This window comes from Bubalus bubalis, chromosome 5 (assembly GCF_019923935.1).
Source record: "Bubalus bubalis isolate 160015118507 breed Murrah chromosome 5, NDDB_SH_1, whole genome shotgun sequence".
In the NCBI taxonomy this organism is placed as follows: Eukaryota; Metazoa; Chordata; class Mammalia; order Artiodactyla; family Bovidae; genus Bubalus; species Bubalus bubalis.
In genome coordinates, this window is record NC_059161.1 from 48697375 (window position 1) to 48769463 (window position 72089).

General features: G+C 41.3%; 2 protein-coding genes, 1 long non-coding RNA gene and 1 pseudogene across 5 annotated transcripts; 3 read left to right on the forward strand and 1 right to left on the reverse strand.

The window, feature by feature from the left end:
* The first annotated feature begins 1584 nt into the window (after window positions 1–1584).
* LOC123333707 lies at window positions 1585–10291 on the forward strand. The gene is made up of 4 exons (XR_006551182.2): window positions 1585–4315; window positions 4595–4694; window positions 5719–5827; window positions 10117–10291. It is a non-coding gene; the product is annotated as an uncharacterized LOC123333707 (long non-coding RNA).
* Window positions 10292–25285: 14994 nt separating this feature from the next.
* Window positions 25286–32037, forward strand: LOC102399263 (cytochrome c oxidase assembly protein COX20, mitochondrial). 2 transcript variants are annotated; one of them, XM_006063526.4, is made up of 4 exons: window positions 25286–25692; window positions 31078–31192; window positions 31307–31370; window positions 31772–32037. In XM_006063526.4, exons 1-4 carry the CDS (start codon window positions 25651–25653, stop codon window positions 31914–31916), a joined length of 366 nt encoding a protein of 121 aa, XP_006063588.1. In that variant the 5' UTR covers window positions 25286–25650; the 3' UTR covers window positions 31917–32037. The 2 variants fall into 2 exon arrangements, 1 of the variants encoding a protein (XP_006063588.1); XR_006551183.2 differs by having other exon boundaries at window positions 25623–25692; window positions 28085–31824.
* Window positions 32038–40642: 8605 nt separating this feature from the next.
* On the reverse strand, window positions 40643–50395 carry HNRNPU (heterogeneous nuclear ribonucleoprotein U). 2 transcript variants are annotated; one of them, XM_006063529.3, is made up of 14 exons: window positions 49524–50395; window positions 48520–48631; window positions 48361–48434; window positions 46311–46450; window positions 45651–45750; window positions 45190–45302; window positions 44617–44880; window positions 44338–44457; window positions 43884–44012; window positions 43624–43792; window positions 43114–43368; window positions 42670–42854; window positions 42231–42302; window positions 40643–41759 (listed from the first exon to the last, which is right to left on the reverse strand). In XM_006063529.3, the coding sequence occupies exons 1-14, from the start codon at window positions 50155–50157 to the stop codon at window positions 41706–41708; spliced, it is 2421 nt and encodes an 806-aa protein (XP_006063591.1). In that variant the 5' UTR covers window positions 50158–50395; the 3' UTR covers window positions 40643–41705. The 2 variants fall into 2 exon arrangements, with proteins under 2 accessions (XP_006063591.1, XP_006063589.1); XM_006063527.3 differs by having other exon boundaries at window positions 49467–50395.
* A 4156-nt stretch (window positions 50396–54551) lies between these two features.
* Window positions 54552–55659, forward strand: LOC112585252 (annotated as a pseudogene).
* Window positions 55660–72089: the final 16430 nt, after the last annotated feature.

Genomic DNA, 72089 nt, shown 5'->3' on the forward strand with positions numbered 1-72089 from the left:
GCACTCCCTGCCCACCCTGGCAGGGTATACTCCAAGGACAAAAGGTAAATAGGTAGGTAGATGGATAGACAGATAGATAGATAGGGAAAATCATTATCTTAGGAACCAAGATTCTCAATATAAAAGAAAAGAGACAGGAATATAAAATCCAGAAAACATGGGTAAAAATCCTGTAACTCATTAATATGTACTATTAGTTAGTATACAGTAGTTGTCTACTAAAAAGGCCAAGAAGCAACCACAGCTAATGACAATGAGCCTCCCTAATGCCCAGACTGTAACTGTCCTAATTTGAATTTCAGTATAAATTAATCATTCAACAAAATTTTTCTTTCCATCTCTGCCCACTGTAAGAGCCTAGATACAACAGCACCCGAGTAATAGAAAGGCCACAGGAGGCAATTCATGGGCCAAAATGAAACAGTTTGGGTGTCAAAAGGATAATGTTTACAATAGATTGAAAAACAAGACAATTATAAAAACCCAAGTGTTCATAATGACATAGTTATACACACACACACACCCTCATTGCTTGTCTTTGGAGGTGGCTTTGGTATCAACAAGTTTTTCTGAAAATTGGTAAATGAAGGAAAAGAGAAGCATTTATCCTGACCATATCTTCATATTCAGCCTGTTGTTCAAGGTAACTAGTTGATGAAGGAAAGTTCTTCTTTATAGAATTTTGGTTAATAAATCTGGAAGGAATGGTAGCCACTAATTACATGATGTATTTTTAGGACACAGTTATCAACAGCTACTAAAACCACCCCTGGAAGGTAGATCAGGAGCTTTAAAGTGGGGGGATCAGGTTGACACCACCTCAGTCTTAGTTGGCCAGTCTTTGAAAGTGAGAAATGAAGTACGTGGGGCCACATAGAAGTATTCTTCCCAGCATACCTGAATCTAACCAAGCCTCCGACTCTACCTACCAGCATACAGGAAATAGAAGGATACACGAATAGGTAAATGAACCAGCAGTAATCTATCAGCCAAATTCAACAGAGTGAAAATTCTACAGGCAAATAACCTGGTTTCTTTAAAAAAAAAAAAAAAAAGCATATTTTGGGAAAAATAGCAATTATTAAAATAGATTAAAATAGACTCAAAGGAAATAGTCACCAAAGGTAGTTGGTAACCTTGTTTGAGTCCTAATTTGAAGAAATCAACTGTAAAATGACAATTTTGAGACATTCAGGGAAATGTGAATATAAACTTAGTCCTAGTTAATGTCACTGATAATTTTATTAAATGCTATAATACCAGTGAAGTTATTTTTTCCTAAATGCTCTTATCTCTCAGAAATAGCTACTTTAGTATTTATGGCAAAATAATTTAGTCTGTGGTTTGCTTTAAAATATTCTAACAAAGCAGGGATGGAATAATATAAATGAAGGAAGATAGGTCAAAGTTGATTGTTGAAGCTAGATGAAGGATACCTGAGAGCTCATATGTTAGTCCCTCTATTTATATTTAAAGGGGGTATATTTAAAGTCTTTCAAAATAAAAAATTTTCAATTCTACTTAGAATTTAAATTTATGTCAGTGGTATAAATTATATTAAATTTCATTAATTTGGAGTAAGGACAATCAAGGTCAGGCAGAACTAATTTTTAAATTATACTTCTAATTTTAGAATAATTGTATTTAATTTCAACAGACCGTATCTTTATTATGTGTAAGTTGATGCAATGACTTGGACTGAGACGTTTCAAAGAGTTGGTAAATAAAATATCAATTATTGCATCCAGATGTTAAACGTAACCCTTCTCATTGTCAGAGTTTCAGCACGGGCCCCAGAGGCCAAATAGTAAACAGTAAGTGTCAAGTTCCCCACTTATAAACTGAAATACTAACTAGGCTAGACCATCTACACCAGACACCAGACTTGTAAAGGGCAAAATCCAAGCTAGTTCCACCAGCATTAAATGACCACCCTCTTCTAACCTCTTAAGGGATGAAGAGACTTTGGCTCTGAGCTGTGTGTCCCTCCAAGGTGGAAGGATTGAGCATCCTTCTTTCTCACCCAAGCTTGTGGAGGGACTCCAAAAGGCCCTTGAGAGAGCATGAGGCTGGGGAGACATGCAGGTGGGTGTTGGAAAGGAGAGAAGCCATGGCAGAAATGCCCCTGTCTGTGGGCAGAGTGAGGGAAGAATCACTTAGAAGTGATCTGTACTTCCTCAATGGCAGGGCAAAGGGAAATGTTCCCAAGGACCACATGTGGACCCCATGCTGGGATGTTGCCTGGAGTTATCCAAGGACTTCATCTCAGAGCACATGCAGAGGTGGGACTACCTAGACAGGAGGTCAGAAAGTCATCCAAGAGCACCAAGCTAGAGGTGGGCTCAGAAGGGCCCCACCTGTGCAGACCACCCCTACAGAGAGCCATCGCCCAGTTACAGCCACCCTGGCCACGAGACAGGAGAGACAGGACTGCTGTCTCCCCTGTGCCACCCTCTCCTCAACCCAACCCGGAGGGGTCAGAAACTGCTGCTAGTTTGCCAGCCTGAAGTAGGCCCAAGTTCAGAAAGGGGGGAAATTCAGAATTTAAGAAAATTTGGAGGGCTTCCTGGGGGGCTCAGTGGTAAAGAATCCGCCTACCAGGGCAGGGGCTCAATCCCTGATCTGGGAAGATCCCACATGCCAAGGAGCAACAAAGGCAGAGCGCCGCAAGTCCTGAACCTGAACCCTAGAGCCCAGGAACTGCAGCTCCTGAACTGCAGCTCCTGAAGCCCGGGTGCCCTAGAGCAAGAGAAGCCCCTGCAAGGAGGAACCTGTACACTGCAACTAGAGGGTAAGCCCTGCTTGCTACAAATAAAGAAAAGCCCCCTCAGCAACGACCCAGCACAGCCAAATAAACAAATAAATTTGGAGTTTCGGTATAACCCTTAATGGGATTATAGGCCATTCCAGTGACAGATACAGAAACCAGAAAGGCTATGGGGCATATAGTTTTATCAACAGAATGAGTCCACAGATTAACAATTCAAATTACCTAGCTCCTGGTTTTTTTTTTCAATAAACCGCCTAAAATATTTCTAAATTCTTGGCAATAAAAGGGTGGTGCCTTTTAACTTCAAGAGCAAGGAAGGAAATGGCATGGATGTGACTGGAAAATAAGGGGGATGGGTGCTAAGGACTTTGATTCTTTATTTCTAAAAATGATGAAGAGCCATGGAAAGCTTTTAGGTGTGGATTACAAGACAGGATTTTCCACATTGCGGCTGCGGTGGGACAAGTGGACAGGGTGGGGTGGCTGGGAGCTGGCCTGGAGTAGAAGCAGAAAAACCAGTTAGAACACTGGTGATCTGGTTGAATGGGTGACTGGGTGACTCTGAAGTGAGTGGATATTAGACTTACTCTGATGATCCCTTCTACAGGTCTTATTGATGAATAGCTCCACAGGTGGGGGTAGTGGGATTTAGTGGGAGCAAAGAGATTATTCCTGGGTTTCTGAATTAAGCAGCTGGGTGGTGCCTTTTAACAAAAAACAAAACAGGGGAGGATGGGTGGGAAAAGTGACAAGTTTAGTTCTAAATCTGTCAAGTTGAAGAACCTGTGAGAGATCCTGGGAAAGCTGTCAGGTAGGCAGCTAGATAGCAGAGCCTGGAGTTCAAGAAGCAGAGTGGGGCCACAGGCTCCCCCGAAAGTGGGTGGCCAGTGCAGCCTGGGAGGGCTGGGCTTGAATGGACAGCAGGGCCCGAGCCTCAAGGAAATCAGGGGATTGTAGAGGAGGTGGAGGCAACAAGAAAATTTCAAAGTAGAGATCAGAAAGCAACCAAGAAGAGTGAGAAAGGATGGTGACTTCTAAGTCTAGGGAGGAATAAAACACAGTGTTAGATGTTGTTGAATGGCTAATCAAAATAAAGACTTGATTATTTCCTTCAGCATAATTCCTGGGCAGGGCACGTTGGGGATACTTCCAGTGAGATGGGCCATGAGTTGTTGGCTGTGGAAGCTGGGTGTTGAGCACATGAGGTTCACTGCACTGTTCTCTCTATTTATGTAGATGTTTGAAACTTCCCATAACAAAATTTTTTTTTATTATTTTTCCATAATAAAAATGTAGCCTTTGGATTTATTATCACAGAGACCAGTGACCTCTGCACGAATAGTTTCATGAAGGCAGAAGCCAGACTGAATGGATTAAGCAGTGGAGGCAAGAAAGAGACAGGGTGTAAACAGAGAAGAACATGGGTTTGGAAGAAGATTTTTTTTTTTTTTTCTTTTTCAGAGTGGAGAGACTGGAGCTTGGTTATATCCTGATATGGCTGAGCTGGGGGCAGGGAAATGTTGAAAAAGGAAGGAGCCTAAGAAGGTAAGGGGAGATGGAATGGGAGATTCTAGAGGCACAGAGCTTGTATCTTCTTCTTATCTAGACAGTGAGGGCACCTGAGCCAGGGAGGGAAGGTGAAGGGCTCAGAGATTTAAAAACAGTGGAGAAGGTTTGAAAAAGAAAAAACTCTGTAGGAAAACATTGTAGGGTAGTGTTGATGGTCCAAATGACATCGGTGAACATGAAAATTGCTTTGTAGGGTTTTGTTTGGTTGGTTGGTTGTTTTTCTTTGTTTGGTTTTGTTTTGTTTTATTTTTGTAGCCTGGTTCTGAGCTCACAAAAGAAGAATGTCCAGCTTCGTCAGGTTGTTGGAGGTTGGCCAAGGGTGCCAAAGGAAGAAAAATTGAACATGAGAGTTTAGGTATGTCATAGATAACTACTGTTGCAGAACAAATTACCCCCAAATTCAGCAGTTTAAAAACACAAGCAGTACTTCCCTGGTAGTCCAGTGGTTAAGAATCCACTTGCCAATGCAGGGGACACAGATTTGATCCCTGGTTCAGGGAGATTCCATATGCCGTGGGGCAACTAAGCCTGCAGGCTGCAACCACTGAAGCCCATGGGCCCTGTAGCCTGTGCTGCTGCTAAGTCGCTTCAGTCGTGTCCGACTCTGTGAGACCCCATAGACGGCAGCCCACCAGGCTCCCCCATCCCTGGGATTCTCCAGGCAAGAGTATTGGAGTGGGTTGCCATTTCCTTCTCCAATGCATGAAAGTGAAAAGTGAAAGGGAAGTCGCTCAGTTGTGTCCGACTCTTAGCGACCCCATGGACTGCAGCCCACCAGGCTCCTCCATCCATGGGATTTTCCAGGCAAGAGTACTGGAGTAGGGTGCTATTGCCTTCTCTGCCTGTAGCCTGTGGTCCGCAACAAAAGGCGCCACAATGAGAAGCGGGCGCACCTCAACTAAAGAGTAGCCCTCGCTCTCTAACTAAAGAAAGCCTGAGCAGCAGCGAAGACCCATCACAGCCAAAAGTAAACAAATAAATGAAATAAAACCCATAAGCATTTATGATCTCACACAGTAGCACACCAGCATAAAACAGTGCCATGCCAGACTTGCCCACCTCCCCTCAATAAAAGGAAACTTTCTGAGAGGGGGGCTGGGCCTGTCTTGCTCCTGTATCCTCTTGGTGTAGAGGAGTACCAGCCACATAGCAAACAATTTAAAAAAATAATAATAATCTGAAAGCAATTGAGTGAGTAAATGAGTGAAACCCACCAGAGAAAATGTCAGTTTCAATTTAATGACAAACTTTTTATTTTCATGAATGGGGGATGGAGTTTTCAAGGGTGGATTTATTAGCTTGCACAGACTTTCAATGGTTCCCTAATTGTATGCTGCTATTTTTCACCCTCTTCTTTTTCTTTTGTCAAATACAATCAGCTTATAATGCTGCTGGTGAAACAGTTCTCGGAGTTATGACTTAACATGCTGTGCTCTTGAAAAATCACCCTCAAATACAAACACAAATATCCCATTCTGAATGCAAAAGGTAAGTTCCACAAAGGATTGCTATAAAGAAAACATTCACTTAAAATCCTCGTTTCAATTCACTTTCAATAGAAAATTAGAAATGAGTCTTGGCAACAATGACAACAACAAAAAATTGATCCCTGAATGAATACAAGCATACTTAATGATTTCAACAAACTTTTTGAAAACCGCATATCTTAAGGGAAAATCCCCTTTTGAAATATTAATATTCAAAATGTTAACCTATGAAAAAATAGTAATAGCTACATTTGATTAGCTCTGGGGTTTATCCCCTTTTGTCACCATCCCACCCCCTCAGCACTGTTTGAGACAGCAGGTGGTGAGGGCCACCAAGGGGCTGGGGCTCTGTGTGGTTAGGACCAGTAAGGATCTTGGACTCATAATTCTAGCTCTGTTCTCTGTAGCTGTGTGATCATAAACCCGTCACTTGACCTCTCTGGGCCTCAGTTGTCTCCTCTGTAAACTGAGGCCTTATCAGGGTTGCGAAGGTCAGATGAGAAGCCTTTAAAACACCTGAGATGTGTGAATTAGCCAAGACTGGCTGTTGTCTGTTTTTATAGATTAGAAAACTGAGTCAGAAATGTTCAGAAATTTGCTTAAGGTTACACAACCAGCAGGCGTCATCAGAGTTTGACTCACTCCCAGAATTTGTCTCCAAATGGAGTGCCCTTTCCGCCTTACTACAATCATCTCCCATTTTAACAATGAGAGTGTATGACTGTCTTAGAAAAGGTCGAAAACAAAATACTAAAGATACACATACAGACAATCAGAAACTGACAGTAAGAATAACTGTTTTCACATTCCCCTAGTGTTCCCACCCTGGAGAGAGCAATCCCTGAAGCTTTAGAGATTTAACTAAGGTTTTAGCAGCAATAAAATACCATCGGACTTTCTTAAAATGTTTACTTATCTACTTTATTTAGCTGTACTGGGTCTTAGTTGCAGCAGTGTGTTCTTCAGCTGTGGCACGGGGGATCTACTTCCCTGACCAGGGATCCATCTCAGGCCACTGACCACCAGGGAAGTCCCGCTGTCATACTTTTAAATTATAGCTAAATACTCGTTCTTTTCGTGATCGGGACTTGTTTCTTTAACATCACTCCCTCTTTCTGGCCTCTGGAACCAGATGCAACTCTGCAGTGCGTTCCCCAAACACTGGTAATTCTCATTCAACGTAGCTGTGTTCTGTCACGTCATCAAGAAGGCTGAGTGCAGTGAATTCCTAGGGGAGATACAAGCCTTGGTTCCCATGAGCCTCCAATGACATATTTTTGTCAACCAATCAAAACAGAACCTTGTTTTATGTGCCTTTCTATTTAAATACACCTTATTTAATAGATATTGTTGATTCATTCACACTGAACTCACGGCCTGCCGCACTGTAACTCATGCCTGAGCCAAGCTTGTCCAGCACACATATTTTTCTCCTTAAGGCACATCACAACTTTCCATGGACCCTAAACAACACTGCAGCACTGCACTTGGGGGCCACTTTAAACAGCATCTGTGTGTTAGTCACTCAGTCGTGTCTGACTCTTTGTGACTCCCATGGACTGTAGCTGACTGTATAATCACCAACAAAAATGAAAAAAAAAAAAAAAGAAATGGCATTAAAGAGACCAAGGTAAGGGGCACTTTTTACAACATTTGTGCTAATTCAGAAAAGCTGCATGCAGCCTTGCTTAGCCTCAGCTGGGAACATGTGCAGTGGGCAACTCGAAATTTCCACCATTCTGTCTATGGCTATGTGTGTGTCTGTATTCAGTGGCTCAGTCAAGTCCAACTCTGTGACCCCATGGACTGTAGCCCGCGGGGCTCCTCTGTCCATGGAATTCTCCAGGCAAGAATACTGGAGTGGGTTGCCATGCCTGTCTCCAGGGGATCTTTCCAACCCAGGGAGTAAACCTGGATCTTCTGCATTGCAGGTGGATCCTTTACTTTCTGAGTCACTAGGGAAGCCTGTGTATGACTGTAAAAGTGCCACATGTATTAACTTGAGAGTTACAAATAAATTTTAGCTAGGAGGTGAATTCACAAATATGGTATCTGCAGATAACTACGGGAAAGATTGTATCTATTGGGTTGGCAAAAAAGTGCATTCAAACCCAAACTTTTTGGCCAACTCAATAGTTGGTGCAGAAGGAGGTCATGTGAAAGGGCCATGAACCCTGAGGCTGCTCTGCTGCTAAGAGGTGAACGGACATGTGTTCTAGTCAACCTCAGTTCTCTTGCCTGTAAAGTGAGGAGGCTGGATTAAAGGAGTCTAAATTTCCTCCCAGCAACAACATTCAGTGATGCAGACAAAGACCCCTCATACAGGCATAGGACATACAACTTTACCTCAACTATAAGATGTAGATTATGGAACCAAATCTGTGACTCTAGGCAAATACTTAACCTCTCTGAACCTCATTTTCTTTATGAAATGAAAACGTTTGTCTCATAGAGTTGCTAGGGGAAAAGGGAATAAGAAACAAAATCATAATATATGCAAAGTACCTAGAACATGTGTGTTCAGTTGCTCAGTTGTGTTTGACTTTTGAGACCCCATGGACTGTAGCCCACCAGGCTCCTCTGTCCATGGAATTTTCCAGGCAAGAATACTGGAGCAGGTTGCCATCTCCTCCTTCAGGGGATCTTCCCAACTGAGGGATGGAGCCTGCATCTCCTGAGTCTCCTGCATTGGCAGGCAGATTTTTTACCACTGAGCCACCTGGGAAGCCCCTACCTAGAACATAGTGAGCACTAAATGTTAATTCTTCTTTCCTGAAAATGTGTAAACACTGCTTATGAAGTTGTTCAACTGGATGCTGGGGGAAAAGGCTAATTAATAACTTCATATGGTCCAAGAATGACCAATGAGCAATGTGTTTTATCAAGAATTTATTGGTTTCTAATAAAATAAGCCAATACTGTTCCTGAGTTATCTGCCAATTAGTAGATTAAAAGTGGCCGCCCAGCCTCAGCAAGTAGTCAAAATTCTCTGCCTTACTCATTCAGTGATTCATTCATCCATGATTCCATAAATGTTTATGGACTACTTACTATATGCCAGGGGGCACTGTTCTAGGCCCTGGAGGTAAAGCCCTGCTTTCCAAGAGCTTATGAAAGTGAAAATCTGTTGCTAAGTTGTGTCCAACTCTCTTGTTGATCCCATGGACTGCAGCCCATCAGGCTCCTTTGCCCATGGGATTTCCCAGGAAAGAATGCTGGAGTGGGCTGCACTCCAGCATTGCACTCCAGCAAACCCAGGGGATCTTCCTGACCCAGGGATCGAACCCATGTCTCCTGTTTAGCAGGTAGATTCTTTACCACTGAGCCACCAGGGAAGTACCACCAGCAAAGTGCTTATAGTCAAATGTATGTGACATCAGGCAGTAAATCCATCTCATGAGATGTCTGATGACAGTCGGGGTTAAGAAGAAGCAGTGGGCTAAAGGTTCAGAGAGTAGAGGAAGGAGGGTGCTCGCTTGAGAAGATGATCAGAGACGGCCTCTTTAAGGAGCTGCATCTGAGCAAAGACCTGCCTGGTGGGAGGAGAGAACCAAGAGATAATCCAGGAAGGGGATGGCATTCAGGGCCTTGAAATCAAGAAAGAGCCTCTGTATTGGGTAAACAACGTGGAGACTGGTGGGGAAGAGTGTGGGCTCAAGAGGGGAGAGGAGTGGATAAGACCAGTGTCATAAGAGAGGCCAGCTTGCGGAGGCCAAGGACATTGTGCTAAGGACTTTAGATTTCATTCTGAACACAATGAGCCAGTTGATGGTGGTTGGTAAATTTACACTGGATGAATTTAAACTGCTTTTTGAATGTGATTATAAAAACATTTTAAACTTTTAAAGATTGTAAAATAAAATTACAGGAGACTTCCCTGGTGGTCCAGGGGTTGAGAGTCTATATGTTCACTGCAGGGGATGCAGGTTTGATTCTGGCTCCGGGAACTAAAATCCTACATACCACATGGCTTGGCCAAAAGAAAAAAAAAAAAACACAATTACCTGTTTGTCATCCCACTGAAGTAATAATAAACTATAAAGACAAACAGAATCCTCTTAGTTGCCTCTCTCCAGTCACATTCTCCTCCCTCCCATAAGAGGAAAGTGAAAGTGTTAGTCTCTGTCAGGTCCAACTCTTTGCAACCCCATGGACTGTAGCCTACTAGACTCCTCTGTCCATGGAGATTCTTCAGGTAAGAATACTGGAGTGGGTTGTCATGCCCTTCTCCAGGGAATCTTCCTGAACCAAGGATCAAACCTGAGTCTCTTACGTCTTCTGCATTGGCAGGCCGGTTCCTTACCACTAGTGCCACCTGAGAAGCCCCCCACAAGAGGAAACCCTTGCCTGAATTTGATGTCACCATTTCTAGGTGTATCTTTATGCTTTTGCTAAATGTATATGCATCCTTACATAGATACTATTATTTTTCATGAGTTGAAGCTTTATATAAATGGTATCATACTTTATATATTTTTGTGCTATTTACAATTTGTTTAGCAACATCATTGTAAAAATCATCCATGTTGTTACATTACTATTATTCATTTCATGTGATTTTTCATTTTACTGTTATTATTCACATATATGTATATACACACATATACATAGAATACACGTGTATTTTTATTGACGCTTATGCTCAGTTGAGTCCAGCACTTTGCAACCCCATGAACTGCAGCCCACCAAGCTCTTCTGTCAAAGGAATTTTCCAGGCAAGTATACTGGAATGGGTTGCCATTTCCTACTCCAGGGAATCTTCCTGACCCAGGGATCAAGCCCAAGTTGTTTGCATCTCTGGCCTTGGCAGGTGGATTCTTTACCACTGTGCCCCCTGGGAAGCATTTTATTCATGACTTTACCATAATCAATTTAACCATTCTTCTATTCAGGAACATTTAGGTTGTTCTCAGTATTTTTGCTATTACAGACATACAACTATGAGTATTCTCACATATGACTCCTACACATAAATCACAGTTGAATCTAGACAGATGCTGTTCAAAGTGGAGTTCCAAGAGGAGCAGTATCAGCATTTCCTGGGAGCTAGAAATGCAGAATCTTAGGCCCCACACCAGACCTACCAAATTAGAATCTGCATTTTAACTATATTCCCAGGAACTCTGTATACACGATGCAAGTTTAAGAAGTATTGGTCTAGAAGAAGCAGTACTTCTCAAACTATCAGTTCTGTTTTTAAATCGGTTATGAAATTTTGTAAAACACAAAAATCATATGTTTGGATATTTTAGCAACAATGAATGCTACACAAGTTTCTCAAAAGATACTCTCAATCTCTGTACCTACTTCCATGCAGCTCAATAACAATCATTTTGTGGATGGGCAGGGGTCAGCAAACCTAGGCTCTGGACTTAGAAGTGGAATCACTGAGTTGTCTCATCCTTAATTTTACTGGATAATCCCAAATTGTCTTCCAAAGTGATCATATTGGTACACACTCCCAACATCAACATATGAGAATGATGGATGTGAAACAGTATCTCACTGGTATTTTAGTTTACATTTCCTTTATTTTGGAAAACTATTTGACAGTTTCCAATAATATGCTTTTCAAATGCATAAATCTTCTAATAGTTTTATCTTCATTACTTCCATTTATAATTATTTCCAAATTTATAGTTACATAATGCTGTGATATTTAACTTATATGCAGAGTATGTGTGTGTTTCGTTGCTCGGTCGTCTCCGAGTGTTTGCAACCCCATGAACTGTGACCCACAAGGCTCCTCTGTCCACGGGATTCTCCAAGCAAGAATACTGGAGTGGATTGCCATTTCCTTCTCCCGGGGAATCTTCCCTACCCAGGGATTGAACCCAGGTCTCCTATGTTGCAGGCAGATGCTTTACCATCTGAGCTACTAGGGAAGGCCTAAAGAGTACATATGCAGAGTACATCATGTGAAATGCCAGGATGGATGAAGCACAAGCTGGTACCAAGATTGCTGGGAGAAGTATCAATAACCTCAGACATGCAGATGACACCACCCTTATGGCAGAAAGTGAAGAAGAACTAAAGAGCCTCTTGATGAAAGTGAAAGAGGAGAGTGAAAAAGTTGGCTTAAAACTCAACATTCAGAAAACTAAGATCTTTCCATGACTTTCTATCACACTTTGAACAACATCCAGACTCCCAGCCAGGGATCCAGCCCTGTGGTCCTGGCACCCCACCTCTCCAACTACATTCCCTGCATCCCCTGCAACCCACCTCACTTTAGTAACACCAGCCCCTGGATTCCCCCACAGCTTATTCCCACATGGGGTCTCTGCACCAGGTTTTCCTTTCTGCTTTTTCTTCTGCAACCAATTTCCCCAGGCTGGCTCCCTGTTTTCTGTACCTTCAGAGAGAACTTCTCTTAACACACAATCAGAAGTCATCATGAGGTACTATAATTTACAACCACATTTTAATTCTGTGCAAGCCCTACTAACTTGCTTTTCATCCATCTCCCCAGACCTGTAATAAACCCCAGGAAAGTAAGGACCTTGTTGTGCTGCTCAATATTGTATCCTCATTTCTAAGACACCATCAGGCTCAAAGCTGCCACTCAGTACGTGGCGTCATATTGACAGTCGTAAATAGTAGGCATTCCGGTAACCGTGAATTACCAGCTCTTTGACTTTGAACTTCTTTAATCTCTCAAACCATAATATAAGGATGATAATAACTCCCTGCCTATAATTACTATGAGGATAAAATGATGTCAAGTGTTCAGCAGTTCATAGTGTAAATGGTCAATAAATTATTTTCTCATCTCCCAGAGTACTTCTTGTCTGAACTTATAGATTATTTGCTGGTTTGAACTGTTAGTTTCCTCAGCCTGAATTTGTCATCTCCCAGTTGTCTCAAGGATAGAACCTCCACCTTGGCCAGGTTTCAAAAATAATGGAACAAACAAATTAGCAAATCAACAAAATATAACAAAATGAAGCAAGACTTTAAGGCTCAGGTCAACATTTGAGCCCACTGAGACAAATAATCTCCTCTGCCTATTCAGTGAGTTTATGTAGGTAACCTGGTGAAGAACAAACGTCCTCTATCCACCTATAATAGTGCTCACCTTGCTACTTCAGGGCCTTTTACTGAATATGAATAACCCCATCCACAGGTGCTTAAAATCTAGCCTAGAAGTGTTTTGATTCATAAACACACATAACGCACACAATCTGTTAAAAGGATAGAAATGAAAGATTTATGGGGTTAATCTTTAGCACTTCAATATTTCTTAAATTCTGTCTTGTTTATTTCATGAGGACATAAGCTTATTTGCTCCCATTTGAACCACTTTACTTCTGAAAAGTTAATTATACCCAGAGAGAAGTGCACTATATCCTGGTGTATCTTAGATCAATTTGAGGAATGTGTGTATTTACATATGTACACATAAACCCAAAGTAAATGTATGTTGACTTAGGTGAGGAAAAAATCATTTGTTGAAAAAGGAATTATGCTGAAACCTTTAAATATTTGTGTATTAGAAAGTTAATAAGTATTTTTCTTGTCAGGGTTTAGTACATTTACAGGAAATATGAGTAATATTTGTGCACTTTGAGATAACCTCAAATTCATATGAATAGATACCAGAAAAGAGTGTTAAAATATGAACTCAGGAGTTGTAAAAATGTGACCAAGATTTGAAAAAAAAAAAAAAAAAGGATATGGGAAGAGAGGGAGAGACAAGGATGACGGGGGATCAGTTCCCATACAACCTAGGACCCACAGGCGTAGGTAGAATTCCCAGCACACAGTGACAAGAATGAACTGAGAACTCTGCATACTCGTTTTCAGAGAAGTATTTTAACCTACTTTTGCAAATATGAGACCTAAAGCTATTCAAGAATTCATTTTCTTGAATGTATTCATTTTCGGCTGTGCTGGGTCTTCATTGCTGCTCGCCAGCTTTCTCTAGTTGCGGCACGTGGGGGCTACTCTTTGTTGACGTGCAAGGGCCTCTCATTGCGGTGACTTGTTGCATGCAGATCACGGGTTCTAAGGCATGCGGGCTTCAGTAGGTGCAGCTTGCGGTCTAGAGCAGAGGCTCAGTAGTTACCCTGAAGCATGCAAGACCTTCCCGGACCAGATTAAACTGTGTCCCCTGCATTGGCAGGTGAATTCTTAACCAGTAGACCACCGGGAAAGCCCCAAGATTTAGTTTTAACACAAACTGAAAAAAATAAGTTTTGGAGGTACAATGCTTTAGTTCTAAGGGTGGTAATATAAGTTGACGTGTATATAAAACATTAGAAACTACCTAGCATTAGAAACCAGAGAAGGCAATGGCACCCCAACTCCAGTACTCTTGCTTGGAAAATCCCATGGACAGAGGGGCCTGGTGGGCTGCAGTCCATGGGGTCGCTAGGAGTCGGACACGACTGAGCGACTTCACTTTCACTTTTCACTTTCATGCATTGGAGAAGGAAATGGCAACCCACTCCAGCGTTCTTGCCTGGAGAATCCCAGGGACAGGGGAGCCTGGTGGGCTTCCGTCTATGGGGTCACACAGAGTCGGACACGACTGAAGCGACTTAGCAGCAGCAGCAGCAGCATTAGAAACTACCTTGAATAAAATTCTATCAGTGTTTTTCTTATACTTAAAAAAAAATTCACCTCAAGTTGCTTTAAGAAGCAATTTAATCCTCACTAAGGAGCATGAGTTCTTTGAAACAATGGTTGATTACAAGTCAGGGGCCGGGAATGTACAAGGAAATGCACTGAGCACCAAAGACGATGATCTTAATTGACTGTTACACATTAAATAAATAAATTGTTTAAATCCAGAGAAGTGAGAAGCTCTTCTTTACAGACCAATGTCAGCTAATAAATGGAGATGAATTGACAAAAATAAGAATGTCCACCTTTTGGCAACCTTCAAGGTAATCATGGATTCAAAGCAAGGATCATCAAAAAATGCTAAAACCACTAGGTGAATGGATTTTTGGTAACAGAATATTTGCATGGATTTTTAATTGCAAAAAGGGAAGTGTATCTTCACAATGGTGAGTTCTGGCAGTCTCCATCTTAACTGAGGGACCAAAGTTAGGATTACCAATAGTGGGACAATATGTATTCTTGCCTGGAGAATCCCAGGGACGGGGGAGCCTGGTGGGCTGCCGTCTATGGGGTCGCACAGAGTCGGACACGACTGAAGCGATTTAGCAGCAGCAGCAGCATGTGCTTCCTGATATGATGAAATTTGAAAAACAGAACAATAGGGAATTCCCTGGTGACCTAGTGGTTGGGATTCTAGGCTTTCACTGCCATGGCTCAAGTTCAGTCTCTGGTAGGGGATCTGAGATCCTGCAAGACTTGTGGTCAAAAAGAAAAAAGGAACTATACAACAACATCTAGAAGTATTCTTGCAAAGAAAGTTTAACCTGAACTTAATCAGGCTTCTAGACTAGCACATGTCATTAAAAATATAATGTGAGCCATATATGTAATATTATAATTTTTTAGTAGCCACATTTAAAAAGTAAAAACACCAAAAGCCACAGGTGAAATTAATACAGTAATATTCTTTAACTCAATATAACCAAAATATTAGTATTTCAACATGTAATCAATATTAAAAAATATTTTACATTTTTTTTGTACATTATTCAAAATTCAGTGTGTATTTTTATACTTCATGCACATTTCAATTCAGATACTAAATTTTCATTGGAAATACTTGATATATATTTATTTAGGTTTCATAAAATTTACAGTTGAAGAAGTAGATCTGCATACTCAAGTTGTTCCAAACCTACTTAAAATTTAACCAAAAGTGGAGTCCAGCAGCTTGCTGCTCTAAAGCCATTAGAGGCCAGGTTGATGAAAAGTTTGCTTTATTTTAGATGTTGGTAACTAGGGGTCAGGGGAGAGCTGAGGCCTGTCCAAAGGCCAACTCCCCAATGGGCAAGAGCCTTTCTAGATTGAGGGAGGGGGCTACATGAAGAAACAGCACAGTCAGCTCTGACAGTCATCTTGAAATTGGCCCTCGGTCGTCTGACCCTCATTATCTCTTGATTGTTTCAAGCACAGTTAATCTTCAGCTTTAGGGTCAGCTTGTTTCCATTTCCATGAAGCCAGTTCTCAGAACTGTGGCAGCTTATGTCATGGCTACAGTCTGGCCATCATGTAGTTAACTTCTCCACCAGGCGGAGGTTTCAGTATATAAAACACAGGTCACATGATATACCTCAGAATATTATCTCTAGCCCCTGAGAAGAAACTAAAGGAACTTAATTATATTTAATGACTACATTATTATTATTTGATCTCCTTTAATAGTTTTCCATTTGCTTCTGCATTTTCTCGCTTCTCTGGTTAAACTTATTCTTTGGCTAAAGTTTTTCCACAGACAATAGGCAGGCAGAGGACAAGGGTCGGGGGGTTCTGCTCTCTTTCAAAATTTTTCCAATAGTGAAATTAAATATGAGCTTTTAAGTTTAAATTCAAATTAATTCAAGTTAAATTTTAAATCCAGTTCCTCAGTTGCATTAGCCACATTTTGGGTGCTGAATAGCCACATGAACCATGCAGCCTTAGACTAAACTTCTGTTTTATAGAAAACAAAGGGGATAGACAATTAAATGACACCAAGAGACAATCCAGAATGTGGAACAGTCTACAAAATAACTGTAGATTTTAGATTTTCTAAAAAGTAAATGTCATAAAAGACCTAAAACAGGAAGACTGTCCTAGAATAAGAGAGATTCAGTTCAGTTCAGTTCAGTTCAGTCTCTCAGTTGTATCCGACTCTTTGCGGCCCCATGAACTGCAGCACACCAGGCCTCCCTGTCCATTGCCAACTCCCGGAGCTCACTCAAACTCATGTCCATAGAGTCGGTGATGCCATCCAGCCATCTCATCCTCTGTCATCCCTTTCTCCTCCTCCCTTCAATCTTTCCCAGCATCAGGGTCTTTTCAAATGAGTCAGCTCTTTGCATCAGGTGACAAAAAAATTGGAGTTTCAGCTTCAACATCAGTCCTTCCAATGAACACCCAGGACTGATCTCCTTTAGGATGGACTGGTTGGATCTCCTTGCAGTCCAAGGGACTCTCAAGAGTCTTCTCCAACATCACAGTTCAAAAGCATCAATTCTTCTGTGCTCAGCTTTCCTTATAGTCCAACTCTCACATCCATATATGACCACTGGAAAAACCATAGCCTTGACTAGACAGACCTTTGTTGGCAAAGTAATGTCTCTGCTTTTTAATACGCTGTCTAGGTTGGTCATAACTTTCCTTCCAAGGACTAAGCGTCTTTTAATTTCATGGTTGCAATCACCATCTGCAGTGATTTTGGAGCGCAAAAAAACAAAGTCAGCCACTGTTTCCCCATCTATTTGCCATGAAGTGATGGGACCAGATGCCATGATCTTAGTTTTCTGAATGTTGAGCTTTAAGACAACTTTTTCACTCTCCTCTTTCACTTTCATCAAGAAACTCTTTCGTTCTTCACTTTCGGCCATAAGGGTGATGTCATCTGCATATCTGAGGTTATTGATATTTCTCCCAGCAATCTTGATTCCAGCTTGTGCTTCTTCCAGCCCAGCGTTTCTCATGATGTACTCTGCATATAAGTTAATAAGCAGGGTGATAATATACAGCCTTGATGTACTCTTTTTCCTATTTGGAACCAGTCTGATGTTCCACGTCCAGTTCTAACTGTTGCTTCCTGACCTGCATACAGGTTTCTCAAGAGACAGGTTGGGTGGTCTGGTATTCTCATCTCCTTCAGAGATACAATAACTAAATGTAGTGTTGGATCCTTGTTTAAAAACAATGTGCAATTAGGGAAGTTCTGTTTAGTCAAGGCTATGGGAGAAGGCAGTGGCACCCCACTCCAGTACTTTGCCTGGAAAATCCCATGGATGGAGGAGCCTGGTGGGCTGCAGTCCATGGGGTCACTAAGAGTCAGACACGACTGAGCGACTTCACTTTCACTTTTCGCTTTCATGCATTGGAGAAGGCAATGGCAACCCACTCCAGTGTTCTTGCCTGGAGAATCCCAGGGACGAGGGAGCCTGGTGGGCTGCCATCTATGGGGTCACACAGAGTCTGACACGACTGAAGTGACTTAGCAGCAGCAGCATGGTTTTTCCAGTAGTCATGTATGGATGTGAGAGTTGGACTATAAGGAAAGCTGAGCACAGAAGAATTGATACTTTTGAACTGTGATGTTGGAAAAGACTCTTGAGAGTCCCTTGTTCTGCAAAGAGATCCAACCAGTCCATCCTAAAAGAAACCAGTCCAGAATATGCACTGGAAGGACTGATGTTGAAGCTGAAACTCCAATATTTTGGCCATCTGATGCGAAGAGCTGACTCATTTGAAAAGACCTTGATGCTGGGAAAGATTGAAGGAGGAGAAAGGGATGACAGAGGATGAGATGGTTGGATGGCATCACCGACTCAATGGACATGAGTTTGAGTAAATTCCAGAAGTTGGTGATGGACAGGGAGGCCTGATGTGCTGCAGTCCATGGGGTCACAAAGAGTTGGACATGACTGAGTGACTGAACTGAACTGAAGGGAACTTTGAATATGTAGTACCTTCTGGATGAATTATGAAGTTATCTAACTTTCTTAGGCATGACAATGACATTATGATTATATCAGCGTTTGCTTTATTTCTAGGAGGGGGAATAATTTTAGAAATGCCACTTTAACCAAATATCAAGGCTGTCAGAAGAAAAAAATATGCATAGGCATGATGATCTCAAAATATTTACCTCCTGGCTGTTCATTGGAAGGACTGATGCTGAGGCTGAAACTCCAATACTTTGGCCACCTCATGCGAAAAGTTGACTCATTGGAAAAGACCCTGATGCTGGGAGGGATTGGGGGCAGGAGGAGAAGGGGAGACAGAGGATGACATGGCTGGATGGCATCACCGACTGATGCACATGAGTTTGAGTGAACTCTAGGAGTTGGTGATGGACAGGGGGGTCTGGCGTGCTGTGATTCATGGGGTCGCAAAGAGTCGGACACGACTGAGCGACTGAACTGAACTGAACTGATGCAAACTTTTTCCAGGAAGCCAGTGGAGTATATACTGCTCGGAAATGAGGGAATAAGCCAGGAAAGAGGAAGATTACATATTGAGGAAGCAGATGATTTCCAAGTAGGCATGAGATGATGAGAACCCCCAGGATGGTATTTGGGAATCAGTCTTAGCAAGCAACCATTACAGACTGAACCAAGAGGAGACAAGCTCCAGGAAAGATGCCTTTTAAAATAAAATGACATGCAGATTATACAATTTTTTTACTATATTGTGGGGATTTTTACAACTCTTTAGAAAAATTTTGAGAGAAAAATTCATGAGAGGTGCATTCAGTGGCATATTGATAAACTACCTGTTTGAGAAGGGGGAAGGTAGAAAAAATGGAAGAAAGAAGCTCTGATCTGTAGCACTTGTTGACTTCTGTGGCATAAATGTTCCACTATAGCAAAATTCAAGTAACCAGGATGAAGTCACTGAACAAAGAGTTGGCAAGAAATGTGTATAATTGACTCTTAACAACCAGTAAAGGGGGCTGTAGGGAAGAGCATGTAATACGCAATTGTCCCAAGAGCCAAATGTCCTATCAACCAAATGAGTATTATATACTAAATTTTAGATAATCTCTTATGAAAAAGAAAAGGAAGGAAGGATCAACAAGAGCTAGCTTCAACAAAATTAAGCAAACAAACATAGCAGTTATTAACTCCAGGAAAAATCAAAAATTTTATAAGAATGAAATGAAATCATAGTATCCCACATGATTCAGCTATGACCACTTGCATTGCCATAATAATGTACATACTGAATGTTTATTTAGCTTTTGGAAGTGCGACACAACCATATTGAGAGAATGAGGAAAGGGGAAAGGAGTAGAAAAGAAGGATACATTTTTATTATCAATAGATAATGCCTAAAATTGAAAAAATAAGAAATAGGAGAATGAGTATTTTTACTTAGAAATACAAAAGTAAACTACCAGAAGAAAGAGCCAGAAAAGATAAAAGTCACTGCCTGTGGGGTGCAGACCTCCAGAACGGAGAGAAATGTGGTGGAAAACAACTGATTTTCCTATCAGTTGCTATAGTACCATTTCGCTGAAGCACACGCTCACGTACACACATGCAAAGACACACGGAAATAGGGAAGAAGAGCGGGAAAATTCAGACTGCTGGTTACATAGGGTTGACTGAGCCCATTTTTCTTTTTACCACCCCTTTCTCCAAAACCCACTGAAATGAAAAAAGCAATGTAAAAATAAAAATAAATTGACACTTCCTTTGGAAAGACAGGAGGGTGTACCATCAGTCGACCAGGACAGTTAGGAACTTCCCAATGATACAGAGAGTGGGGACCAAACTCATTATTAAACACAATATTCCTGATTACAAAATGACCCCACACAAGCTTAGAAGAGAACCTCAAAAAGTTTTCCAGCACAACCCACCCAAATTCCTAAAATGATGTAACCATTTCAGCCCTCCCCCTCCCGCTGCCTACAGATAACTATAGATCTAGCATGGGATTACTGACTCCAAACACTCTCTCCTAGATGAGAGAATGAAAGCAGGCACTCTGGGCAGTGTGCCAGGGGATTGCAGCCACCGAGAGAGGGAAAGAACCCTTAAAGGAGAGTTTTTCTGGCCCCACTATGCTAAACCACCACCGCATTCAGGACATCTGCATCCATGACCAGACAAACAAGAGAGTCTTACAGACAGCACGGTTGAAAAGCAAAGCACAGTAGAAGTAAGACTGAACAGGTTTTCACTGTCATCCTAGAAAGTCATTCTTTTAGTTCCTGCTATCACAACCCCTGGAACCGTCCTGGATGTTGTCCTTAAGACCAGACTCCAACTTTTTATCAATTCAGTGAGCTTCTCCACATCTTCCCAATAAATTTCTTTCTTGTTTTAAGCTAACCACAGTCAGTCTGTTGCCTGCAACGAAATAACTCTTACCATACAAATAGATGGCTGAATGGCAAATAAGAAGTTTAATGCTATTATCATATAGTTTAAACATTTTATATATGTTATAGAGTATACATTTTACTATTATAATAAATAAGCTTAACAATTCTAAGGTAGAGAATGCATATTCTTTTCAAAAGCCTATGGAACATGTACAAAATGATCTCTTAGGTAATACACACACATACACAAAAATTGAAAAATTCCCCCAAAGTTCTCCCAAAGTAGAACTACATGAGCCACCTAAAATATAATACCAAAAGCATATCCAAATATATGCACTTGGAAAGAAAGAAAAACTGAAAGTATAGAAAATTTAGAGAAGAATGGTCATAGAAACATTACCTGTCAAAACTCTGTTGACAACATATGATAAAATGATTCTCAGAGGAAATTCTATAGCCTGGAATACATTTGTTAGAAACCAAGAAAGATGGAGAATACATGAATTTAAGCAGTCAATTCAAAAAGCTAGACAAAAGACCTCAAAATAGGTACTTCATTAGTATGAAAAAAAAGTGTAAAATATAAAATGAAATTTACAAACTTGCCTTGGTCAATAATACCAAAAGTTGGTTTGACCCACCTCCCAGAATATTGGAAATAAAAGCAAAAATAAACAAATGGGACCTAATTAAACTTAAAAGCTTCTGCACAACAAAGGAAACTATAAGCAAGGTGAAAAGACAGCCTTCAGAATGGGAGAAAATAATAGCAAATGAAGCAACTGACAAACAACTAATCTCAAAAATATACAAGCAACTCCTACAGCTCAACTCCAGAAAAATAATGACCCAATCAAAAAATGGGCCAAAGAACTAGACATTTCTCCAAAGAAGACATACAGATGGCTAACAAACACATGAAAAGATGCTCAACATCACTCATTATCAGAGAAATGCAAATCAAAACCACTATGAGGTACCATTTCACGCCAGTCAGAATGGCTGTGATCCAAAAGTCTACAAGCAATAAATGCTGGAGAGGGTGTGGAGAAAAGGGGACCCTCTTACACTGTTGGTGGGACTGCAAACTAGTACAGCCACTATGGAGAACAGTATGGAGATTCCTTAAAAAACTGGAAATAGAACTGCCTTATGACACAGCAATCCCACTGCTGGGCATACACACTGAGGAAACCAGAATTGAAAGAGACACATGTACCCCAACATTCATCACAGCACTGTTTATAATAGCCAGGACGTGGCAGCAACCTAGATGTCCATCAGCAGATGAATGGATAAGAAAGCTGTGGTACATATACACGAATGAGTATTACTCAGCCATTAAAAAGAATACATTTGAATCAGTTCTAACGAGGTGGATGAAACTGGAGCCTATTATACAGAGTGAAGTAAGCCAGAAAGAAAAACACCAATACAGTATCCTAACGCATATATATGAAATTTAGAAAGATGGTAACAATAACCCTGTGTACAAGACAGCAAAAGAGACACTGATGTATAGAACAGTCTTTTGGACTCTGTGGGAGAGGGAGAGGGTGGGATGATTTGGGAGAATGGCATTGAAATACGTATAATATCATATATGAAACGAGTCGCCAGTCCAGGTTCCATGCACGATACTGGTTGCTTGGGGCTGGTGCACTGGGACGACCCAGAGGGATGGTACGGGGAGGAAGGAGGGAGGAGGGCTCAGGATGGGGAACACGTGTATACCTGTGGCAGATTCATGCTGATATATGGCAAAACCAATACAATATTGTAAAGTTAAGAAATTAAAAAAAAAAGAAATAAGAAAAGATATAATCAAAATTATTAATGAGAGAGTATATGATGATTTTCAAAATTATGAGAATTTTTTTTTTAACTGGGAGTCAAGAAGGCCTTAAGCAAGGCCTCAGTAAGACACAAGACCAAAAGCCATAAAAGAAAACATTGGCATATTGGACTCCATAATAATAATAAATTAAAAGTTAAAATGAAAAAATCCATAAAAAATTGACAAATAGATTTTTGGGAAAAGAATGACCAATAAACATTTGAAAGAATACTCAACCATACTAGTAATCAGGAAAGCTTAAAGCAATTAAGACACCATTTTTCCAGCTTCTTTGATGGTCCAGTAGTTAAGAATCTGACTTGCAATGCAAGCTATTGTGATACCAGTGTGATCCCTGGTCTGGGAAGACCCCACATGCCTTGGAGCAACCAAGGCTGGCGGGGCGGGGGGGCAGCAGGGGAGGGGCAGTGGGGGGCACACTGCTAAGCTTAGGTTCCACAACAAGAAAAGCCACTGCAATGAGAAGCCGGAGAACCACAATGAGGAGTAGCCCCTGCTTGAGGAAACTAGAGAAAGCCCACTTGCAGCAACAAAGACCCACCACAGACAAAAATAAGTAAATAAATCTTAAGAAACAAATGTATTTCACTCATCAGATAGACAAAAAATTTCAAATATGATAATATGCAGTGTTAGAAAAGTGAGGACAGCTTTCCCAGTGGTCCAGTGGTTAAGAAACCACCTTCTAATGCAGGGTACTGGGGTTTGACTCTTGGCTGGGAAAATACGATCCTACACACCCCAGGGTAACTAAGTCTGCAGTTTGCAACTAGAGGAGCCAAAGCCACGAGGAAGATCCAGGCCACCCAAAATTTTTTAAATATGAATAAATACATGTTGTGAGGAAACAAGCACTCTCATACACTGTTAATGGGGAATGTAAACGGGCAACAGTACTGGAAGGCTAGGTCAATCAGAAGGAAACTAATTAAAGGATTGCTGAGCAGGCTTTAAAATGAATAAGTCCATAGATCCTTACATGAAAAAATTTTCAATGCATAGTATTAAATGCTAAAATTATGTAAAGCATAGACATTTATGTGTGTGTGCGCCATATATAAACACACAAGTATGAGGGTAGGTCTGATACAGAGAGATTTTTACTTTTTACCCTATATTCCAGGGTTGTTTTAATTAACAAGAAAAAAGAAAACACTTTGGAAACAAATGTATTAAACTGTTACTTGTGTTTACCTTAAATAGGGAAGAAAAAAGGGATGAAAGTGAAAAAAAAGACATTTACTTTTCACTTTATATGAAAATTAAAAAAACATGTATTATGTCATTTGTGAAATTTAAAATTTTAATATAAAGAAATGATATATGAAAATACTGCAAAGATAAATGACATGGACCCTAATTTTACCCTAGCAATTTTTCGAAGTCTCAATAAAAAATAAAATAGGATGGCTCTGGTACTTTTCCAGGTCTCCTTCCTTTAGGACACAACTATCAATTAGTTCAAAATAATTCCTCACTCCTTTATGGACTGTGTGTTAGTCGCTCAGTTGTCCTGCTCTTTGCGACCCAATGGAATACAGCCCTCCAGGCTCCTCTGTCTATGGAGTTCTCCAGGCAAGAATACTGGAGTGGTTTGCCATTTCTCCACTTTTAATAGACTATTACTGCCTCAAATACTACCTTTCAGACCAAGATTTCAAAGCATAGTTAGCAAGGATTTTCAGCTAAGAACCCCAAACTGGCAGGATATCATGGGCAGGGTGACATTCTATTTCCTAACTAATATTAAAGCAGTATGTTAAAGCAGCTTAATTTCCCCCGAAGTTCCTTATTTAAAACACACACACACGAGTCATAAACCAAGTGTTTTACTGGGATTGTAGAAAGGTATTAAACGATCACTAAAGTGTAAAGAGAAAGAAAACGCTCAACTAATGACAGATGATAGCAAACAATCATCGCGAACCTTATGCAGCAATTACTCTGTGCACTGCAGCATGACTATGCACAATAATAATATACACGCGAAAGCTTGAACATCTTCCCAGGAATATATTTTAAAATATACAGGTAGATAAAAGAGGAGGCATGAGGTTTTGATAAGGACATTTTCCTTACGGTGCACAGGAAAAAATACGGGGAAAGGATTTGCATTGTACTTATTTAGAGTGCTGAGTAAGCGGGCAAGCCCTATCTTGCATCAGACGACCGCTGCCGCTAAAATGCAGATTTCAGGTTTCGTCGCAGTCACTACCTAACATTCAAAAATGCGTGTCGCAGGCCTTTTTCCACTTCACCCCGCCCGCCTTCCCCAGCCTGCACGCCGGGCACAAACGTCTTGACGCATCCTCGCTGACGAGATGCTCCCTCCATTTTGTCCTCAGTCTCCTTCAAGCGAAAGGAGCGGCGCTATTTTAAAGCAACTCCCGGATGAAACCAAAGCGAGAGGAGGGGATGTGGGCGCGAGACCACACTCTGCTGGAGGCCGGGGCTGGGTGGAGCTGCCAGGGCCGCCCAGGGCTCGTCCCGGGGCGGGAGGACAAAGGACATCAAGGGGACGCGAGCCGCACGCCAGGACGGGCCGACTTCCGGGCCGTGGGCTGGGGGGGGGGGGGGGGTTCCCGTTCGCAGGACAAAGCGGCGGCGGCGCGCACGGCTCCTCCGCGCGGCCCCGCCCGCCCCCGCCGCACGCGCCCGGCGTCCAAGCACGCGAGCGAGAGCACGCGCGCGGACGACGGTTAGAAATGGCGGTTGGAGACGGAGGGGCAAGGGCGGGAAAAGGCGCAGCCTCAAGTGCCAAGAGCACGGGTGCATGGTTGCTTCCTTAGCCCTCCTTCGCCTCTTCTCCAAGCCTTCAACCTGGGGAAAGCCCCGGTGAAGACGTGATCTGTTCAACTAAACAAAGGAAATGGCGGCCGCACCCGAGGTAGCCGGCAAAGCCGGTGTTGCCGCCTAGGAGACTGGGAAACGTTCCCTAAAATGGCGGACAGCGAGGACGCAGGCGCGGGGCGGGGCGGTGCGGGCGTCCGCCCACGGCGGCCGTCGGCGGCGGGGCGGGGCAGCGGCGCTGACAGTCCCCATGGCGGCTGCGCCGGAGCCCGGGGAACCCGGGAAGGGGAAGGTAATTCGGGGAAGACGGGCGAGGGGCGGCGGGGTACGCGGGCGAGCGTGGGGGCGAGTTGGGTACGGGCGGGTGGCGGGTGAGGACACAGTCTCTGAAGCTGGGAGACCCTGGATAGGGGCACATGTCATTAGCTTCTCTGCAGTCGCACAGCCCGTTTTTATCGTGACACGATTCAAGTGACCCAAACTAGGAGGATGAGGGGACCGATACAGGTAACTTACTGCAGGCCCTAAGACTCGTCCCTGTGGAAAGAAAATTTTGCTGAGAGGCGCCTCATATTGTAATTGGCTAATAAAGAGTGATTTTAAAGTTCCCTGAGGACAGGGGCTAAGGCTGTATACATCACAACATTTAACATGGAGGAATGGGCACATGCTGAGAAATGAAAACTTTGCTATATTCTAGTGAATTTATATCCAGAGCAGGAGGATCATATGAAAAGATTTGCGATTTTTTTTCCCGTTAACTAGTTTTCAGTCAACCACGTGGAGTTTGCATTATTATATGCAACCAACAGCTTCGCTGGCTGGCATTCGTGTCCTGCTTTGCCATCTCAGCCCATCATCCACAGTTGTCTTTGTGGGCTCCCCTGTAAAATGGATCATTTTACATCTGCTTAAAACTCAGCCGTAGCAGCCCATTGCTTTCAGGGTAAATTCGAATTTCTCGATCTGTGATGTAATGGAGTGGGTTGCCATGCCCTCCTCCCAGGGATGGAACCCGAGTCTCAGGTCGCTTGCATTGGCAGGCGGGTTCTTTACCCCCAGTGCCACCCGGGAAGCGTATAAACCTCCTCAGCTAACTCTTTAACTGTTCAGTCTCTGTGATTCTTCTCATGCTTTCCTCTCCAAGTGTATTAAAGCTCAACAGGGCTCTCTCTGGCAAGGGCTTCCTGACTCCCCAAAGGTAGCTGAGGTGCTTCTCTCCTCATCTCCCTGACACCTTGTACATAGCTGTTATCATTACAGCATTATACTGGAATTTATGTCTTGTCTTCCTTAAGAGCAGGAATCCAATTTTTATATCCTCAGTGCAGATTAAATGCTCATAAAAATACACAGAAAGAAAAAATTCTATACATCGAAAACCAGAGATTAACGTTGGATCAATTAGAGTCACAAATATTTATGGAAGACCTACTCTGCCACACTGCACCAAATCTGTAGATCTAGGAGATCTGCTCAGCTTGAAAATTTTGATTGCTTCTTCAGTTTTCTTGCTGCTCTGGGGAATTTTCCATCTAAATTTGCCCTAGATGGGACACTTCCCTCCAGCTTCCATTGCGGGGTTCGTGGGGTGTGGGGTGCAGTTCCTGATTGGGGAGCTAAGATCCCACATGTGACGTAGCTCAACCAAAAAATAAAATTTTAAAAATAAATTTGCCCTAGATCAATGGTTATGAACAAACGTTGGATAAATTGCTTACATATTAATTATCACTTTGTCTTGGTGCCTTTTGTTTTTCGTGTCTCACATGCCATTTGGAATATGCTTTAGTAGAAAAAAAGGTACCCTTATTTGACACTTGAGTATTTCAAGAGGCATCTAACTTCAAACACAAAATTCTAGACGGCTTTGTGAAGACACCGGGATCTTCAATGGGCCTTTTTATCCCTGGTATATATGATTGTTCACCTTTGATAGGAGGTAACTGCTGTCATTTTAGGGTCATGATGGTGGTTTAACCCATTGAAAATAAAATTCAATGAAAGAAAAAAATTTTTAACATTGTATTTTAATTGAAACATGTTCCAAAGTCAAATGATTATCTGTGCTACATGTGCAGAGATGTAAAGTACGATGGATTTAGCAAAATGGCTCTTTTAGAAGACCTCAGTGGTGCCCTTTCAGTGGAGAGTAGGGGATGTCTTGTTGAACTGCGTTAAAAGCAGGGTAGGTTTGTAAGTGAAGAGGAGCACATATTAACTGAGTTTTGCAGTAAAGAGCAGAAAAATGGAATAGTGGCTTGGGGGAACAGGATGCTGAGAGGGTGATTTGTATATTTCTAGACTGGAAATTATTAAATAGAGGAAAAACAAATAATGCAATTAAAGTAAGGGATAACCATTAGAAGCAAAGTCCTTAAGAGTAATCAGCTGCACAGTGAGGACTAGTTTTAAATAGTAGGGCCAGCTCCTCCTTGGAAATAAAAAGCAAATGAGCACTGATGGAGCAGATACATGTAACAGTGGAAAATGAAGCAGCTTTAATTTGACTTATTCTCTATAAATCATTAAATTGGCATTCTGGTTTAGACATTTCTTCTTGAGCTTTCCTAATTCCATCAAGGTATGCTGGTAAAGCTGCCCTTTTAAATCTAACCTTAAAATATTCATTTACCCTAAAATATAATCACTTTGTATGTCTAAAGGCTTTAACTTGTTAATAGCAGGTGAACCTTAAGTTTGCAGACTACTTAGGACTTCCCTGGTGGCTCAGATGGTAAAGCATCTGCCAACAATGTGGGAGACCCAGGTTCGATCCCTGGGTTGGGAAGATCCTCTGGAGAAGGAAATGGCATGGACGGAGGAACATGGTAGGCTACAGTCCATGGGGTTGTCAAGAGTCGGACATGACTGACTTCACTTCACTAGGAAGTAAGAGGAATGCTAAATGCCTTGAACATTACAAGTAGAACTACTTCAGAAGGACTTCAGGCTTCGATTCCTTCAATTTCTGAGACTCACAGTTCAGATACTATCATATTGTATAAACTCAAGACTTTTATTACAGTATTCTATATTTGCTTTTAAGCCATCACTAGTCTTTCAGATTTATCAGGAGGCTGTGACAATTCTCTTACTAGGAAAGGGGAAAAAAAAATCTTCGTATATCCTTAGCCAGTTTTGAGTCAGGGTGGCATTAGTGGTCAAGAACCCGCCTGCAGGTAGACCTAAGAAAATTCCCTGGAGAGCACGGCACGGCACCCCACCCAACTCTGGTATTCTTGCCTGGAGAATCCCATGGAGAAGTCTGGCAGGCTGCGGTCCATGCGACTGACGTGATTAAACACACATGCAGATCTACAGTTATGTCCTTAGTTCTGTTAATCCTTCTATGTGAACCTTGAAAGGGTTAAATGCTCCAATGAAAATGACAGGCTTTCAGGGTCAGACTGACTTCCACTCTGCCACCACTTATGAGGCTTCTACTTAAACCCTGAGCTTGTTTCAGAAATGTCACAAAGGCTGAGAGAATTAAAAACGAGGAGTAGAGCTTGGTGCCCATGACCCCTTAGCGCCTCTGGGTAAGTGCACCAGCACTGGCTTCTCAACCTTGGCGCTGCTGACCCCCACCGAGGCCGTTTTTGTTGGAGGTGATACATGTTTAGCAGGACCATCTTTGGCATCTGAAACCATGTATTGGTTTTAGAAGGTAACACTTAACAAGATGTTTATCTTTCAAAGCAAGCTGGATTATTCTACAATTTGCAATTTCAAAAATTTACTTAAGTCTCCAAAGCAGTGTTTCTCCCAATCTGGTGGTTTGGGGTGGGGGTGTGGTCAGTTTCCTAAACATAAATGCCCATGAGTCAGAGTCTAAGGGTGGGACTCGAAAATCTCTGAAAAAGCTCAGGCAGTTACCTAGTTGACTTAAATAGCACCCTTTCAGATGTCCAGCAAGTTTACACACCTGGCAAAGAACTGCACTTGATCATTTTATCCAAGTGCCCCCCTCACCAAAAGCTGGCACATTCTGGTGTATCCTGGGGTTACACTAGACTCCATAATGGAGGAGAATCCAAATGAAAAGGTCCAGATGCCTTGATAGAGCTTGTGCTGTCTTGGTGGGAATAAGCAGTGTCTGGCATGCTGTGGCTAACACTTAATGGTTCCTTTCATTCTCTGCTTAAATGGGAAAGCCATCTTAACCTTCTCCTGTGATAGAAGCTGCTGGTCTCACTTCCAAGACATTAAAAACCACCACCCCCAACCTCAGTCTTTCTAGCACCCTTTTCCCACCCAGGGCAATGGCCTACCTTCAGAACAGTTCACACCCTCCCCTCTGGGCCCATAAATGCCACTGGGCTCTTGACCTGAAGGTAAGGAACAATCTTCTTTTTGTTGCTAAATTAAATGAAAAGTTAAATCCCAACCTCTTGTATACAAAGATTTGTACTGAAGAACCTGCCACTGGGGTCCACCAACTTTAAGAAGCACCTGCTACATTCAAACGTGTTGCGGCGGGGGACAGGCAGAGACGAAAGAAAAAAGACAGTTTTCTGAGAGTGTATATCTTTTGCTTTATTAGAAACCAAGTCACATTGTCTTTTCTGCAGAAGCTTTAGCCAAAGCAAACACAGTCAATAATACCTTTATGTTTCAACCTTGAATCTAACTTGCCCTTCACTGTCCTTTCCCTATTCCTTCCAATCCAGTCTTCTTTTTCCCTTATAGTGTATTACCATCTAGGTATCATCTCATTCCTAAGAATGGGCAAGTGACTTCCTTTTTAAAAGTTACATTACTGAAAAAAAATTTTCCCCCAAATGAATAGGAGAGTGCTGCAGCAAAACATTAAGTGTGACTTTAAAAAATGTCTGCCCCCCCCAACCCCAATGTACACAGTGAGAATGACAAGACATCAGGTTGAAAATGTCACTCTTAAAGTGGCAGTGTTTTTCAAAGAGGGAGAACAAATCCATAAATCCAATGCAGACTGTATGAAGAATTTAAAAACCATTTTAGACTTGAAAGAAATTATCACCTAGCCAAACCCCTTCATTACAGGCTGCAGGCCAAATAAAAAAATATATCCTACAGGTTACAGAAGTTAGTGGCAGAGCTGAGACTAAAATCCAACCCTCTTAGATTTCCACTTTTTTCCATCACATCTAGATGTGGTTACTATGTACTTCAACAAATAAATCAAGTGCAACTTCGTATCACAGGTAAGGAAACAGACAAGGGACTTGTCAAAATATTTATTATTATAAACAAAACTGAAATGCTGTTACTACTTAACACAGATAAAATCTGCAGTCATCCTTAAAGGAATTTAAAACAGTATACTAAATATTATAAGTAACATGGTTAGAACAATTTCACTTTCCCATCTGTTTCTCAAATTGTAATTATGCTGCCATTTACCTTCAGTGATAGCCAAATCCCCAAGAGATTCCAGAGAGAGATTCAAAGAGCTCATGAAATAATGTATGCCCCTATCTCCAAACCAGCTGATTAACAAATTATGACATAAGCATGATCCCGTATCTCTTCAGGTTTAATTTACTACTTAGTACTTTGTGGTCAAATTCTCAAGGTTTCCATTTTAGATTCATTCATATTAGATACCAAAGCAGGATGGTTTGTTTTTAATCTTTGCCAAACCACCCTGAAGTAAAATATTCTTTAACGCAATGTAATTTTTAATTTTTCCTAGCCCTTTAAACTCCTAGGAATTTTAGATGTTGAAAACATTCCCTGTGCACGGGATTCGGTATTATATGGCTCATTAGGATCTGTTGTGGCTGGCCTTGGACATTTTTTGTTAACTAGTGAGTATATCTGTTTTTCTTCATGTATAAAAAACATTTCTCCATGTGTTTACAGTTTTGTTCTAGATGAAGTATCACAGTCACGATTATAGTGTTTATGATTCCTTTCGACAGGCAGAATTAGAAGATCATGTGACGTTGGAGTAGGAGGATTTATCGTGGTGACTTTAGGATGCTGGTATGAGTGTTAAGTATTCAAGAAGATTTTAACAGGTTAATCTAATTCCAAAGCACATGCTATACTCAGCAATCTCCCACTGAGAGATTCCCACCCTTACTTAAGATTCTCTTACAAAATGATATTGCTGGACTGGCTTTAATCTTTTAGATATCTATATATACACACATGTGTTTTGTGTCATTTGTCAAATGAACAGATGAATGTGACATCAGACACTGCATTAATGCCATGTCAGGGTTTATACTTCATTTAGGGAAGCCTCAATCTTTTATCCTAATGCTCACTTCATCCCTGCCTATGGTATATACCACTGACAGTCATCTGTAAGCTTTTAAAAATTTCAAATTAGTTCCCATAGGTATGTTATATTGGTAATTTATTCACGTTCTCCTTACTAGGTTCCACTGTAGGTATAATTATGCAAAGCTAAGAATCCAGGAAAGACTTGCCAGAGAAGGAATTAAAAACAAGATTTTATACGAAAGTACCCACCTTGATCCTGCAAGAAAACAAACCAACGGCGGCGGCAGCAGCAGCAGCTGAGCAGTCTTGAGCATAGAAAACCCAGATACAAGTCACTCATTGTGAACAAAGCTGAGATGAACTACAGAGAACATTTTATGTACCATAAAATGGCTTTCAATCAAGTAAATGTGTAAAAGTATGTGTAAGCTGCCATCTTTTTTACACGTGTCAGTATTTACAAACTCATTCTGGCCCTCTATCTACTGTCAGGATAGCATGATGGACTCACTTCAAATAATCCTCGTGTTTAACTTGTTTAGAAAGTGTTTCCTTATAGTAAGTAGAGAGTACACCTGATGTCTCAAGAAATAAAATCTCAGTTGGATGTTAAAACTTGCCTTAAAAACAGAAGTCCCAACTGTATTCCTGTACCCTGTTAAAAATGAAGGGACACTTTCTGGTCTCTAAAGTCAGTGATGTTATATCAGACTTAAAACTAATGGATCATCGCTTTCCAATTGTTGCTTTTAAAATGTACCCATTGCTTGACTGTATTCTCCCATTTTAACAGGTGAGTTATCTCTCAGAAAGGAAATGTGATTTTTAGCTGCTCTAAATATTTCTTGGAAGTATGCAGGGTTTTTATTTTTAAGGAGAATTTAAACTTGTACATGGCATGCACAAAAATATCTTCTGAAACTTGTGTGGTGCAAAGGAAAAAGAATTGCAAAATTAAACATATGTTGTTGTTCCATTATGTAAAGACATTTATAATAATAAATTGGCTGCCATTTAAAAAAAAGCACCCAACACCCAACTAAGCCCAAAGCATTCACTCATTCATTCATCCATTTTTGGTTTTAGTAAATATCAACATTAAAACACAAGCTTAGAGGCCTTCCTGGTTAAGGAATGAACACTGGTAGATAGAATTACAGCATTATTGTTACGGGCCTATTATCATGGTTAACTAAATAGAGAAAGGAAGAGATGTCTTGAGACTTACGTCGTGCCTCTTTTTAGGAGGTAGGGCTTGCTCCAGTTCATGAGAAAGGTACCATTTTCCCTCCTGTGCCCACCTTCTTACGGCTTAGGGTACACAAGTGTTTATGGTTTATCAAGTGCCGTCTGGATCATGAGTGACACATGTACACAAAATCTGGGATCCCCAACCCCAGGATCGACACTGGTTCATGGCCTGTTAGGAACTGGGCCGCACAGCAGGTGAACAGTTGACTTCCACGAAACCAGTCCCTGGTGCCAAAGAAGTTGGGGACCACTGTTCTGATCTTTATTGATCTTAATTATCTGGCCACCACCACAGGGAGAACCTTGGACACTGAATGGAGAACTAAGTTTCACAAGATCACCTGCCTCCTGTTACTGGCATAAATCAAAGCTCAGTGCAGTCTACATTATTCAAATTGACCTGAGTAACTATGTGAACAATTCCATGATGTGACAGCCATTTGTTCTAAAGGGCAGGGTAGGTGGGAAACTGATGAGAACTGATCATATTTTAATAACATGTAACATATAAAATCAGGCCAATGGATTAAGTAACTAAACCCCTTCCAGCTCTAGCACACTATTATTAAATCTTACCCCAAGTTAAGAGACAAATCTCTCGGCTGGCAAAAATTTCCAAGGCTTTCACCAGTAACAAGGTTAGTTCATTTTCACAGAAGACTGCACAAACTGGAGACCTGGATAAAAACACAGGTTTAAATACTTACTTGGATTACTTATGTCATTTCATAAATTTACAGTATTAGCACGTTTTCTTCTTGAACTACTAGGATGATACAAAGTGAATTACTGGATCACGTAACACGCCCTAGGCCTGTATCACACACTGCTACTGGACACTTTGAATAGGGCCTCCAAGTTGACCGACACTTCCACTTCTGGTTCCTGTAGTCCAATCTTCTCCTCGCCATCCAACTTCAAGCTGGTAAATCCTGCCAATCCTACTGCCAGTGTGCCTCTGGCTCACCATGAACTCACCTCTGCTCACTTCTTCATTTCACTTAAGAGTGCCCTTCTCCTATTTCCTCTCTGTAACATCCTGTTGCTCACCAACTTCTACAGTTAGGTTCATCATCATCTCATTTAGGCTCTCACATTAGTTTGTTTCCTCTGTTACACCAGTAGTGGTAGACACTTCCACTGGTCACGGACTATAGCTAAGAACCCTGTCAATTTTTATCTTTACATTCCCAATAGTGTCTGGCATAAAGCAGTTGTCAGTTGAATTATTAAACATTCACTAATCCCTCTCATCCAGAAGCTTACATGCTTTTCACACTTAAGCTGAAAGAATAACCTACCTTCCAGGCCCACATGAAGGTTTCAGCTGCACTGCTTCATTATTCCATTAAATCCGATTTTTCACACTACGTGATATAGCAGTAGGTACCAGCTAAATAGCTGATTAAAATAGAATTGTCGTCATTAGTAGGTTTAAAACTTTTCGTGGCTCATCTATCATACCTACTATCTTTAAGTGCTTTATGCAGTCCCCATCTTCCCCCACCCCTCCTTTTGCCTTGTTTTACCTTTCAATAAAAGAACCTCAGGGTTTTTAAAATTAACTAGCTTTTCTCTGGACTTGTGATTTATATTGAGCAAGTTTGCCAACAAATTTGACTATCCCTAGTACCATTATTTGCAAGCATCTCTCCAGGCTACGTACCTCTACTCCATCGCTGGTTTCCCTTTGCTTCACTTTTATAATGCGAGGAGGTCTATATAATAAATTCAGGATTCCTGTTTATGCACACTTTTCAGCAAAATGCTAGGTATCAAATAGGGTTTGAATCCTTCTATTCCTAGGTAAAAATCTGGTGGATGGGGATTAAGGCACCCCTTAAGTCATGTAAGGTACATGACTGTGGGAGAGCAGAATACCTTAATGAGGAAAGTAGAAAAAGTACAATGATTGTTTTAATTGTAGTTTTTAATGGCCCTCTAGAATAAAATCTTTTGGAAGCATCTTAAAAATACGGTCCATTGGTCATCAAATCAGGTCAGCGCTATCTTCTACCACCCAGATACTGATATCTTACACAGGATATTTTTGTGTGTGTGCATTAAGTTCAATACATAAATTTTCTCTGAAAAGAGACGCTTTAGGGACAAATTATCTTACACAGTATTTTTCAGAGTATTACATTTCAAAGTTTATAATGTAGGCGCTACTGATCAGTGTTGCAAACATTTTATGAGTCTTTTCGACCACTGCATTCACATTTTCTAGAGATTATAGACTTTGCAAGTATTTGTATTTTTATCTTGAGAAAACTACCACTGACTATATTATAAAGTCAAAGATTTCTGTTGTTCACTAATGTTCACATGGGCAGTTATCTGTTCCACCTTTTTTCTAAGAATAACTTCCAGAGTTCTGTAGGTTAGGAAACACCTATTTTATGGCCCACCCTTAGGATATTCAAATCAACACAAACTGGTTTCCTACAGGGTCAATTTTTATTAAAATGTCTTCCTCCTTAGGCCCCGAGGACAAGTCTTGTGAAATGAAATGTGTTTTGCTATCTAAATTCTAAGCCTCCTTTAAAAACATTTTCCTAGTTTTTATGGTTTTTTCCTCCAATAAAGGAAGGGTTGTGAATTTTACCTTTTACCCTGTCTGCTCTTCAAAAGCCATTAAGAGATTGACAGAATAAAACTGTATTTGACTGAGGAAATCCTGATCTTTTTATTTCCCGTCAGTATAGCACCCCAGTCCTCTCATCTCACCAAAACACATTCTGAAGTATGTAGTGAGGGAAATTTCTTCCTAGTTTCATACATGCTTCTGAACTAGCATAATCAAAGTCCTTGCCTTAGATTTCAATTCCTGGTTTAATGGACTTTTGATATAAATGTTCACCACCTCATCATCCAAAAGATGGTTTTCGAAGTTTTTATAAGCTGCTTATTTGTGCATTTACCATAGTTGCAGGATTGTGGGAACCCAAGGACATAGGCATCTCTTTGCATTAGAATACTTTAAGTATTTAAACTACAAGTAGGGTGTTGAAACATACAAAACATTAAACAGAAGGAATCTGAACCATTAGAATGAGATAATCTCAAAATGACTTGGCTCTATTTGCATGTACTGCCTCTAATCTCTGCAAGAGGACCACCAACTAACATTCTACTAAATATGCTTCACATTTCAGGTATACAAAGGAGCTATTAGAACTTTTTTTTCCTTCTAATTATAGACAGATCTACCCACCTAGTTACTAATTTCTCCCTTTCCTGTCTTTTTAAGAGTTCTAGTTAAGGTGAGACCCTGGAAGCCCAATATAACAAGTGTTAAACGTACAAGCAGCAATTAATTTGGAATACCTATTGGAATCACTGGAACACATTTACTTGGGCCCTTTTACTCTTCCACACAGCACATTCACATGGACAGACTAAGGAAAAGGAGATGAAACTTAAATCAGCACATTATCATTTGCTTTATTTTTCAAAAAAAAAAAAAAAAAAAAAAACCACCAAAAAACAGTAAGTTGGAATCTTCTGTTTTTCTTGACCATGACTCTCCCATCTCCCTTAACTACAACTAAAAGGGTACCTTAATAACAGCTAAGGTAAAAGATTATCCTGTCATTCAAGTAAGCTTCAACTGTTCTCATTCTATGTATGCCTGAATACGTTGAAGATTTCATGCCATGCAAGCTGTCTACAGTGCCTATATCTCAAAGTTCTTGATTGCTTTTATTTTTAAAAGATTTTTCGGCTAATGCTAATTTGTGGCAATGCTTCTCAAGTGCTTGGCAAGTGTAAAATATTTTACTAGCCAAAACTAATTTTTACTTCCTGTAAGATCATGTAATGGGAGTATCAGAGGACTGGCAGGAAGAACATGCAACAAGCAGTTCGGTGTTTACAGGTTCCAAACTCGATGCTAGCCTTCCAAGCCTGTCGTCCCTACAGTGTCCACTTGTGCAGATCCCCAAGGTGAACTGAACATTTGCAGCAGTAACTGCTGTGCCACTGGTGGAGTGCTGATTTTAACTCAAACATTTAAGGAACTGAACCTGAACCTTCCCATATCCATCTGCCTGGACTGTTATGCTATCACTTTCAACTGTTTCTCATACCAACAAATCCCGTTTTATTTAAAAGCAAAACCCCTGTTCCTTGTCAAGATCCAAGTTTATGTTGATTCCTAGTGTAAGGAGAAAAAAATTAGAATATTCCTAAGTAACTAGAATTGACTACATTAAGTACATGATTAAGTTCTTGTCCCAATAACTCATCTAACCAGAGATTACAGATGTCCTGGCCTAACAGTTACCTGCAACATTCACTCCCATAATATTGGACCCACAATCACAAGGGAAACTACCAACTGTCTACATGTCAAACAGTACTTATTCAGCTTCTCACGTGGACAGCACATTTTCAACCTGATCACATCATGTACAGGTGTTACCTTTTTGAGTATTCTAGGTTAACCTTTTGAGTAATATTTCTACCTATTTTCAGTTTACTATTCCTCATGGACTAAATTCCTCGGGCAAACTAAACCGTAACCTATCACCTGAATCTCTGATCGGCTAGGATGTGAAAGTATATACACGTATGTATGTATATACTCTCACTTAAGTGTTTATCTTAGTTAGCCATTACCCTCCTACCTAAAGCTATTTTCTAAGGTCCACCTATTTCCATGGTTGAAAGTCACTACTGTGACCACCAAGATTAGCAGAATTTAAAAATTAGGTTACTACCTGTTCAAATGTATAAGCTTGTAATTTAAAATTAATGTTAAGGTCATAGTTTTTAATTTTTTCTATTGCAACACACTCAAGGACACACACTACAACCAACCAGTCCAGTAGGTCATTTCCAAATTAATTCTTAAGGATTTACTTTTTATTATCAAGGTTAATAAGGACTAGTTAAGATAAATGTCACTTCAACAGTAGTTAGGGGAACAATGTATTTTTATTGTCTTGTAATCAAGTACATGTAGTACGATTAATAGTACTAAGTTAAAAATTGGGCATTAGAACACCCCAAATAAAACTCCAAGCACTAAACTGGCTACATCTATTACCTGCATGTTTGAGTATAGGAGTTGGGGACTGATGGCCAAAGTCACATCTCAAAATGATACAAGGAAAAGGCTCTCCACTATCACAAAAATATTGCACTCTCAACTCTTTTAAGTTTAAGGCAACTAATTTAAGAGACTGAGGTTTACATGAGTGGTAAATCCCAAGCTTTAAGAGATCTGAAGCAGCTGCTAAGCTTCTTAAAGCACTAATGGTTCTTTAAAACTCATGTGTAAGAGAGTTACAACACATAAACTAAGCACTGCAGCTTACTGCCAGGTCATTATCACACATCCTTACTTTCATTATGTGTTACTAAAATGCTAAAATCTAAACCCATTTTTTTGAGCTCCAGAGCCCCAGAAATATGAACAAGTTTAGATTCAAACATCTTAAGAATTTTAGAAAAATGGCTTTAGAAGAATCAGGTTCCTTCCAAAATGAGTCTTCTGGGGGGTTGAAAAGTGGATGACTTTTCTGTCCTACAGGCTCCACTTTTTTTTTTTAAAGAGAGACATTTTAAGTTATATGTGAATTATGAAAACTGAAATGTTTTGTGTGTCAAATACCATAAACTTCAACTTGGACTACCAAGATACAAGTTTATATCTTCCTTAATTTCTCCTTAATATATTTATCTTGGTTTTGGCTTTCAAAACACATCAGAAACACATTTCCAGATCTACAATCTTCCTATGTAAAAGGTGTTTGCACCACTGCCTTAAATACTATCAAAATATTGTTTGTGCAATGGAACCTGTTAAAAAAACAATCCTAGGATAAAAAGCCTGTTCAAACATTAAGTTCATAGGAAATCATGTCAATTCAACTCCCACACCTGAGGCATACGCGGCACAATCTTTCCATGAATGTAAATTCTGCAAGAGTTGAAAAATACTGAGTAATCTTTCCCTGAAAAAAATTGTTTTTAAGAAGCTTAATACCTGTTGCTAGCATTTAAAACTAGTTTCATTCCTTATTTTCAGACAGGATCCTAAGGCAAACGAGAGCTTGTTTTCTACATTTAACGTAGCTTGTCACTTCAGTGTCAAACTGGTTGGACTCAGCCTTCATCCTAAGATCTCACCTTGCTGTTTGTGTATTAGGGCCACAAGTCAAGTCTCAGGCTCTTCAATCAGAGCTGGAGCTCTCCACCCAAGGCCAGGTATGAGCAACAAGATGTAACCGTTCAACAGAGGTAACTTTTTACAGTTTCAGTTCTAACTTTTATCATTTCTATCTTTATGCTGTTTTTGTACAAGTAACCAATCTAATCCAATTCTTGTCTCAGGATGATTGCAAGTATAATCAACTATATACAAAAGTTTCTAGTGACAGCATCTCTTGGAACAAGTCTCACAGGTGAGTTTTCTAAGGTGGAGTTGGGACATCTGTTCAGAAATTTATCCAGTTTTGCTTGCCATAGAGGGGATATAGGCAAGGGGAGAGGTGAACAGTAAACCAAGTTTTTTGTTTATAGATCTTGTTCTGCCAAATTTGGCATCAACTTTTTCTCTTGCTTGCTATATGGTGCACTCCCTCCTCTTAATTTCTTATATATTCTCTAGATTTGTTTCATTTCATACAAATGAAGATAGTAATAGTTAACAGTAATTCTGACCTTGAAAATGCTTCTTAAAACCTAACATTTTCTATCAACATTCTTATCTCTCTTTCCCAAATTTTCTGTGCTACACAGGCACAACAAGCCTACAGAATTGTCCCCTGGCCATCACTTTCCCATTGCAATGATTAGAGTAGCAAAATACACAATTTTGAACTAGAAAGTATATCCAAGGTTTTTCAATAGTACTTAAATTAGGACACCTAAACACTGATTAGCAACAAAGCTTTCTTTTTCCCCCTGGACAAGTCTATGCAATCCTAGTAATACTGATGCATCCTGAAAAGTAGGCTCATGCATATAGTTGCAATTGCTAAAAAGACAAAAGCCCTTGAGGCACTATCTTATACTGTTAAGTATTCCTATTGTAAGTGTGTTACAACCAAAACATTCTCAACGGAACCTACATCATCATCTGAAACTCGACTCCAGCTCATCTTTCAGCAAGAAAATTTCTGAAGTTAAAAATCTGACTTAAAATGGCTAAAACAAAAATCTAGGCAGTCAGAAAAATAAACAAACCTATACTTACCAGAAGAAACCTGTAACACCAATGAAACACTAAACTGATGTCAAGTTTTAGTTCTACAGTTTGACTCCTGATTCCTCACCTTAAGTGAGGGTCCTTTAGAAGATTAAGTGTTCTGTGCAAACCCAATAAAATTACAATTAGGGGATCTAATGTTATCACATAACTACAGTTAAGTTAGCAGTGTTGTGTAGTATTGACTGGCTTGCATGATGGCTTCTAAAAGCATCTGTTCCCAGAGTTTCATGTATTATATAAATGTAAATATAATTATCAGTTGAGGACAGCCATTAGCATTTTCTAAAGATGGTAAACTGAGTGTTAACTTCTCCCAGCCAGTACCTTTTCCCCTCATTAAATGTTTAAAGTCATCTGGGGGGGAGGGGAAGGGAAGAGTTCAACTTCATAATTTTACGTCAATTGTCAATATACATTTAAGTTTTTAAAACCTAAATGTTCCAAGTGCAGAGTAAAGAATAAGCTGTCCAGAAAGCACACACTTAAATTTTCTCCTCTTGGGAGTTTCATAAAGGGATTTTGAACCTTGATGGCGAGAATCCCAAAACAAGAGTAAAATGAATTCTTTTTATTGCAAACAAACGTCTAAATTAATTTCTCCACCCACTTTCTTTAGAAAGAAAAAGAAATCAGCAGGCTAAGGAGATACCCATTCAAGAACTGACATGATTAAAAATTAAGATATAAATGGGTGACTCACAATTTCATTAGCTTACAAAGATGGTGGAGTTAACTACTACAAGCACACTAGTTATACAGTATTTTGTGGGAGAAGGGCATACAGACATAGCTAACTTCATATAGATCCCATTAGACAACTGGATTTACAACAAGGTTTTTTAATAAGAAATGGGCAAAGCCAGCTTTCTTTTCAGAATCAAAATGCAGAACAAATGGAAAAATTATGGTACTTAAACCTTCACAAGTTTGAGCCTCCACAAATAATGCAACCAAGTTTTACATTTTTTAACAGCCCTTCTACATACACTCCATCTTCTCTATCTTAGTTCCAAATTTTATCTTCATTCCCAAATATGCCAATTCCATTGTTACTTAAAAAGAGCGAGCCTTCCCAGTTACTGTCAAAAACTACTATTTAGCTTACCCCTCCACTACTCAGCAAACTACAGAGAGGATGGAGTGTAATATGAGCAGTACAGAGTCTTATGCAATTCATGAGGACCACTAAGTCCTTACATGAATCTGGTTGCTAACATTTCTATTATATTGTGACAATGACTCCCGACTGTTATCTCTGTGAGAAATGGGGGGGAGTAAATTCTTAATAAAAGACACCAGGTACAAAGCAACATTTTACTTTTGTTGTGATAAAAAAAAAAGTCACATTTTACAGATAAAATGTAGAACCCTGAAATACTGACACATTCTCTTATCGTGCACAATGCTGAGGTTCTCTTACGATTCACTTTAAAACTGCAATTAAAAATGTACAAAAAAGAAAAGAAAAAAAAAAATCAACCCACAAAGCTTCTAAAAAAGGAACCCGCAGGCACTTCCTCTTGTGGAATGTTTAAAAAGTTAGCCTACTAAAGAAAACAGTCGACTTCTTGTGAAGGTTTTGGAGAAATATGTATCAGTTCGTTTTATTTGGGTATTCAATAATATCCTTGGTGATAATGCTGACTCCATGGCTTCTGACCCCAGAATTGCTGTAAGAGAAAATTTTTTTTTTAAAGAAAAAACATCAATAAGCCACTCAAATTGCTTTTAGGAAATGACAATCTAATTCAGAGTAATTGCTGGAAACAAATTTATACCTGTCATTCCTCTGATTTATCAAGCCAGATTTAGTTAGTATTAACATCCCATTATCAATACACATTACAAAAGGAAACACATTACGACTTCGGTTAGTTTATACAATTAAAGCTATCAGTTAAAAAAAAAAACCATATGAATTAAATATTACTTTATTAAAAAATATTAAGTTACAGCAAACTCCAACCTATCTCGCCTTCAAAAGATAGTATACAGCTACAACTGCAATACAACTCACAGCTTGCCCTGTAATACTTATTTATAAACACTTTGATCCCTGGACAAGATCTTTTTTCAAGATTGATTCTTATGAACTCAAAATACAATTAAATGTACATAAAAGCACATAAGGAATTACTTACACCCTGCTGCCACTGGTTGTAGCCCTGAGATTGATTTTTGTAGCCACGATTGTTTCCTCGTCCTCTGAAGTTCTACAAAAAAGAAAAAAAATCTTTAAAGAACTCAGAACACAAGTTGTTAGGTTTATCTAAGGGGCAAGGGAAAAAGAGGGGACATGGCTGCAGTAATGGATGGATGGGCAGTCAGCCATGAACCTCTGAGCACTCTGCTGGGTTTCCTTTCAGGTGATTAACTTATTCACTATGAGACATCACACCTGACTTGCTCCTAATAACAGTTAATGCACCTAAAAGTTAACATTAATAAATTTTATGCATTTTATCCTAATTATGCATATACACTGTATTCTTAACTCTTAACTGAGGCTGCCCATCATATTTAACCTTTTACACTAAATTAAATAGAAAATCAGCATCTGCAAAGATTGTAAATGGTTACCTGGTTGTAGTTCCCTCTGTTAGGCATTCCCCCTCTGTTGTAGTTCCCTCTGTTTGAGTAGCCACCGCGGCTGGGAAAGACAGGGCCGCGAGGGTACGGATAGCCAATGCCACCACTGCCGCCGCCACCGCCTCCTCTCTGCGGCATACTGCCCCTCCTGTTATATCCACCTCGATTCCCAGGAGCTAGAAAACAAGAAACGTTTCATTTAATAGTGTGTTGCTACCTTCTTTACATGAGACTTAGGGTTCTTTTGGACCATTCCTTCATTTTAGGAGAAAAATGTTTAACCATTCAACATAACCTAGATGCTTACCAAGACAGCTAAGATAATGCACATCAAAAGCTTCCTATGTTAAATTCAGCTAAGTAATATACAGACCCAAACTAGAAGGGTACCATTTGTTTCAACCTTGGACCAAATACTACTCAAAATTAACTTGCCTCCTCCTCTGAAATTTCCACCACGCATATTGAATCCACCACGTCCTCTATGGCCACCGCCTCTGTTAAACTGGTTCTTGCCACTCTTATTTTTATTGCTCTTCTTTGAGCCTGTGTTCTGTTTCTTTTCCGGTGGAAGAGCCTTTTTGCTTTCTTCCTTATATTGCTCCAAAAGTTTCTGGGCTTCTTCCTTCTGAAGTTCAACATAGGTTATTTCATCAAAGCACTCAGCTACTTCTGGCAGAGTAAAGTTTCCTGCAAAACATAAAATCATATTAACCTACAAACCCATTACATACACATTCACAACCCTGAAGCCTGTAACTCTCAATCAGCTGTTAATTTTTGCAAAACACACAACACCTAGTCATATTTTACTTACATTTTCTTACAAGCACAAGTTAGATATATATGTTCATTTACAGTTAGTTTAACTCTTGAAACAGTTATTACTGACATTAAGTTAACAGATACAAATCACAGGATATTTAACATAACAGAACTTCATGCCTTTCATTTTGAGAACTGCATGTTCTGGTAGGTCTTTTCCCTCTACTTCTGCTTTCTTCTGTGTTCTTTGCTTATAGTCTTCATCTTTTGGGCAAACTACAACAGCTTTTCGTTGGAAGCCTGCAAAGAGGCACATTTTTCTTCTCTGGGCGGCAGCAGACACATTTGTCTTTCAGAAAAAGAAAAAAAAAAAAAAGTTTAAAACCCCAAACATTAATTCTACAATTATCAGTTTTTTCAACTTCAAAGTTACAGCTTACCTGATCCAAAATGAAATTTCGCTTCTTACGGGCAGCAATCTCAATAAACTTTCCAAGACACTGTGGAGCTCTCTGCAACAGTGTGTTCAGTTTTCCAGTATCTGCCATTTGCTTCTTAAAACCTGCCACCTTTTTTTTAAATTGAAAAGAAATTTAAACATTGCCTTTCCTCAATGCTACAAGAAAGGACATTTTATCCTGTAACACCACCCAATGCCAATCAGCTCATCTTTATCTACTGGATAATTGAGTTAAAAAAACTTCTACAGAAAATGGAGTCTAGTCACTGGAAGGAAAGCAGTTTACCTTACAGGTAAAGCACCTACTTACATCAACATTTAACTGCCCAAACTCCTCTCTCTAAAATACTAAACAAAATGGATAAAAACAAAAATATTACCTAGAATACCTTCTAGTCTTTTAAAAATGCTGAAATCAAGCCCATTTTACTTACCATCATTTTATCCATTATGGTGTTTGTTCCAAGAATGTTGTATTTACCAGGATTTTCTGCTGCATGTTTAGTAACCCAGGTAGTTTTTCCAGCTCCTGGCAAGCCAATCATCATAACCACCTACAATGGAAAGAATTCTTTAAATATTTTTTTTTTAAATACACAAAAGCCCAGATTACACATTTGAACTTCCACAGACTTTTGATGGGAACAAGTACAGCAGTAAATTAAACAGAACTTTAGCCAAACTTCAAAAAAAATTTCTTTCCAGTGACTTACTTCACAATCTTTCTTCTCTTCAGGCCCCTTTGGTCCTCTAACTCTATCCTCCAAGGGGACATTCTGGATAAAAGTATAGTCTTCAGGTATTGGAAAATATGGCTTTTCCTTCTGACCAAAATTAAATTCAACTGCACAGTTGTGGCACAGAACATGTGGGAAGAGTGGTCGTCCAGCAAGAACTTCCTTACTGATTTTGAAGGCAACGCCAAGATCTTGTCCATTCTTTGCGTAAGAGAGTTCTACTTCATCACTTTCAAAATTCTGTTAATCGGAGAGAAAAATTAATGGGTTTTAATCTGCTTCTTATAACACTTCTTAAAAAAAAAAAACCTAGGAGTAAAGCTTATCTTGTGGATATTTAGGTTGTATGTTTAAATAGCTTGGTGTGAACAATTAAAGCACCTATGTCCACAAACAGAAATACTACCCAAAAAGACTAGATTTTTGGATCAACTTCATATTAAGTTTTCAGTCAAAATAAATCAGTAATTTAAAGTTGATATTGATATAACTTTAAAATAATCTTATCTAATAACTTGCCATTTACATAGAAATTTAGCTATGACTTACAGCAAAACACGTAATCACATCATTTTCATCAAACTTCTCTCCATAATCTTCAGTCTCACAGTTGCATGTTTTTATTCCTTTTAGAGAATACCCATAAGAAAATTCTTCTTCACCTAAGAAAATAACTTTCATTAAATCAAGTCTCCAAAACAATAAACTGACCCATTATTTTTTCAAGATGTAGGGTTCAAGAGTATACTATACTGACTTTATACTAGGTAAAAAAAAGCTAAGTGGTTATTTAACTAGTTGACAAATTGCATGACATAACATTCTATTTGAACCATCAGCCATAAACCAAGTAACTATAAAGAAAAAAAAGCTAAAATTTAGCCTGTGCTCATGTTACTATTATTCATCTCTAAAATTTTAAACAGGCAAAAAGTTTAGAATGCCTGCTAACTGCTGAAATCAAACCCTGAACACTCACGAGTACCAAGATACTCAAATGGAAACTTTACCAAGCAACATTCCACTTGTGGTTAGTGACCACCCAATCCGAACTTCATGTATATCAATATCTTTCGTATATAAATGCCTCACTGGGATCTTCTCTGTAACCTGAAAGTCAAAGATAAACTGTGAGCCAAGGAAAATAAACCCCTCAATCAACCCTGGTTTATTTCATTTGGGCAATGGGCTAATTCTTCTTCAGCTACTAAGTACAGACACACACCAACTTTACACTCCCCCCAACATTTACAAGAACTTCAAAAATTAAGGGCTTATAACTTGAAGCTGAAAATGTACTTGGTTGATTCACATTTAAAAGAAAACGTTGAAATTATATATTCTCAATAGTCAAAACCAACTGAACTTTATTCTTTAACATGTATTTCTCAGAACAAAAACTGGAGCCTAACCAAATTTTTTCAAACCTTTGGTGGGCCTTTCAAGTGCCTCATAGAAAATGAACACCCTAAATAAAAAGTATGCTGGCTCTATCTACATGGCAACTTCTAATATAACAAACATCTTCAACTACTATAAAACAAAGGGTTAGTCCCTCTTGTAACCCACAAAAACTTGAAAAAAAATACAAGTTCCACTGATATCTAATAACATCAGGCAAAAACCTCACAAAGCTTAAGAAAAAAAGAACATCGCAAAACTACTTTTACCTTCATCTCAAAACAGACTTTGCCTTTTGACACACCATAAGATGCCCTTCCTCCAGCCCAAAGAAAAGCAAAACTCTCCATGGTAAGGGAAGAAGCACTGAGGCGATCTCTTGATATTTTAAAATGTAGATCACAATTATCTGCAATTATATCAAATGCCGTATTACTTCTTTTGATACCCACTATAAACATCTGCCATGTAGACCAAGCTGTTATTAAATTTTCACATATTTCTGAATGCCGCATACTACGTTTTTGCAGATGCTGTTCTAATTTTCAGTTTAAACCCCACTCCCACCAAGTCATTCTTGCCAAATTATGAACTGAAGTGTACACTACCTATGCAGCTACCAAATATCAAGGTTTAGTATATGTGTATTTTAAGTATATAAAATAATCAAGACAATGTGACATTTATACATACCTGCTCTGCTCTTTACCTTGATTTAGAGGCAAGCAGTAGAGGATAGCAGGAAATCAAAGTGAAGCATGCCAGACCAGGTAGAATTTACCAGTGCCACAATAAAACTGAAGGGAGGCCATGACCAAGTATTTTAAAGTAAAGAGTATGAGCTGTTGATCCTCACTTTACAGGGGTTCTAGATCTTAAACTCTTTGCTAAAACTTGTTAAGTAGGCAATCTCAGTCTATACAATATAAACCTGGTCATCAGTGCTGTTATTACTACAGCATTTTAGGTCCCCTTTCCCCAGATTTGCCTGTTAGTAAGAATGGAGGATTACACACTTTGGAGTAATCCAAATCCAAAACGACTTGAACCTCGCTACCTTTGGGTCACTGGCTCATTAGCATGCACCTTCTGAGTTCTCAGTGGAGGCAACACTAAATTAAGAAAGCTACTTTCCTAAGTTTTACTGGTGAGATAAAATTAAACCTACAGTCTGGAATTCCTCACATAACCTTTGCTCTTGACATTTCTGATAGAATGTTCAACAAATTATACTTGAACCCAATAATGCACTTAAACTGGTATCCCTTGATGAGCTAAAAAGCCTTTTATAACAGCATTATCTTCCTAAATCACTGCTTCATAGCTCACCAATTTTATGCAACTAAACATAAAACATTCAACTACTCTTCCATATGCAGTTCAAAAAAAAAAAAGATTCCACTACATTGACTATATGTAAATGGTATGTAATAAAAGACTTACATTTACACTACCATACACATCTAAATAAAATATGTATTCCAAAACAGGAGAATCTAAGATTCAACTCCTTAGATCTACAGGACAGGATGACACCTTACCTCTAAGCAATTATTTCTACCCTTTTTTCTGTTTATCATACAATTGTACTTTCTGATCAAAATACTAAACCAATGATTTTGTATGTAAGAAAAATGAGGAAATCTGACTGCCAAGGCCCTTTTAGAGGTTTGCAATACTTCCTCATACTCAATTGTAACCCAACTGGGTAAAGTAGCAGTATTTACAGCGCTGCCATTGATACCATTCGCTGCTGAAGAAAGCTAGTGGCCCAGTGATAGCCCACTGCTGCTGCCCCAGGTCTTTGGAAGAAACCAACTTAGGTTAAAGCAGCAGCTACTGAACTGGAATTGAGAACAAAAGAGCAGTTATTGAGAAAGTAATATTACAATCTTTTAGAATAGGGAAAATAGTGATGTGCTAATGGGGAAGTCATTAATAAATACTTAACTGGCCCAAATAGCTCACTTAACATAATTCCACCAATAAAAAAATGACATTACTTTTATTGTAGACCCTACAGGGACAAATTATAGGTAGTCTTACAAATTTCCATTAGCTAGACAGTCAAATATTGGCATTCATTTCACATTCCTACAAATGAGAATTTTAAAATCATACCAAAAAATAATCAAATTTCTGGAACCTCTAAAACTATCAATATAACTGCTGGACTAAATTAAGTGACCAGAATCTGAATAAAAGCCACCATCTAATTTTAAAAGAACCGTTCACACGCATTAAGTTTTCTAACATTTTGTAACCAAAAACCATATTTGATAACTGAGGGAGGAACGGGGAAGAAACAGCTTCACTTACAAGTATCAAGACAAACCACTGTGTCGTCGAAGTGTTCATCTTCTTCTTCAACAGGTGGCTGAGGAGATTTGGCTCTGAAAAGACAGAATTGTCTCCTGATACAACTTTCCCCACCAAAGAATAGTGAACAGGCGCCAAAACCAGGTTAGCATCCTCTACCTGCTATACTTGTTCTCTTCAATGTACTCAAAATAGCCACGGCCATGATCTTCTCGAGGTCTTTTAACACCTCTCTTTTTATCTCCGCCTTTCTGTTCTGTTTTGCCGTCTCCTACAACACATGACACCGCCGTATAAGACACCACGGCCCGCCGCCACAACAAGCAGAAAATCCCTTTCTTGTTGGAGGTTCCCTAAAGCTCGACTTGTACATTGTGATTTCAATCAACGACTCAATTGCGAATTCAAACAACAATCTGCTTGGAATCGGTTTGGACTCAGTGACGCAGTCTAAGGACATGGCTAATTTTGCCAGTCCACTCGAATATTCCAGAAAGCTCATGAAAATTTAGCGCGGCCCAGGCCCGGAGCCCACGTGTACCCCAGAGTGTTCAGGAAAGGGGGAGGGGCCGAAGCGCCCCGCCCGCACTCCCCTCCCCCCACCCGGGCCCGCGCTCCCCGCGGCCGCATTGTACTGCTCGCCGCGGGCTCCGCCCGGCCCCGCCCCCCCCGCCGGAAGTGACGTCACGCCGAGCCCGGCGCGCCTTGCACAATACCGCGGCCCGGAGCCGCCACGGCGCGCCGCCGGGGCCCCGGGCCTCCCCTCCCCCCGAGACATGTGCCCGCACCGCGCGCACGCAGGGCGACGGCGCCTCCGCGGCTCCTCCCCCTCCAGCGGCAGCTGCAGCCTCCCCCCTCCCCACCCCGGCTCTCCAGCCACATAATGGAGGCGCCGCCACCGCCGTCACACACCGAGCCGAGGCCTCACGCCTAACCCGGGATTCCCCACGCCCCGCCCGCCCCCCTCCAGCAGTCCCCAGCCCCCTGGGGTGCTCTCTCCCGCGGCGGGTTTCCTCCCTCCCCCCCGCGGGGCTCCGGCAGGCCTGGGCACGGTCCCCACCCCGCGCGGGCCTCCCGCCGCGCGCAACCAACCACGCAGCACTCACCCGCCGCCGGAGCCCCGGGGCGACCGCCGCCTCCGCCGCCTTCCGCCTTCTTCTTACCTCCCGCCTGCTGCTGGCCCTGTCTCGCCCCGGGCGGCGCCACCGTCACCGCGAACAGCGACGTGGGGCCGCTGCTCTTCCCCGCGGCCTCCTTGGCGGCCCCGCGCTGCTGCTGGGGTTGTTGCTGCGGCGCCGCCGGCGGTTGAGGCTGCTGCTCCCCGTGCCCGTTCTCATCGCCCGCGCCTTCTTCCTCTTCGCCGAGCTCATCCTCCCCTTCCTGGAAGCCCTGGTCGTCGCCGTTCTCGTCCTCCGAGGCGGCCTCTTCCTCCTCCATCGGGCCCGAGTCGGCCGCCCCCGCGGCGCCGTTCTCCTCCCCGAGCTCCATCTGGTCGCCATCCAAGGCGGCGATCCCTTCCTCCTCCTCCTCCTCTTCCTCCTCGTCGTCGTCGCCGCCAGCCGCGGCCTCCTGCTCGAGGCCTGCTCCCGAGCGCCCGGCGGAATCCCCGCCCAGGTCTAGGCTGCCGTTCCCGGGCTCCATGGCGGGGCGGCCCCCGGCCTCCTCGTCGTCCAGCGCGGCCTGGAGACGCTCCATGAGCTCGGCCTTGAGGCCCTTGTCGGACAGGCGCCGCTTCTTGAGCTCCTCCTTCAGCTCCGACACCTTCAGCTTTTTCACATTAACAGGCGAGGAACTCATGGTGAGGCCCCGATTCACCGCTAGGCGCTGGCTCAAACTCGGCTCCGCTCACTCGGCCACTGGCGGCGGCTGCGGCTGCTCCTCGGCCCGGGCGGCGGCTGCGGCTGCGGCTGGAGGTGGGCTCGTGCTGCAGAGCGGATCCGCCTGGTGTCGAACGGCGCCAATTCCTTTCACCGAGTTCGCGAGGGAGACGCGGAGACTCGCCTGGCGCGAGCGAGCACGCAACGTCCTCTCGCAGGGGCGGCACCGCGCACGTAATATAGCCGCCCCGCCTCTGCGCCGGCGGAGCGCCCGCGCTCGCCCCACCCCTCCCCGCCCGAGCGGCGGGCCGGGAGCGCGGCGCCGCGCACTGCGCTTCCAATTGGGGCCGAGCTAATGGAGGAGGTGGAAACCGCCTTCAGTTAAACCGACCCGCTGCAGCCTCTATTGGCCTTTCCAGCACTTTGGTGGCAATATTCGTTTATCCTCTTTGCCTTCCGGCCAGGAGGCTGCTTCTACCCAAATGCTTTCATCTTCAACTTGGTATTTTCAGCTGGAATCCGCCACCTCTTCTTCCATTTTAGATTTATCTTATCTGTTTCTCCAGCTATTTGCTTAGAACCCTTAAAATTTTGATTTGATTTGTACAAGCTGACAGTCATTATACTCAGGGATTTTCTTCTGCTTAATAATTGGTTTAATTTTTCTAAATCCTAACTTGGGAGTTGAATTTTAGACTCAGGAAGGGCCTTTCTATTGTCTCTCCCATGACCTCTGATGCAGGGTTTGGGAGATCATGCTTATTTTTGAAGAGTGGCCTCCACTCCATATTGCAAAGCGGACTTCACAGGCCTTGTCATGGTACTAATAGCCAAAGAAGTTAGCCTCAGAATTGCATTTCTGTGTTTTCTTTATATCTATCAAGAAGACAGACCTCCTGTAAGATTTATTCTGTCCAATTTAGGACTTGGTCATGCAGTTAATGAAGTCCCCTTAACTAACAATGAGGATAAGACCCCAGCTAGGTCACACACTTTGATTCTGTTCCTACAGATATACTTTTGACAAAATTATGCCAAAGCTCTAATAAAAGCTTATGAAAAAATAAAAGGCTGTGATTTTGTGAAAAGAAAAATATATTACTCTCAAAGAGAAATGTTATTTTGGTGTGTCTTAGAAGCTTAATTTTTCCTTTTACTAAATAAGAGGTGTGTTAATATTCTAACAGTTTTCCAGAATTTAGATCTGTGATAGAGATGAATGTCTTAAACCCCAGAGAATCTGCACAGTGGCTAGCCAGTGGTCTAGTCTAGTCTAAGGTCAACTATATTGCGTGGTGCTTTAGCTGGCCCAAGGCTGCCCCAATTTTAATTCAAAATTTAGAAAAATACACATTTAACTTTCTCCCATAGTATGGTTTAACTGATCAGTGAATTTTATTTTTTAAGTTCTCTTCAATGGCTTTTAATTAAGAATCTTGTATTTTACAGTGCAGTCGTATATGAAGATGAAATATTAACATTTGTGAAATGATTTGAGTTGAAATTAATGGATTATGTACAGTACTAGTAATTCTCAGTGCAAGCTGATGGAGGCAGAAGGGATAGCACCCAAAATAGGAACTTCCAAACAGTGCCAAAAACTCATTTTAGCCTTTGGTTATAATATCCTTAGAGCTTACAAACAAGTGGCAAACTGAAATTTGAACTTTTCAGGTTCTTTGCCCTTGTTCAAAATGGGAAAAGAATAACAGGGGGCCTTCCATGTTCACAAAATAAGTAATTAGTCCCCTAATGAATCAGAGTTAAATATAGTAATTATGGTGATCATTTAAGTTTATATGTCCTTAGATATGACTTACATATTTAAATGTTAGTGACATGAAAGCAATTTCTGTTTAACAAGAAAAAACTAAATTGTGAAAATAAAGTTTATATACCTAAATATCAATTTATAACAATTATTCTTGGTATGTTAAATCAATTGTAAAACATGAAATATAACTTTAGATACTCCTTGGAAGAAAAGTTATGACCAACTTAGCTTATTAAAAAGCAGAGACATTACTTTGCCAACAAAGGTCCGTCCAGTCGTTTTTCCAGTAGTCATGTATGGATGTGAGAGTTGGATTATAAAGAAAGCTGAGCGCGGAAGAATTGATGCTTTTGAACCGTGATGTTGGAGTAGACTCTTGAGAGTCCCTTGGACTGCAAGGAGATCCAACCAGTCCATCCTAAAGGAGATCAGTCCTGAATGTTCATTGGAAGGACTAATGTTGAAGCTGAAACTCCAATACTTTGGCCACCTGATGTGAAGAGCTGACTCATTTGAAAAGACCCTGATGCTGGGAAAGATTGAGGGCTGGAGGAGAAGGGGACAATAGAGGATGAGATGGTTGGATGGCATCACCGACTCAATGGACTTGAGTTTGGGTAAAGTCCGGGAATTGGTGATGGACAGGGAGGCCTGGTGTGCTGCAGTTCACGGGGCTGCAAAGAGTCGGACACGACTGAGCAACTGAACTGAGCTGAATAACTTTAAATGGGCATGAGAAAATGTCATGGCTTTGTCTCCAAGAGCTTTGTATCACAAAGATCATTCTCAGTCTTCTCATTACATGACCCAAGAACCCAGGTCCTCCTCCCACCACAGGCTTCTTTCATTACACTGGGCCTCCCAAGACAACATTCAACAGAAAAACTGTTTTTATAAATGCTCATAGGGGCTTTCCTGGTGGCTCAGAGGTAAAGAATCAGCCAGCCAATGCAGCAGACAGGGATTCAATCCCTGGGTTGGGAAGATCCCCTGGAGAAGGAAATGGCAACCCACTCCAGTGTTCTTGCCTGGGAAGTCCCATAGACAGAGGGGCTTGGGGGCTACAGTAGACAGGGTTGCAAAGAATCAGACACGAGTTGTCGACTAGACAACAACAAATGCTCAAAGAGCCATCATCTTGCTGTTTGTCCTTTTTACAAGCAGTATTTTATTTTACCACTTGAAAATACAAATAGTGACTTCACTTTCCTAATAGTTTTTCTTCTTATATTTTTAATGCTGTGATGATAGTCCTGTTCTACAGAGACCAGTAAAAGTACAGATCACTCTCTCTAAATTGCTGAGGGATCTATCAAAAATTGGATATTCCCCCTTTTTTAAATCCTGGAGACCACCAAGAATACAGAGTGGAAGAGGGAGAAAATTGATTTCAACAGTAAAAAAACAAAATGATTAGTGAATTGCCCATAGGTAATAGATCTATGACAGGGCATTACAGAGTTAGGGTGCTCAGAATATGTAGCTTACATTTTGAAGTTGAAACGAAGGCACATACCTGGATGTTATAGTTTGTCTTACAGTTCACTCAGCAAATATTTTTTAGCACCTTCTCTTAAGACAAGCACTAGGAATACAGCAGTGAACTATGTAGTTATGCCTTCATTCTCTTAGGGACGATTAGCCAAGAAGTTAAAATAGAGAAAGTAACAAGTACAACAGGGAAACGTAAAACAGGAGAGGGGCAAGGTGTGCTGGGGTTGGGGGAGTTTTTCAGTTATAAATGGGGTAGTCTGGGGAGCCTAAGAAGTAAGGTAACATTTGAGTAATATCTCAAAGAGGTGGAGAGAACAGTAAGTAGTCCTGAGGGAGAAGATAGGCAGGGAGTTGAGGGGAGGTGCAGATTGCCAGCAGCCTTGTCAGTGGTTTTGTAAGGACTTTGGCTTCTGCCTCCAGTGAGAAGGAAGATACAGAAGGGTTGTTACTAGTGAAAAGATGAGAACTGGCAGGAATGCTACATTCAATGGACTCAAGATGCTATTTCATGTACATCATTTTTTTGGTATAGAAAATCAATGCCAGTTTAATAAAAGAAGCAAGAAACACACTGAGATACATTTTTCAATCTTCTTACAAAAATGTGAGAAGTTACAAGTTCCTACAAATTACTAAGTATTAGTACACTTTCATATAGACTAAGAGAAATGCACAGTAGGAACGGAGGATGTTTCAAATTCTGGTTAAAAATACAAACATAAATTTCAGACAGACATGGGCTGCAGTCCCGGTTAGGTAGCATAGTGGCTGTGTGATCTTGCACAAGCTATTTCTCTCTCTGTGCCTGAGAGTATTTACATCTAAAATGATACCTGCCTCATGAGGTTGTTGGGAAAATGCATTGAGATAGTCTAAACTCTGGGGACAGGGCTGGAAGCACAGTAAGAGCTCAGTATATGTTAGTCTTCATTAGCTACTTGGAGCAATTTAATGAGCTTAAGAAAATCTGGAGTTGGATTGCTAAATTGTACTTAGGAAATTATACATATTGTGTAAATTGGCAATGAATTGTTCATAGTGGAATGTCAGTCTGGGAAAAAGTGAAATGAAGTCTGGATAGGAGGGTGCAGGCCTCGCTTCTGGGCATGGCGTTGTCACCGTAACCAGCTGGGGGACCTTTGGCAAATCGCACCATCTCTCTGGATGTTTGTTTCCTCCTCTATAAACGAAGCAGAGCAGACTGGAAGAGTCGTAGAGTCCCTCTAGGGAGAAACTTCTGTGAATCTGCTGTTTGCTGACTCCACACTGTCCATGGAGGAGCACTATTAAACTTTGAAATATTGATTATTCATATTCAAGTTTTACTTGTTACATTCAAAACTTTGCATTAGAGTCTTGAAGCATTTCATAATTAATTAGTAGACATGAAATTTAAACTAGTGTATCACAGCCTTTAAATTTTAAATGGTACAAAATATTCCCATTTATATGGAAAAATTCAAACGAGCTTTTTGCAACCCAATACTTGAAACTTGGATAGCACGATAGGCTAAGAGGTTTAAAGTAAAGGGTTTCTCCGAAAGCAAACCAGAGTCCCACCGCCTTGGCTTTCTGTGCCTCCCGTTACCGCTGCAGTGGCCCCACTGGCACCGTCACCGCCATCTGCTCCTCTGATAAACGCTGCCCGTGTGCACTCAGCCTGCCCGGCACCTGCCCACACACAGTTTGGTGACCGGAGCTAACGTGCTGTGACAGCTGCCCCCCACCATGCCACATTCCTTGGCCCTGTGTGCCCACCTGCTTCCTGCGCCACTCCTCCCAGCCCACCCTAGGCCTGGAGACCCTCAACCTTGCATCCTTTACTCAGCCCTGGAATAAGCCCTCCATCCCAAGCTGCTGCTGACCAGTGGCTGCTTCCCTCAGTGTCTGGCGATAATATGGAAGCTATCTCTTCAGCATTCACTTGCCTCGATATATTTATTAGCCATTGAGGCAGACCAGATTGCCTAGATATGGGCAACCTACCTTTCATCTTAATGGAAAGAAAATCAAGAAATTTGTTATGGCTATTTGGCTGAGTGCCATTTGGTTCATTTGGGCAGGTGACTGTCTTCTATTATCAAAGGTATTGAAATCTTTCAGACCTCAGACTGTATTTTCTTGGTCATGTTGCTTCCAAGATCCCATTTCTTAGACTGAGTATTTTCATAGAGGAAAAAGAAATTTCTTTGATGGGTTTTCCAATAAACTTAATTTCTGTAACAACAAATAAATAAGTGGTTTCTGTAGGAACTATCTTGTCTTTAATGTTATGAATCTGTCTTCACACACATTATATAACGTCTGTAGAATAAGATGTGCCCATTAGAAACCTGTAGGAAAACTGGACTCATGTAGTTCATAGTAGGATATCAGGGTTTTTCTGATAACTTAACTCTTTACCAGGTGAAGAGTGATTAACATTTAGCAAAACTCATCTAACACAGGCAGGTTGAACAATGAGGAGTTTATAGAAAGTGTACACCATTACACCTTACCAGTGACTGGCCAGTATCACAGTACCTGATTTAAAAAGAGAAAGAAAATATTTGCACCATCCTGAAGCACAGTCAAGAATGCCATGAAAGACTAAAGCGGTTATGACCTCATAAGTTCCCACCTTCTACCTGTGATGTGATCATCTGTTTTGAAGTTAGTCTAAGTTCCTTGAGGGCAGGGAGAGGAACTTGACTTTCCCAGCACCTATGCAGTGTCTTCCCTCCACATTCACAGACAGAGTGGCACTGCACTAGGGAACAAGAAAGGAGCTCTGAAATAAAAAAATATCCCTTAAAAAACTGCACTGCAACCCTGGCTTAAACTGAAGCATTCTTGATTTAAAAGAGTATTATTGGGCTTCCCTGGTGTCTCAGTGGTAAAGAATCTGCCTGCAGGAAACATGGGTTTGATCCCTGATCCAGGAAGATACCATGTGCCCAGGAGCAACTAAGCCCATGTGCCACAACTATTGGGCCTGTGCTCTAGAACCCAGGAACCGCAACTACTGAGCCCACATGCCGCAGCTACTGAAGCCTGGGTGCCCTAAAACCCATGCTCTGCAACATGGGAAGAATGTTGCCACCGCAATCAGAAGAGAAGCCACCACAATGAGAAGCCTGGGCCCTGCAACTAGAGAGTAGCCTTTGATCACTGCAACTAGAGAAAGCCCACATGCAGCAACAAAGACCCAGCACAACCAAAAATAAATAAATAAAAATTAAGAGAGAGTTATAAAAAAAAAAATCAAGTAGAGGCTATAATAATAATTTTTATCCAGCAGAGTCTTCTTGGCATAACACTGCTGCTACTGCTAAGTCACTTAAGTCGTGTCCAACTCTGTGCGACCCCATAGATGGCAGCCCACCAGGCTCCCCCGTCCCTGGGATTCTCCAGGCAAGAACACTGGAGTGGGTTGCCATTTCCTTCTCCAAAGCATGAAAGGAAAAGTGAAAGTGAAGTCGCTCAGTCATGTCCGATTCCTAGTGACCCCATGGACTGTAGCCCACCAGGCTCCTCCATCCATGGGATTTTCCAGGCAGGAGTACTGGAGTCGGGTGCCATTGCCTTCTCTGTGGCATAACACTAGCACTTGTTAAATAAATAACAACTAAATTTCTTTGCAAGCTCGGCTTTCCACTTGGCAGTTAATATTTTTTTGTGGAAACCATATATTAGTGAACAACATCAGAGATCCTAAACTCTTAGAACTACTAAACAGATTTTTTTATGGCCTGTAGATTTTACATGTCCAGGTTCTCTACCCTCTGTATTGACAGTATACTGTGTGATTGCTTCCATGTAGTGAAGCAGGATTGTGTTAACTGATTTTATACTCATGTTTAGCGGAGCCATACCCAAAGCTGTGTAGTCCATTTTTCTGTTTTAACGCTCCATCTTTCCATTTCCTCATTAGATAGAAGCAACTCAAAGGTAGGGACTTTGTATTCTCCATAATGCCAGCAATATTGCCAAGCACTAGATGCTCAGCAAATATTTTTACTTTATTTAGAAAGTGGTATTGAACTATTAAGTCTTAGGACTCCACATACAAGCCCCATCAAAAAAGTATAACCCAGAACATATCAGTTGAATATGATCTGGAAAAGTACATAGAGATGACACATAGGAGATTATATACCAGTGTTAACCAATACAATTGTCACAAGTAGCTAATTAAATTAAAATTAAAATTGAAAATTCGACCCCTCAATCACTTAACCACACTGCAAATGTTCCATAGCCATCGGTCTCATGCTGGACAATGAAGAATAGAATATATCCATCATCACAGAAAGTTCTTTGGGATACAGCTGTTCATAGACTGTTTTAAAAATAAAGTTTATACCCAGGGACCAACCCTAGTCTGCATATGGCTCAAGCCAGACTAAAGGGAAAGCTGGCCCCAGGAATCAGAGTGAAAGTGTGGGTATATGTGTATGTATAAATATATCATACATTTATAAATGTATACATGGGTATATATTTATAACCTCCCAATTCATCCTTTGATCTACTTAATAAATATTTATTAAACACCTACTACATACCAAGATCTATACTATGTTCAGGGAAAATACATATGAATAGCACAGTCCTCAACCTCCAGGAGTTTGCAGCTTGGGGATAAATACAAGCTATAACCAGGATGTTATATTGGTACAGCTGTTTCATGGGGATTCAGCCATGTTGACCAACCACCGAGCTATAGAGTTCCCATGGTATAGGTCTGTAACACTTGACCACCCACAAATATTCACACATGCAAAAACGAAACAAAACCTCACATACACCTTCAAGAAGTCAGTTGTATGACAAGTAAGCAGTAATTAGCAGTAATGGACTTTCCTGGTGGCTCAGATAGTAAAGAACCTGCCTGCAGTGCAGAAGACTTGGGTTTGTTCCCTGGATGGAGAAGATCCCCTGGAGAAGGGAACACTATAATGTTCTTGCCTGAAGAATTCCATGGACAGAGGATCTTGGCAGGCTACAGTCCATGGGGTCACAGAGTCAGACACAACTGAGCGATTAACACTTTCACTTTTTTTTCCTCCTATATCATATTCATTATTTTATATACAGAGCTGCTTATTATTTGCAGATTTCTGCCAGCTGATAAGTAAGTCTTTCACTAAAAACTGTCAGGAGAATAAATAAGCCCTGAGGATGTAAAATATAGCCTGGCAACTATAGTTAATAATACCGTATTTTATATTTGAAAGTTGGTAAAAGAGTAGATGCTAAACATTCTCATTGTGAGAAAAAAATTTCTTGTGTTAACTGTGTATGATGATGGATGTTAGCTAGACTTATTGCGATGATCATTTTGAATATAAATATCAAATATTTACACTAATATCAAATCATGTTGCGCATCTGGAACTAAAATAATATCATATGTCAGCTATACCTCAATTTTTTTAAAACAGCTGTCAGGAGCTTAAGGGGAAAAAAATCAAACCAAAAGCACTTTCTGTACTGTCCTGATTGCCTAGATGCTATGTTTATACTCTGTGTTTATATAACCTTTCTTCCTTTTCACTGTTTTCACTTTGGTCCACACAAGCACATTTCAGATGGGTCATCTTTTAAGTCTGCAGTATTTTTCTTGATTCATTTATTTGTGATATCAACTGCCAGTTATTGAGTGCCTGGTTATGTACCAGTCACTTACTAGGCATTTTATACAAAATATCTCTAATCCTCATAGTAATCTCATAATATGGCAATTATTTGTCTCAATTTATAGATATGGAAACTGAAAAACAGAGGGATTAAGGAACTTGACAAGTTCAGTGAGTGGTAAAGTTAAGACATCAAATCAGGGGTGCCTGACTTCCATGCCAAACTCTTTCCTGCATCAATAAGTTTGAAGCATTAGAGTTTCAAGTCAGAAATGACATACTCTAATTCTTCATAGTGTACAGTATGTATACTATGTGTACACATAGAATACAATATGTACACATTATGTACATTACAGTACAGTACAGGAGAAAGAGACAGGCAAACCAACAATTACATTACAGGAGTAGTATATTACAAAAGTGCTGCAATAGCTGTGTGTATTGAGCTTGGAAAATGGAGCAAAGGGCTTCTTGGGGGATAAGACACTTGAAAAGGTTGTATCTTCAAAAGCAAGGAGGTTGAGAGAGAAGAAAGGCCATTCCAGGCAGTAGCAACAGCCCCTGCAGATGCCTAAAGATGAGAATCATTCCTACAGCTGGAATGCGGTATGGCTAGAGCACAAAGTTTGGGGAAATAGGGCAGGAGCAAGGGTAGGAGTAAAAGTTGTTGCTGCTTAGTTGCTAAGTCGTGTCTGACTCTTTTGTGACCCCATGGACTGTAGCCTGCCAGGATCCTCTGCCCATGAGATTTCTCAGGCAAGAATACTGGAGTGGGTTGCCATTTTTTTCTCCAGGGTAAAGATAGGGAATGGTTATAAGGAACAAAGAGGCAGATTGAAAAGAACCCAGATCAGCCAGAAGCTGAAGCTTCATCCACTGATAAAGAGGTGGAGGGGGTGAGAGCACTAAAGAATTTTGATCTGAGAAGTGGCATGATCAGGTCCAAATTTTAGGAAGATCATGTAAGTATTGAAAACTCATGTGTTTCCAAGTTGTGAGCGTGAAATCATAAATGAATGAAGAGGATTCAAGGTTTAAGGAAAACTGCAGTCAAGATCAGACATGTAAATGTCACTTGGTCTTACGTCAGGGACACTTTGGGAGTGACAAAAATCTCAGAGAACTGGAACAAAGGACTCACTTAAAGGACCCCACCGGAACTTCCCTGGTGGTCCAGTGGTAAAGAATCTGCCTGCCAGTCAGGTGACAAGTGTTTAATCACCGCTCAGGGAAGATTCCACATGCAGCAGGGCAGCTAAGCCCATGTGCCACAACTACTGAAACCTGCGCACCTAGAGCCCATGCTGGGCAAAGAGAGAAGCCACCACAATGAGGAACTTGCACACCGCAACTAGAGAGGAGCCCAGCTTGCTGCAACTAAAGGAAAGCCTGCACGCAGCAAGGAAGACCCAGCACAGTCAACAAGTAAATAAATAAAAATATAAAATATGTATTATTCAAAATTGTAAAGCAATTTCCCACCAGTTGAAAGGTAAATCAAATTTTTTTTTAAAAAATGTAAAGTCAGACATCATCAGGAAGGTAAACTACAAAAAACAATTTTTTTCATTTGTATAGCTAAAGAACATTCTTGATGATATAGATAACCAGTGCCAAAATGACAAACTAGAAAAGAAAAAAGTGTTAGTAAAACATCAAAAGGGAAGGAAAAATACGTGTGGTTATAGCAGAATCAGTGATGGGAAGAACATAAGTATGAAGTTGTAGCAATAACAGAGAGGTAGATGCTGAAGATACTTTTAGGATATAAAAAGATGCGGATGTTTCTTTGGGTAAAGTTGGGAAATAATTCAGGTTTTATCTGAATTATGGGTAGATGATTGATATGATCTGGCCAAAATTTCAAAGGTCTCTGGTTACTTTCAGTACATATGTATCAAAATAACTCTTCTGCTTAAGAGATCTAGTGTGGTTTCTGGTTACTTGACTAGATCTTATCTGATCATGGTGAATTAAGTAAAGAAAGGCTTCTAAGCACTGGAGGGATGAAATTTTCATCACCAGAGATGGGAAAGTCAGTGAGTAGAGTACAATGAAAATTAACTGGGCAAAATAATTTATCTATACATAAAAGTTAAAATATTGAAATGTTCATAGGATCATTGCTGTTGTTGTTGTTTAGTCGCTCTGGCATGTCCAGCTCTTTTTCACCCAAGGACTGTAAAGCCCGCCAGGCTCCAATGTCCATGGGATTTTCCAGGCAAGAATACTGGAGTGGGTTGCCATTTCCTTCCCCGGGGGATCTTCCCAACCCAGGTATCGGGATCAATAAAAATATTGACAGTTTGAAAAAATAAAAATATATATACAGCCAGTGCTCTGGGACAACCCAAAGGGATAGGATGGGTAGGGACGAGGAAGGGAGGTTCAGGAGGGGGGACACATGTACACCCATGGCTGATTGAAGTCGATGCATGGCGAAGACCACCACAATATTGTAATTAGCCTCCAATTAAAATAAATTAATTAATTTTAAAAAATTGGGGGCCAGCACCTTGATGAGAATATACTTTTCCTTGCAGTGGAAATAGGGGAAGAATTAATTCTTTGTTTTAGAAATTATTTCATTTTTAAAATAATGCTCTTCTAAAGTAAAAAATACATGATTTGGAAAGTAAAAACAAAGAAATAAAGGGTGATTTTGGCCTGGTCACTTAGCAGTAAAGAATTCGCCTGCAATGCAGGAGATGCAGGAGATTCAGATTCATTCCCTGGGTCGGGAAGATCCCCTGGAGAAGGAAATGGCAACCCACTCCAGTATTCTTGCCTGGGGAATCCCACAGACAGAGGAGCTTGGAGGGCTATAGTCCATGGGGTCTAAAAGTGTCGAACATGACTGAACGACTAAACAACAAAAAGAGTAATGACCCTATGACCGTGAACCCTGTAACCATGTGGGAATAGGACTCAGGACTGCCAAGTTATTCCATTTTTTTAAGGGACATGGGAAATTTTCATTTTTCTATGACATCACCTGAGTTTCGGAGGTGGTGGACACTATGCAGGCCAAAAAAAGTGCATCTCTGTCCACCTGTTTGTAAGCCCTGGCTAGAGAGTCTGGAGGTGAACATGGGCGAGAAGACCAAGTATGACGTTATTTGGAGTAAAACAGGTGAGAAGTGATGATGACCACTCTGACAAGGTCAAATGGGTTTGTTTAGTCTTGAGAAGGGTAAAGCAGTGGTGAAGAAAGCTTAGTTAAGACGCTGAGGGTTTTCTTAAACCCCAGTGATATTTGTTTGGACTCTGACTTGACCACTCAGTCTAGGTAAATATAAGTATTGGGTTAATTTTCTAAACAATGCTGCCATTAGAATGGAGATGGAATATTTTGTGGGAAGGGGCAGTCTTACTAAAAGGGAGAAGTTGAGCAATGCCTAGTTTTGGGGGCTTTGGGGACAACTATACATGAAGGCACTCAATCTCTAACCTGTCCCTTTCATCCCACTCACCCCCAAATGGCCACAGATAGATAAAGAGACACATGAATTAAGTCATAGAATCAAAGCAAACCGTAGTGACACGTCAGGCCTGGGAACTTGTTTCAGTTCCCTCTACTTATTTATACCATCGAAACAGGGTTAAACTGAATATTTAGGAGAGTTCTGAAAAGTACAGGAGCACAACAGCAAATTTGTAATCCAATGGGAGGTGACGTGTGGGAGGAAAGCAGACAAGCAGCCCTAAAGGCAGAGCTTAACCGTCAAGAGGGGCCCAATTAAAGGACCTCAAGGAGGGGAGGGATGTATGTATGAGAATCTTACAACTTTTTGTTTCTTAGCAAGAGGTAACGGTGCTGTATTTTCTACAGGTCATCTCCTCGAGTCACTGCCTAGCTGTGTCACTGCCTCGTTTCTTAATTACTTATTGTATATAACACATATGAATATCATGTCATTATCTCATCCTCATGGTGATAATGTGATTGTATAAGGCTGCTGCTGCTGCTGCTAAGTCACTTCAGTCGTGTCCGACTCTGTGTGACCCCATAGACGGCAGCCCACCAGGCTTCCCCGTCCCTGGGATTCTCCAGGCAAGAACACTGGAGTGGGTTGCCATTTCTTTCTCCAATGCATGAAAGTGAAAAGTGAAAGGGAAGTCGCTTAGTCGTGTCCGACTCTTCGCGACACCATGGACTGCAGCCCATCAGGCTCCTCTGTCCATGAGATTTTCCAGGCAAGAGTACTGGAGTGGGGTGCCGTCGCCTTCTCCCTGTATAAGGCTAGGACCTGCTTATTTTAATCTGTTTTAAGATTCAGTCTAGGTGGTACCTCCTCCAAGAAGATCCTCCTGATTGCTCCTAGCCCACCCCCCTCGTCCTTTACTCTATTAAGTGTGCCTCCCCCCGAGCTTCTGAAATCTTCAGTGCTATTCTTGCCCCATGGACCAATGATGATATGTTTCTGTGGCATCACCAATGCGATGGACCTGAGTTTGAGCAAGCTCCAGGAGTTGGTGATGGACAGGGAAGCCTTGTGTGCTGCAGTCCATGGGGTCACAAAGAGTCGGACATGACTGAGCGACAACTGAACTGATTGTTTCTGTGTCTGTCTCCCACTGATCGACCTTCTCAACGGGACTCTGCTGTATGTCTAGCTTGTTTTATGTTCTTAGATCAGCCTGAGAAGTAAGCATTCAGGACATATGATATGTGGAATAAATGATGCTTTGGAGATCAGTATAACTCAGCAAATGGCTGTATTCCTTACCAGATAGTTACTTTAGGCAGAGTTGTTTCCTTCTCTCAATTTCAGCCTCTTTACCTGTAAAATGATACTGTCCTGTCTACCCCTGAGAAACAAAAGTCACATGCACTGAAATAGTAAGCTATAAAATGTCAATGGTATACATGTCATTATTAGTTTTCAAACATAGATTTTTGGGAAAAAAGAAGAGGGGGGAAAAAAAGAAAGAAAGAAACCAGAGGGATTCTTGGCTCTTGAGTGCTTATCTGTGCACACAGTTCACAAGTACCACTCTGGTCAAAAGAAAAAGATAACTAGCGGCTTTACGTACCTTATTTCTGCAGAAGGATTATTATTATTGTGAAAAGTTAAAAATCTCGAACTGACAAGTTACTAAAAAGAATATAGTGCATTAAAATGTGAGAACAAAGTTACTGCCTACCAGTCAAGTGGTGATAAATTCGCTCACCGTCCACTCTAACTTGTGATTGATATTGAGGCGAGCAAATAGGAAAAGGAGTACGTCAAGGCTGTATATTGTCACCCTGCTAGTTTAACTTATATGCAGAGTGAAAGTGAAAGTGAAGTTGCTCAGTTGTGTCTGACTGTTTTCGACCCGATGGAGTGTAGCCTACGAGGCTCCTCCATCCATGGGATTTTCCAGGCAAGAATACTGGAGTGGGCTGCCATTTCCTTCTCCAGAGGATTTTCCCAACCCAGGGATTAAACCTGGGTCTCCCGCATTGCAGGCAGACGCTTTACCATCTGAGCCACCAAGGAAGCCCTATATGCAGAGTACATCATGAGAAACGCTGGGCTGGAAGAAGCACAAGTTGGAATCAAGATTGCCGGGAGAAATATCAATAACCTCAGATATGCAGATGACACCACCCTTATGGCAGAAAATGAAGAAGAACTAAAAAGCCTCTTGATGAAAGTGAAAGAGGAGAGTGAAAAACTTGGCTTAAAGCTCAACATTCAGAAAACAAAGATTATGGCATCTGGTCTCATCACTTCATGGGAAATAGATGGGGAAACAGTGGAAACAGTGGCTAACTTTATTTTTGGGGGCTCCAAAATCACTGCAGATGGTGATTATAGCCATGAAGTTAAAAGACGCTTAGTCCTTGGAAGGAAAGTTATGACCAACCTAGATAGCATATTGAAAAGCAGAGACATTACTTTGCCAACAAAGTTTCGTCTAGTCAAGGCTCTGGTTTTTCCAGCGGTCATGTATGGATGTGAGTTGAACTGTGATGAAATCTGAGCACTGAAGAATTGATGCTTTTGAACTGTGGTGTTGGAGAAGAGTCTAGAGTCCCTTGGACTGCAAGGAGATCCAACCAGTCCATCCTAAAGTAGATCAGTCCTGGGTGTTCATTGGAAGGACTGATGCTGAAGCTGAAACTCCAGTACTTTGGCCACCTCATGCGAAGAGTTGACTCATTGGAAAAGACCCTGATGCTGGGAGGGATTAGGGGCAGGAGGAGAAGGGGACGACAGAGGATGAGAGGGCTGGATGGCATCACTGACTCAATGGACATGAGTTTGGGTAAACTCTGGAAGTTGGTGATGGACAGGGAGGCCTGGTGTGCTGCAATTCATGGGGTCGCAAAGAGTCGGACATGACTGAGCTACTGAACTGAACTGAACTGACTGAAGGTCAGCGCAGACCAATAGTCAGAATGAAGTTTCACCTTGGAGGTACACCTTCTCCAGGTCTTCCCCTCCAGAAACTGAAATTCTGAACCTGGCCTTTATTCTACAAACAGTAGAGCAGCCTAGCAGTCCCACAATAGATGAGTTTGAAGCAAGATCGCTTTCAAATTACTATCAATCATTTTGCCTAGGCAAGCTAATTAAAGCACTAGGTAAACAGAAGCTTAATTTATGTTTGTCCAGAAATCAACCCTGAGTATTCTTTGGAAGAACTATTGCTGTAGCTGAAGCTCTAGTACTTTGGCCACCTGATGTGAAGAGCGAACACACTGGAAAAGACTCTGATGCTGGGAAAGGTTGAAGGCAAAAGGAGAAGAGGGTGGCAGAGGATGAGATGGTTAGATAGCATCACTGACTCAATGGACATGGATTTGAAGGAACTCCAGGAGACACTGGAGGACAGAGGAGCCTGGCGTGCTGCAGTCCATGGGGTCTCAAAAGAGTTGGACACAGCTTAGAGACTGAACAACAATAACAGAAGGAACTGAAGGAATTGACACAAATTCCTGAGTTGAGAGGTGATGGCCAGTTACGTTTTAGGCTCACACTTGAGATCTCTCTGAAAGGTAATATGATTTCTTCCTAACAAAGTTTGTTGGGATGCAAAATGAGACTAGTTTCTAGTTTTTTCTTTCATTAGATCTTGAGTCAGGTTATATCATTAAATTCACATTTACTTAATGTGAATTCCCAGATGAGGAACTTTCAAACACAAGTACACAGAGATTTTACAGTGTAAATACCAATTGCTTTTCTATGATGGGTGGTTCAAGTTTAGCTGTACTTACTTGCCATCAGCATGATAATAAAGAGCTGGAGGGAAGTGAATCAGTCATTAGCATTTCACTAGAGTGATGTATCTTTTTAAGATCCGGCTTAAAGCTCTGGCTCAGATGGTAAAGCATCTGCCTGCAAAGCCGGAGACCGGGGGTTCAGTCCCTGGATTGGGAAGATCTCCTGGAGAAGGAAATGGCAACACCAGGCTCCTCTGTCCTCCAGTGTCTCCTGGAGTTCACTCAAATTCATGTCCATTGAGTCAGTGATGCTATCTAACCATCTCATCCAGTGTTCTTGCCTGGAAAATCCCATGGACAGAGGAGCCTGGAAGACTACAGTCCATGGGGTCGTAAAGAGTTGGACACGACTGAGCGACTTCACTTAAAACTATGGAGCAGCTTCCCCCTGCTGTGGAGATAGAACAGGAAACCCTCCGGGGCTTCCAGGAAGTGGCTTCTGCTCCCTCTGCAGTCTTCTCTCTGTTTCTTGGCGCTGTGCTTCATCGGCCTGGCAGAACCCATCTGATCCCAGGGCTGGGCTTGTTGTCCTTTCCTGCTCTGGGAAAAATCTTAGCCTGGCCAACCTTCATTCAAGCTTCCGGTCTCAACGTAATTCCGATGTCCTGACCCTGAATCTGACCCTGTCGTCCAGATTGAGCTTGATCCCACATGGAGCCCACACCTCCCTTTTCCTAACACTTGGTGGTGGTGATACAGACCTACCTCAAAGAAGCACTGCAAATTCAAATGGACTGTTGAGTGGGGAGCAGTCAGCAATGTCAGCCCCCTCCTGTTGCTGCTGTCCTGCTAGTCTCCTTCCCTAGACTGTATCTGTGAGATGGCAGAGCACATCTGTTCTCTTCGTTCTGTTACCCAGACCTTCCGCAATGAGAATTGGGCTAAATTACAGATGCTCAGTAAATACTTTTTGAAAGAAGGAACGCCAAAATTTGTTGAATGAGGGGATGGGGGAGTTTTTGTTGAATGGGTACAGGGTTTATGTTTAGATGATGAGAAACTTCTGGAGATATGGATGTGAGTGATGGTTGTGATGTGAATTGTTTTCAGTGCCACCAAACACTCAAAAATGGTCAACTGGCAAATTTTATGCTATCGTATTTTACCACAGTAAAAATTTTTGTTGAATGAATGCATAGATAGTTAAGTGTTTCGGACCAGTTCCTATCTATCTCAAATACTTCAATTCATTAAATATTCTTAGAGTGCCTACTACGGGTAACATAAAGATGCAGTCTGGGACTTATTTAATTGTCTGAAATATACTAAAAATTCAAACCAAGTCACCCTTTGTATGCAAAACACATTTTAACTAGATAGACTGGTTGTATTTATCTTTGTATTCCAAGCATCTAGCAGCACTTAACTCATACTCAATGTTTCCTTTTGGGCTTCCCTGGTGGCTCAGCGGTAAAGAATCTGTCTGCCGTTACAGGAGATGCGGGTTCAATTCCTAGGTCAGGAAGAGTCCCTAGATGAGGAAATGGCAACCCACTCCAGGAATCTTGCCCAGAAAATCCCATGGACAAAAGAGCTTGGTAAGCTACAGTCCAGGGGGGTGCAAAAGAGTCAGACACAACTGAGCAACTAAACAAATTAAAAAATAAGACATGGCAGTAACATGGTATTTGCTTAGGGCTTTCCTCATAAGAAAATGCTTCCACAACCAGAAGTTCAGATTAGCATGGAGGTTCCTTCACTCTACCCTTTTTACTCTTTTCCCATTCCTTCACATACTTCTGTTAACAGCAATCCCTTTCTGGCTTTCTGTTGTCAGAATCAACACAACTTTCTTGGTTTCTTTATCAACTATTCTCAATTGTTCATTTCTAGTTCTCACTCCATTATTTCTAAGCAAATCTTGCAATTGTTTACTTTCAACAAAGTCCAAGTCCCAGGAAAGACTCACACTTGGCACTGGGGCAGAAGACACATTACTGGGATAAGGCCTGCTTAGAAGAAGGTGGATTGGGCTCCACACCCTAGAATCCTGAGAACGCCCCACCTGTTAAAAAATATTCTGAGCTTCTTTGAGAGTAAGTATTACATGCGTACATGCTCAGTCTCTTCAGTCATGTCTGACTCTTTGTGACCCTTTGGACTGTAGCCCACCAGGCTCCTCTGTCCATGGGATTCTCCAGGCAAGAATACTGGAGTAGGTTGCCATGCCCTCCTCCAGCGGATCTTTCCCACCTGAGGATCAAACCTGCACTTGTCTATGAAACGAGAATAATAAGAGACACTCATAGAGCTGGGTTTTTTTCCCTTTCTTTTTTTGGCTGTGCCATGTGCCGTGAGGGCATCTGGGGATCCTAATTCCCTCACCAGGGATCAAAACTGTGCTCCCTGCAATGGAAGCATGGAGCCTTAACCACTAGACCAGCAGGGAAGTCCCTCAGAGAGTTTTTAATGAGCATCAGATAAACTAATGTTTGCAAAGCAATTAAAACAATGCTAGACTTGTATTAGGTATGACATATAATGTATTGCATGTCCAAGAACATTATCTATTGGTAAGTTCCTTTGTTGCTAAGGCAACAATATTAATTGCATACATATTAGTCTTAACAATGTGTATTACACTTATGCTCCTAGATTGAGTTCAGGCTTTCAGTCTGAAAAGAGAAGGTCACTGTACTTGGGATTGAGAGACTCTTGCCCTTCTTTTCTCACTACAGAACCATACCTGAGTTATGTAAGAAGCTTATTTTCTGCTCTGCTGTTATTAGCATTTCCTATTTTAAATAAGATACTATACATGGGCAAAGGTTCCCAGGGTAGCAGGATGAACAAAAGAAGCAAGATCGCCTTTCTTCTCACACTCTGGGTGGCCTTAGACACAGCAGGATGGTGTTAACTATACAGCCTTGGAAGCTAGAAACTGGCCTGTCTGATTTTGAATTTCAGTAATACCATTTTCTAGCTGTGTGACTTTATGCAAGACATTCAATCTCTTACTATTTCCTTATTCACAACATGGAGAAAATGAAAGGATCTAGTGTACTGATAGTTGGAAAGATGGCATGAGCTAATGAACATTAAGAGTTAGAACAATAAATGCTAGCTGTTAGCATTGTGTTCTGTTTTGCTTAATCCTCTCATCCTTCTCTCATCAAAGTCAATGGCTTTTAAACACTTTTTCCGTGACCTTCAGTAAGAAATATATTTTATATCACAATCCAGTATATTCACAAATGAAAAAACTAAATTGAAGCTTCACAAAACACTAATACTCTTAGCATACATATTGTGCTGTGAGTGTTAGTCGCTCAGTTGTGTCCGTGTCTTTTCGATCCCATGAACTATAGCCTGCCAGGCTCCTCTGTCCATGGAATTCTCCAGGCAAGAATACTGGAATAGAGTTGCCATTCCCTTCTCCAGGTGATAAAACCCAGGTCTCCTGTACTGCAGGCAGATTCTTTACCATCTGAGCCACCAGGGAAGCCCCAGCATACACATTGTGCTCCATTAATTTCTATTCCTTTAAAAAAAAAAATACTGGTAGCGCCCTATGAAATTCATTTCACAATCCACTTATGGATCCATTTGAAAAGCTTGAAAAGCTCTGCTCTTTGGTACCTGTTATGGGCAGAATGGGACTTCCCTGGTGACTCAGATGGTAAAGAGTCTTCCAGCAATGTGGGAGACCTAGGTTCGATCCTTGAGTCGGGAAGATCCCCTAGAGAAGGAAATGGCAACCCTCTCCAGTATTCTTGCCTGGAAAATCCCATGGATAGAGAAGCCTGGAGGGCTACAGTCCATGGGGGTCTCAAAGAGTCAGACACGACTGAGCGGCTAACACTTGCACTTTTCATGGGCAGGATAATGTCTCCCTCATGTGTCTACAATCCTGGGAACCTGTGAATTCCTGTGAAAGGAACATTCCTTTAGGTGGCAAAAGGAATTCTGAAGATGTGATTAAGATTACAGACTTTGAGATGGAAAGATTATATTGGACTATCCAGGTGGGCCTCGTTTAATCACATGAGTCCTTTAAAAGTGGAGAATCTTTACTGACTATGGTCAAAGAGAAATGTGAAGGGTCAGATGTGCAAAGAGATAAGGACTCAGTTTGCCAGTGCCAGCTTTGAACATGGAAAAAGGTGGCCATGAGCCAAGGGATGCAGGCATCCTCTAGAAACTGGGAAGAACAAGCAAATAAACTCTGCCTTAGAGCCTCCAGAAAGGAATGCAGCCCTATATGTGAGTGCCCTATGGACTGTAGCCTGCCAGGCTCCTCTGTCCATGGGATTCTCCAGGCAAGAATACTGGAGTGGGCTGCTGTGCCCTCCTCCAGGGGATCTTCCAGACCCAGGGATGGAACCCACATCTCTTATGTCTCCTGCATTGGCAGGCGGGCTCTTTACCACTAGTGCCGCCTGGGAAGTCCATGAGGCCCTTGATTTTAGGCCAGTGAGGTCCATGTCAGGCTTCTGAACTCCAGAACTGTAAGATAATAATTCTGTATTGTTTAAGACACTAGATTTATGATGATTTTTTAGAACAGCTGTGGAAACTAAAACACTACCTAATCTAGAAGCCTTGACAACTAGATCTGACTGCTCTAGAAGCCTTTCACAACTCTCTCCCCTTGCTGCTGCTGCTGCCAAGTCGCTGCTGCTGCTGCTGCTAAGTCACTTCAGTCGTGTCTGACTCTGTGTGACCCCATAGACGGCAGCCCATCAGGCTCCCCCGTCCCTGGGATTCTCCTGAGGAGCAGAACAGGGAAAAATGAAACAGTGAAACATGTCCTTTTAGATTTATCATCTGAAGAGCTTTGACTATTGCTCTCAATCCCTGAGGCAGAAAGATCCCCTGGAGGAGGGCATGGAAACCCACTCTAGTATTCTTGCCTGGAGAACCCCATGGACAGAGAAGCCTGGCAGACTACAGTCCATAAGGTCTCAAAAAGAGTCAGACACGACTGAAGCAACTTAGCACGCAGCACGCTAAAGACTTCAGATTTTATTTTGTAAGCATGATGAGGCATCTAAAATGCAAAGAGGTAATCACATCAGTAGTTTAGAAAAATAACTATGAGAGCCAGAAGCAGGGGGTGGGGCGACAAGTTGGGGCCCAGAAGTAGGGAAACAGTGAAGAGGTTTTGTAGTCCAAGGAGAGATGAATTGGCATCTCTTTTTCCATGTTCAAAGGCAAGATTACTATATTTGGGTGCCATTGCCTTCTCCGGCTAAGTCACTAGTGCTACTCATTTCAACAAATCACTTATTCCTTCTGCTTTTACCTTTTCAGTTCAGTTCAGTTTAGTCACTCAGCCATGTCCGACTCGTTGTGACCCCATGAATCGCAGCACGCCAGGCCTCCCTGTCCATCACCAACTCCTGGAGTTCACTCAAACTCACGTCCATCGAGTCGGTGATGCCATCCAGCCATCTCATCCTCTGTCGTCCCCTTCTTCTCTTGCCCACAATCCCTCCCAGCATCAGAGTCTTTTCCAATGAGTCAACTCTTCTCATGAGGTGGCCAAAGTACTGGAGTTTCAGCTTTAGCATCATTCCTTCGAAGAACACCCAGGGCTGATCTCCTTTAGAATGGACTGGTTGGATCTCCTGGCAGTCCAAGGGACTCTCAAGAGTCTTCTCCAACACCACAGTTCAAAAGCATCAATTCTTCGGCGCTCAGCCTTCTTCACAGTCCAACTCTCACATCCATACATGACTACTGCAAAAACCATAGTCTTGACTAGACGGACCTTTGTTGGCAAAATAATGTCTCTGCTTTTGAATATGCTCTCTAGGTTGGTCAAGTGTCTCTGTAATAATCCGTTTGCTTTCCTGATT

Bases quoted from the DNA above. Each gene is read 5' to 3' on its own strand.
- LOC102399263 (XM_006063526.4), top strand. From the start codon at position 25,651: ATGGCGGCTGCGCCGGAGCCCGGGGAACCCGGGAAGGGGAAG. The intron at 25,693-31,077 runs GTAATTCGGGGA...AATTTTTCCTAG, and splicing joins GGGAACCCGGGAAGGGGAAG to CCCTTTAAACTCCTAGGAAT. The intron at 31,371-31,771 runs GTATGAGTGTTA...TCTCCTTACTAG, and splicing joins GTGGTGACTTTAGGATGCTG to GTTCCACTGTAGGTATAATT.
- HNRNPU (XM_006063527.3), bottom strand. From the start codon at position 50,157: ATGAGTTCCTCGCCTGTTAATGTGAAAAAGCTGAAGGTGTCGGAGCTG. The intron at 48,632-49,466 runs GTGAGTGCTGCG...CATGTGTTGTAG, and splicing joins CCCCGGGGCTCCGGCGGCGG to GAGACGGCAAAACAGAACAG. The intron at 45,303-45,650 runs GTAAAGTTTCCA...TTATTTTCTTAG, and splicing joins CACAAGTGGAATGTTGCTTG to GTGAAGAAGAATTTTCTTAT.